This window comes from Lissotriton vulgaris, chromosome 3_1 (genome assembly GCF_964263255.1).
Source record: "Lissotriton vulgaris chromosome 3_1, aLisVul1.2, whole genome shotgun sequence".
Classification (NCBI taxonomy): domain Eukaryota; kingdom Metazoa; phylum Chordata; class Amphibia; order Caudata; family Salamandridae; genus Lissotriton; species Lissotriton vulgaris.
Window position 1 is genome coordinate 197,198,564 of NC_141689.1, and position 72,089 is coordinate 197,270,652.

The window sequence follows — 72,089 nt, forward strand, 5'->3', positions numbered from 1 at the left end:
TTGTTTGCTCTTGATACTTGCACAATTGTCACTATTGCCTCATGTAATGTAACGTTTGCTTTTGTAACATGCTCACTTGCAATTTTTGCTTCATGTATTGCTTCATGTATCACTATTGTTCCTATTGTGAAGCGCCCTGACACCTTCGGGTTAAGTTCGCGCTATATAAAAACGCCTCCCTCTCTCTTCTGCCGCCGCCATCGCCTTGGGCTCTCGCGCTTCTTTCTCCCTCTCTCACGCGCACTCGCCACCGCTCTGAGCCAACCAAAGAGCGGGTACAGCAGCTCGTGCACCAACTGAGAACAGCGCGCAAGCTCAAAAGCCAAACTGGATAACTACGCACGCACGTGAACTCCCAAACGCAACTCGTACCTGCCCATATGTCACTACCTTAATTTGTACGCACGCGCTTCCGCTGTCATCGGAGCAGCGCGTACAGTCTCACAATGAAGCTCGCGACTTTCTTTTCTCTAATTGCAGGCTCTTTGTGTGGTCTGCGCATGTATGCTGGTGAAATGTTTTCCCGTTTCTCATCCTACAAGCCCTTCCAGCACCTCTACTTCCCGAACTACGGACGCCAGATTTTTCGTCACAAGTAGAAGTGTTAAGGGGCCTCTAAACTTTAAAACTTTAATTTATTTAATATTTTGCACATGGTAGTGGCATTATGGAGTATATCAGCTACAGAAGTATAGCATTACATGCCAATCTACGTTGGTTTCATTGTTTTCAAAGGAAAATACCGATCTTTTAGTGAAGTCATGTTGACAAGATTTAGCTGTGTGCTAGGCTTTTGTGATAAAACCATCACAAAGCATACATGCATAGTTAAATGTACTTCCTTTATGGGCCTTGGGTGAACCTTCAAAAACCATAGGTCGAGTCCAGTATCATTAACATTTTCTTCCGCCCTCCGCTACATCCAACATGGAGCGCAAGGAAGCCCACTTAAGCCATGTGCTCGCTTGCTGAGTCAGTGATTTGCCTAAACATATGTAAACAACTGCAAGAAACGGTGTTCCCTTCACCACCAGTGCTGCTGGTCGAGTCCTTTTATTTTACATTTTCTTGCAGGTTTCCTTTAATTTGCTTATTTCTCCTTATAGTTATTTATTTTTGTCTCATTCGTCAGCATCTACTACTGGGTGCACATCCCCACCACCCCTTAAATGTATTTATTGACATTTGGGTGTAAACAACAATACTGCTGCATGCTGCAGACTACCACACAACTCACACTCCTGCATGCCACACACTCATGCACGCCACACACTCCTGCATGCCACACACTGCTTCACACCACACACTGCTGCACTCCACACACTGCTGCACGCCACACACTGCTGCACCCCACACACTGCTGCACGCCACACACTACTGCATGCCACACACTGCTGCACGCCGCACACTGCTGAACGCCACACAACACCACCACATCACTCGAGGACACCACCACATCACTCGAGAACACCACCACATCACTCGAGGACACCACCACATCACTCAGGGACACCACCACATCACTCAGGGACAACACCACATCACTCAGGGACGCCACCACATCACTCAGGGACACCCCACATCACTCAGGGGTATCACTCAGGGGGCACCACTACATCACTCAGGGTCACCACCACATCACTCAACTCCACCCTGCAACTCCACCCTCCAACTCCAACTCCACCCTCCAACCCAAACCCCAACCTCCAACTCCACCCTCCAACTCCACCCTCCAATTTGAACTCCACCCTCCAAATCCAACTCCACCCTCCAAATCCAACTCCACCCTCCAACACCAACTCCACCCTCCAACTCCACCCTCCAACTCCACCCTCCAACTCCACCCTCCAACTCCACCCTCCAATTTGAACCCAAACCCCAACCTCCAACTCCACCCTCCAACTCCACCCTCCAATTTGAACTCCACCCTCCAAATCCAACTCCACCCTCCAAATCCAACTCCACCCTCCAACACCAACTCCACCCTCCAACTCCACCCTCCAACTCCACCCTCCAAACCCAACTCCACCCTCCAACCCCAATTCCACCCTCCAACTCCACCCTCCAACTCCACCCTCCACCCTCCAACTCCACCCTCCAACTCAACCCTCCAACTCCAACTCCACTCTCCAACTCCACCCTCCAACTCCACCCTCCAACTCCACCCTCCAACTCCAACTCCACCCTCCACCTGCCAACTCCACCCTCCAACTCCACCCTCCAACCACAACTCCACCCTCCAACCCCACCCTCTCACTCCAACCACACCCTCCAACTCTACCCTCCAACTCCACCCTCCAACTCCGACCTCTAACTCCACCCTCCAACTCAACCCTCCAACTCCAACTCCACCCTCCAACTCCACCCTCAAACTCCACCCTCCAACTCCAACCCCACCCTCCAACTCCACCCTCCAACTCCACCCTCCAACTCCACCCTCAAACTCCACCCTCCAACTCCAACCCCACCCTCCAACTCCACCCTCCAACTCCACCCTCCAACTCCACCCTCCAATTCCAGCCTCCAACTCCACCCTCCAACTCCACCCTCCAACCCCAACTCCACCCTCCAACTCCAACTCCAACCTCCAACTCCGCCCTCACTCTATCTATTGCCCTCACTCTATCTATCTATCTATCTATCTATCTATCTATCTATCTATCTATCTATCTATCTATCTATCTATCTATCATCTATCTATCTATCTATCTATCTATCTATCTATCTATCTATCTATCTATCTATCTATCTGTCTGTCTGTCTGTCTGTCTGTCTATCTGTCTATCTATCTATCTATCTATCTATCTATCTATCTATCTATCTATCTATCTATCTATCTATCTATCTATCTATCTATCTATCTATCTATCTATCTATCTATCTATCTATCTATCTATCTGTCTGTCTGTCTGTCTGTCTGTCTATCTATCTATCTATCTATCTATCTATCTATCTATCTATCTATCTATCTATCTATCTATCTATCTATCTTTCTATCGCCCTCACTCTATCTATCGACCTCACTCTATCAATCGGCCTCACTCTATCTATCGGCCTGCCTCTATCTATCGGCCTCACTCTATCTATCTATCTATCTATCTATCTATCTATCTATCTATCTATCTATCTATCTATCTATCTATCTATCTATCTATCTATCTATCTATCTATCTATCTATCTATCTATCTATCTATCTATCTATCTATCTATCTATCTATCTATCTACCTATCTATCTATCTATCGGCCTCACTCTATCTATCTATCGGCCTCACTCTATCTATCTATCTATCTATCTATCTATCTATCTATCTATCTATCTATCTATCTATCTATCTATCTATCGGCCTCACTCTATCTATATATCGCCCTCACTCTATCTATCTATCGCCCTCACTCTATCTATCTATGTAACGCCCTCACTCTATCTATCTATCTATCTATATATCACCCTCACTCTATCTATCTATGTAACGCTCTCACTATATCTATCTCTCTCTCTATCTATCTATCTATCTATCTATCTATCTATCTATCTATCTATCTATCTATCTATCTATCTATCTATCTATCTATCTATCTATCTATCTATCTATCTATCTATCTATCTATCTATCTATCTATCTATCTATGTCTCACCCTCACTCTATCTATCTATGTATCGCCCTCACTCTATCTATTGCCCTCCCTCTATCTATCTATCGCACTCACTCTATCTATCTATCACATCACCACAGCATCACTCAGGGGCACCACAACATCACTCATGGGCACCACAACATAACTATGCGCTACCACAGCATCACTGAATACCACAGCATCACTCGTCGCCACCACAACATCACTCAGCGCTACCACAGCATCAATCTGTGCAATCATTCAACAACAACTGGTTCAAATATGTTCGCTCAATGTTTCAAGCTTTATTACAAATGTCACAAAAATATGTTAATATTTCACTTCTGTTCTTGGATTTTCTTCATAATAAAATACAATGAACATAATCTTCACAAAAGTTATTTACAAAAGTTTAAGCTATTGCCATTATAAATTACAATAACTTTTTTTAAGTATTAATTATTACAAAAATTACAAGCCATTGTTATTTGTAATATCAATACATCTAAATCATGTAAATACAACACATATTGTGTTACAAATGCTATAGGTGTCACATTTGTGGAAGTTAAAACTATTGCCATTGTAAATGACAAAGCTATTAATTTCGCTATTTTCAAAACCAACACATAAATAAAAAATTTGTCATTTACAATACCAATAGCTCAAACTTTCCTAATACGAGACCTTTTGCATTACAAATGCTTGTTCTTAATAAATTTGCTACGCCCTTTTTCTGAAGAAATCTGTCAGAAGAAAATTACAGAATGATGCACAACTCAGAGTTCGGAAACTTGAACAAACGTTCTTCTGTGCCTGGATCGGAATTTAAAACACATCTTTGAATCAGGGTCAAAGTAAAATATGTATGTTTAAAAAAAAGCAGGGATAAATTATATCAATAGTAATTTGCCTAGCTCCATTTTGCCATTATTACAGTAGTAGAAGGACAGCAGTGCCACTGTATGAGTATGTTATACTGTATTGCACTTTTATTTATACTGTACTTCATACTCCTAATGAGGCACCACTGTGCATCTGTGGATGAGTAGCACACTACTCTGTGGAGTGCCATAGATGGGACAGTGTGTGTTTGTCGTATGGCATGAATCAGAGCTTTTTTTATGGCATGCATCAGAACTAGAGTTTCCCTATTAATAATTTGTGTTGATATGCCTCTGCATGAATTTGAAGAGAATATGAGTGAGAGATAAGCTGCAGTGATTTTGTGGTTTTACAAGCTGGGTTTTTCGGCCAATAAATTTTGGATGGTTGTTCCCGCAGCCAGTAAATACCAAAGTATGTACACTGGATCTCTTATAATTGTGCAGTACGGAATTCAATCAATCAATCATGACATTTGTGAAGCGCACTACTCACCCGTGAGGGTCTCAAGGCACTGGAGGGTGGGGGGAGGGGGGGTTCTGCTACTGCTCAAAGAGCCAGGTCTTGAGTAGCCTCCTGAAGGTAGGTAGGTCTTAGGTCTGCCGTAGGAGGATGGGGAGGGTGTTCCAGGTCTTGACGGCGAGGTGGGAGAACGATCTGCCACAGGAGGTCATTCTCCGGATGCGGGGGACAGTGGTGAGGACGAGGTCGGCGGAGCAGAGCTGGTGGTTCGGGGTGTAGAAGGTGAGTCGTCCACAAAGGTATGCTGGTCCGGTGTCGTGGAGTGCCTTGTGTGCGTGAGTGAGGAGCTTGAAAGTGATCCTCTTGTTGACGGGGAGCCAGTGAAGGTCTCTCAGGTGGGGGGAGATGTGGCTGTGTTGGGGGATGTCGAGGATCAGGCAGTCAGAGGTGTTCTGTATGCATTGTCGTTGTTTCAGCAGTTTGACCGTGGCTCCCGCGTAGAGGGGGCATCCTTAGTCCAGCCTGCTGCTGACGAGGGCCTGGGTGACCGTTCTTCTTGTGTTGGTGGGGATCCACCTGTAGATCTTGCAGAGCATGCGAAGGGTGCTGAAGCAGGAAGAGGAGATGGTGTTGACTTGTTTGGTCATGGAGAGCGTTGAATCGAGGATGAACCACAGGTTGCGAGCATTGTCGATAGGTTGCGGTGCTGCTCCCAGGGCGGTCGGCCACCAGGAGTCGTCCCTGGCAGAGGGGGTGGAGCCGAGGATGAGGACCTCCATCTTGTCCGAGTTCAGCTTCCGACGGCTGTTCTTCATCAATTCGGCAACGGCTTTCATCCCTTCGTGGAGGTTGGTTTGGGCGGTTAGGGGGTCCTTGGTGAGGGAGACAATCAGCTGTGTGTTGTTGGCGTAGGAGATGATGTTGAGGTCGTGCAGTCTTGCGAAGTGGGCGAGCGGGGCCATGTAGATGTTGAACAATATCGGGCTAAGGGATGAACCTTGGGGTATGCCGCAGATGATCTTGGAGGCTTCGGAGCGGAAAGGGGGGGAGGATGCTCTGGGTTCTGCCGGAGAGGAAAGAGGTGGTCCATTTCAGAGCCTTGTCACAGAGCCCTGCGTTGTGGAGGTGTAGGGTACGGTGGCAGACAGTGTCGAAGGTGGCTGAGAGGTCCAGGAGGATGAGGGCTGCGGTTTCTCCGTTGTCCAGTAGGGCTCTGATGTCATCGGTGGCGGCGATGAGGGCAGTTTCGGACTGGGACCGGTCCAGGATGTTGTTCTCCTCGAGGTAGCGGGTCAGCTGTTTGTTGATGGTTTTCTCGATGACCTTCGCCGGGAACGGGAGCAGTGAGATGTGCCAGAAGTTCTTGAGGTCCCTTGGATCCGCCTTGAGTTTCTTGAGCAGGGCGTTGATCTTGGCATGCTTTCAGCTCTTCGGAAAGGTCGCGGTCTCCAAGGAGATGTTGATGGCATTTTGGAGATAGGGTGCGATCGTGGCGCTGGCTTTGTTGAAGATGTGGTGAGGGCACGGGTCTGACGGGGAGCCGGAATGGATGGTGTTCATGATTTTGATGGTGTCCTCGTCGTTGATATTGGTCCAGGCGTGCAGTGGGTTGCTGTGGGTGGTGCCCGTGGGGTCTGGGGTGTTGTTGGCTGTAGGGGTGGTAAGGTTGTCAAAGCTGTCGTGGATGTCTGCGATCTTACGATGGAAGAAGTTGGCGAGGGAGTCGCACAGGTCTAGCGATGGTGTGATGTCGTTGGTGTTGGAGCTGGGGTTGGAGAGTTCCTTCGCAATGCTGAAGAGCTCCTTACTGTTGTGTGCATTGTTGTCGAGGCGGTCCCTGTAGGAGGTCCTTTTGGCCGATCTGATGGGGTGGTGGTGTTGGCAAATGGCATTCCTGTGGGCTGAGTGGTTCTCTTGTGTTTGCTCGTGTTGCCATTTCTTCTCTAGTTTTTGGCAGGTTTGCTTGGAGGTCTGCGGTGAACCAGCTGGCATTCTTGTTGGTGCGTCTGTTGGAGGGTTTCTTGATCTGGGCGAGGGTGTTGGCGCAGTCGTCGATCCAGCATCTGAGGTTGCTGGTGGGGGTGTCGGGGTCGGCGGGTGGGCTTAGGGCAAGGGGGGCGTTTAGCTGGTCTTCGGTGATTTTGCTCCAGCTGCGGTGGGGGACCTGGTGGATGCAATGGTGCATGGTGGGTTTCCGGAAGGTGAAGTGGATGCAGCGATGCTCAGTCCAGTGGAGTTCGGTGGTGTGTCTGAAGGAAACGTGGGAGCTTGCAGAGAAGATGGGGTCGAGCGTGTGGCTGGCTGAGTGGGTGGGCTTTGTGACGAGCTGTCTGAGTCCGAAGTTGACGAGGTTGTCAATCAGGGTGGTGGAGTTTGTGTTGTTGTTGTTGTTGTTCTCCAAGGTAGAAGTTCAGGTCTCCGAGGAGGATGTAGTCCATGGAGGCGAGGGCGTGCGTGCTGACAAAGTCGGCAATGGAGTCCTTGAACTGAGGCCGGGGTCTGTAGATCAGAGTTCCTCTGAGGGTGGTGTTGGGGTCAGTGTGGATCTGGAAGTGCAGGTGTTCAGCTGTGCTGAGGGTGTCGTCAGAGTTGGTCGAGACCTTGAGGGTGTTCTTGTGGATGATGGCTATTCCACCACCTACTCCGTTGGTGCGGTCTCTGCGGGTGATATTGTAACCGTCCGGGATGGCTATGGCGATGTCGGGTGCCGAGGAGTCATTCATCCAGGTCTCTGTCAGGAAGGCGATGTCTGGGGAGGTTGAGTCAAGTAGGTCTCAGAGTTCAACAACGTGTTTGCATGTGGAGTGGGTGTTGAAAAGGATGCATCCGAGGTGGTTGCGTTCTTTCACAGTGGGTGGGTTGGCGGATCGGATGCTAGTGAAGCTGCAGTTCCAGCAACAGAAGGGTCCTTGAGTGCGCTTTGGGCGGCCAGGAAGCAGGTGTGTGATTGTCCGGTGTTGAGTGCATGGAGGGTGCTGGTGTCGTAGCAGAGACGGGCATCGTGGCGTCTGCGGGGGCCAGGGGTTCTGGCGCTGGGCACGGTCCAGGTGTGGACGGGCGCAGACGGGCTTGCCTTAGGCATGCCAGCGGCCGCCATAATAAGGGAGGTGGGAGGGAGGAGCAGCTGGGAGGCAGGAGCGGGCCGACGAATGGGACGAGCAGGGGGGGCGGGCCGCAGGGACGCAGCAGCAGGAATAGAAACAGGCGAGACCAGGGCACAGAGGCAGAGGAAACACAATGGAAAAATAAGGAGAGAAGAGCAACAAAGAACAAAAATTACGGTGACAATAACAATGGGGGCACAAAATAAGAAGAGAACAGCAACAAAACAAGAATTACGGCGACAATAACAATAGGGGGCAACAAAACAAGAATTACAGTGACAATAACAATAGGGGGCACAGAATAGACAGCAGTGACAATTTACCAGGAGAGACAGCAGCAATAACAAAATACCTGTGGTGGAGGCAGACAGCAGAGGGACACGGCACACTGGTAGTGCTGTGCGGCGTGGGGTAGCCACCTGCCTGGAATAAATTCTACATGGGAATTACGCTCTGCACAGTGCCCGATCAGAGACCACATCTTGCGAGTGGGCTGATTACCCATAGAAAGTTCCACACTGTGAGGCACGGGAATGCTGACCTTCAGGTGCCTCTGGCTGAAATTAAAGGGAGGTGTCCTCCTGTTTGTAAACCGATAAAGGTAGACAGCAAAAGAAGAAGCATTCTTGCCAGTGTGCCTGCTAACTGACATAAATGTAAACGCATGCAATTAGTGAATCGGCAAATCTAAAGGCTGCTTGGGAGACAGTCTATGTCTTTAATTGATGGAGACATTTGAGGCTTTATGGTGACAAAGGTTTATTCTTTATTAAAGATAATGTAAGGACATTATCAGCTGCTTTCTGGAGTTTGTCCATTTAATAGAAACTTATTAAAAAGGTCTGCAACACATTTAGTCTGATGGTGTGTTCCTAAAAATATATATTTTTATCACACTTATTCTATCTTAAACCCTAATGGTCTGTGAAGTACCGGGTTTGTATGGACCCAGCGGTGCCAGGGAGAACACCCAAAGACTTCGAGTTCTTCCTGTTTCAGACTACAGAAACACAGAGTCTTCTTGGTGAAGTCAAAGATCGAATTTATTGGCTGCAGCCAGTAACAGGTATCCTAGAAGTACAACAGCATGTATGTTCTCAGGAGACTGCTCAAAATTACAAAGCCAGACTTCTCCTTATATACAAAGTAATATGCTTCAGGCAAACATTCCTTATTTTACAGTAGACCATTCACATATTTCCGCTACAAAGGAAAAGCAGAGTCATGATGACAAGCCCACATTTCAGTTTGTCCAGTCCATAATCAATTACCCGGCAAGGCCCAGAACTTTCATCAGATATTGACGGACCCCTAATAAAAACGGGCACCTCCTCCTCGTAAAACAGGTCATAAAAAGAAACCGGGACAGGTGTGTGTAAGATTAGGCATGGTTTGTGTGCGATGATCGGTTTATGACATGTTGTGCCTTGATTCTGATCTCGCTCAGCCACTGGGAAAGAACCTGGCCGGACAGGTTTGGCTTCAGGCAGTGGAGTCAGCTTGCCCACGTCACAGCGAAGTCAGCAGAGGTGTACGTATCCTTCAGGTTGGTTTCAGCCTTTAGTCATTGCCTAATGTGAGGGCAATCACAAAATGGCTGCCGATCACAAAATGGAACCCGAGGGTTCCGGACGAGAAAGCCGATTTCAGGGTGATTTCCTCACTCGAACATGACGGAAATGCTTGTGCATAGTGTTCGAACCATTACCGGTCTGCTGATATCAAAATCGTCATGATACAACGATGTTTATGACACGGGTCCAGAATTTTCAGTACCACAGACCCTCCTTTTGCCCTTACATAGGCAATAACCTATACTCACGCTAATCTGAGTCCAGGTCCATATTCATAAAGTCATTGAGATGTTGCTGTAGCATCATCCTATTACTTAGCTCATTTCTTGATACAGATTTCCTTACACACGATGTAGCACAGAGGCCACATATTGCAGGAGCACATTGTATGCATAGACAGAACAGGAAAAGAATGGCTAAGATCATCCCAATGACTATCAGAATCTTCCATCCCCAGGCATATATCAGTTCCCAGAACCACCCCATCAAAGACCAGTCTCCTTTATCCACGTGAATGTATTCGGAGATTTTATGCAGTTTGGAAATGGCCTGGTATACTGTCGGAGCGTTGTCTGGGATGAAAATGCAGCAACTTCATTGGATCACTTTACATACCCCACCTCGGTCTGCAAGCATGACATCTAACGCGACCCTGTTCTGAAGAGTCATAAGGCGATCCGACTGGAGCTCAGCAGTCAAATTACTAAGGGCACCGGCAGTTTCAACTACAGTGGATTCAACCACCCTTGTCAATTGCCTTATGTTCCTGCTGTTCACCATAGGCCCCCAAAACGACAGGAAACCCTTCACGAAACCTCCGAATTCTTGTCCTGCAGTGTCTTCTTTACTGATGAGACCTCTAACTATCCTTGTTCTATGGTAATCCGCCTTGGCCGTGTAGGTGGGGGGCAACAGGAACGAGACAAAGCATGTGCCCGAGAAGTCAGGGGGCAACCATGTATAGGCTCTATCATGGCAGATGAAATAGGTACCCTTAGCTGCTAGGAACGAAGGGGAATTTTGAGATGCCAAAACAAATGTTTCAGTGCAGACGCTCTTCCCCAACTGAGCTCGTGGATTTTTGCCATTACCTTGCAGACATAGGTGACCCTGATGGGGTACAATCCAAATCGAGGAGGATCTCTTTGCTCGCTGGTTCTCACTCAAAGCAACTCCATATTTTGTTATGTTCCATCTAACGTAAGCTTGCAACTCATCCCTAGGAATCGTTCTGTACGAGTCAATTGTTCTGCTCATTTTTGCAATTCCTACTACCAGTGCTTTGTTGCTTGAGTTACTTTTTGTGGAACGTGGGGGGTATGGTTCGATGGCAAATATGAACATCGTCTGAAATGCCCACAAAGAACCATTGTAGCTAAATGGTAAGACCAAGTATGGGATACCCTTATCTGTCTTTTGCGGCATAAGACCACACACCCAGCAGTTAGTTGTGTTTACTACTAATTGGTGTTGGTGTAACAGTTGAACGAAAGAGTTATTTAAAAATTCTAATCTTCTAGAGGACTCATGTTCAGGCAGAGGGTGAAAAGAGTGCGAGGAAACAGTAGGAGGAGGCATGGGCTGTGTAGTGGGTGCAAATGTCACTTGAAAAGTGAATAGAGCATATCCTATTAAAAACATCATTACACCAAGCAACATGAAAGTACAAAATATCAAAGATCTCTTCTTCGTCATATATATACACATTTTGTCTTTAAAGTTCGTTTGTTTGGCAGGTCTCCCCATCTTGAAAAACTCCATCCTCTCTAATTTGCTGCCCGCGGTGGTAGGGTGTTCTATGCTAAAGAGTGCTTATGTCAGTCCAGGGCAACTCCCTTAGACCGACCAGAACTGTCGACCTAACGTCTTCAGAAAGACTTGGGCAACCGCGGCCCTAGCAGCAGAACCGGATGGCGGTTCGAAAAACAAAAATAAGCAAGTTTCTCAGACGAGAGAGCTGCACAATCAAAAAGTAAAAAGAAATATTTTATTTGTCCATAGTTATAGTTCTTGGCCTTAAATTGTAACGGTTTCTTCCAGGTGTTGTCTGGTCTTGGAATAAGAGTTCAGGCTCTGTGGTGTTCAATCGAATTGACGGAGGCACGGCCTCTTGCAAGATATCGTCGCTCTCCTTTTCAGAAATAGTTCCTTTTACACGTGCATCGCTAAAAGGTAGGAAACGCTGCACAGTCTCAGTTTCAGAGTCAGCGATCCCCTATTGGACCCTACGGTCGTACGGAAGAGGTAGTGGGACCCTCTTACAATGAATACCATGAATCCAGTGTTTCTTCCCTTCCACTCGGACAGCCGTTCTTGTTGAGAGAAGAACTAGATGAGGGCCGGTCCACCGGGGCTGGTCATTCTTTGTTCGCTGAAAATTTTTAATCAGCACCCAGGTTCCAGGATCGATCGGATGTCCTGGAGCTTCAGAGGCCTGAGGCAGAGTGTCGTGGACCTGTTGCTGTAAAACACGCAATTTAGCTGTCAATTCATACAAATAATCAAGCAGTACAGGGTGTTCTATCTCGCTGAATTTGGTGTGCCTTGGCACTCCCCATATGTTGGCCGGGCGGCCGAACACGATTTCATAAGGACTAAGTCCCATTCGCGAGTGAACTGTCATTCTCGTTGATAGGAGTGCCAAGGGTAGCGTGTCAGGCCACTTAAGACCGGTGCTCGCTTGAATCTTGGCCAGTTTCAGTTTTAGCGTGCCATTATAGCACTCTACTAGTCCAGCTGATTGGGGGTGATTTGCAGCGTGGAATTTTTGTTGAATGCCTAGCCCTTCACACACTTTCTTCCTCACTCGACCCACAAATTCACTCCCATTATCACTCCAGACCATTCTCGGCATTCCAAATCTGGGGAAGAATTCTTTGACAAAGGCTTTAGCTGTGGATAAGGCAGTATTATCCTTTAAGGGATATGCTTCTACCCATCTTGAAAAGGCACAAACAACAACGAGTACGTATTTCAAATTGTTGCACCTTTCCATGTGGATGAAATCTAGCTGCAAAACCTCGAACGGATACGTTGGAGGCGCAAAGTGACCAGCTGGAGTTGGGGTTCCCCTACCAGGATTGTATTTCAGACACACCATACAATTCTTGACCACATTCTCTGCACACTTGGGGATTCCAGCATTTTGCCATACGGGTGCTAACAACTTACAGATCCCTTTCACACTGATATGGGCCATTCCATGAGCCATTGTCACCACTGCAAGCACATACGCATCGGGTAGCAACCATCGCTGATGCTCTGACAATTCAACCCAACATCCATTTGCATCCAATTTACCCGTACTTTCTCTCCACACACTCAATTCTTTCTCTGTAGCTTCAGCTTGAATGGATTTCACACTCTCAATCGTATCTTCACACATACCAACGTCACCAACCCATCGTGCAGGGCCTGCAACATACATTCGACTCATTACATTCCTTGCCGTTTCTTTCGCGACTTCATCCGCAAACGCATTTCCGCGACCAGCATCATCAGTAACCTTTTTGTGAGCACTGCATTTCACAATCGCAACTTGTAACGGCAAGGTCAGTGACTCGAGAAGCTCATTGACCAATTACCCATGCTGGATCTTAGCACCATGCGAAGTCAGGAACCCACGTTCTTTCCACAATCGTCCAAAACTGTGAGCCACACCAAATGCATACTGGCTGTCCGTGTACACATTCACTCATTTTCCTTTCGCCAACACACACACTCTTGTAAGTGCAATCAATTCTGCTGCTTGTGCTGAATTGTGTGGGATGCGTGCAGCTTCAACAATCGTATGTAAAGTCGTCACAGCGTATGCTGCAGTCGTATCACCGTTCGGCAACTTGAAACACGAACCATCAACCCACAAAGTACCATCACATTCTGGAGGAGGAGTATCTTTAAGATCTATCCTCCCTTTTGTTTCTTCTTCTGTCCTGAGACAGCAATCATGCTTTTCAACCTCATCTGTCTCTACTGAAATCGGCAATAACGTGGCTGGGTTCAAGGTATTGCACCTCTTAATGTGCACATGACTCGCTAGTAGTGTCAGCTCATAACCTGACAATTGAGCACTAGTTAAGTGCTGTGTCTTTGTTCTGTTTAACAGAGTGTCCACTGCATGTGGGACCATCACAATTAACATGTTATTCATCACTAACCCAGCAGACTGTCGAATAGAAACAGCTGCTGCCGCAGTGGCTCTCAAGCAACTCGGCAACGCCTTAGCTACCAGATCTAAAGTCGATGAAAAATACGCGCATGGACGCTGTTTGTCCCCAAAAGACTGTGTCAACACTGACAATGCACAACCTTCCTTCTCATGGACATACAATGTAAAGGGCTTACTGTAGTCGGGGGTACCCAACACAGTAGCCGAACACAATGCATCACGCAATTCGGAAAAACTTTTCTGACACTCTTCAGACCACGGAATGGGATTCGGTGTATGTTTACAAGTTAATGCCACCAAAGGTTTGGCCAATGAGGAAAAATTTGGTATCCATTGTCTGCAATATGATGTAATGCCCAAGAAAGCACCCACTTCTGTCTGTGTCCTTGGCACGCCCAATTTTGCAATTGCCTGAATTCTTTCTGGGGTCAGTTTCCTTCCCTCCTTCGATAAGAGATGACCTAAGTAGGTCACTTCTTGTCGACAAAATTGTAATTTTGAAAGAGAGACTTTGTGATGAAGATCGCACAAATGATGCAACAACGACAATTTGGCTTCCTTACAAATCTCCTCAGTATCTGCAGCGATTAGCAAATCGTTGACGTACTAAATAAGAGTAGCGCCGTCAGGTAAAACAATTGTGTCAAGCTGTGTTTTCAATGCCTGACTGTATATCGATGGACTTTCACAGTAGCCTTGAGGAGCGCGTTTGAAGCGGAACGCTTCGGCCTCCTAGACTGAAGCCAAAAATATCTCTGCTCTCCTCGGCAATCGGGATGCTGAAGAAAGCATTCTTCAAGTCAATCACTGAGAACCAGGTCGCGGAAGCTGGAATCATAGTCAATAGGGCAGTGATATCAGGGACAACTGGAAATTGTGGCACAACTATTTTATTGACCTCCCTAAGATCAATCACAAACCTGTAAACAGGTGGCTGGGAAGGATCAGTACGCTTCAAAACAGGCAGAACAGGACTATTACAAACGTTGCCTCTTGTCTCTTCAATTACATCCTTTTCAATCAGATCGTAAATGATCGCTAACAACGCCTTTTCACCTTCGCTAGAGATCTTGTATTGGGGAATGCGCGGCATTCTAACATTGGCTTTCAATGTTACAACATATGGCGGTATTTCCAAAAGACCCACATCATTAGGACCAGTGGCCCAAATAATATCCGGAAGAGAAGACAATTCTGTCGGAAGTTTATCCTTCGACAAATACATCGGAGAAACCACTTTCTTACCCAGTGTAAGTTGTACTCCCGAAGGAGAACAGTACAAAGTTGCATATAATCTTTTCAACAGATCCAAACCCAACAAGTTTTCACCACAACCTGTTGTAAGAATAAGGGGTGCTTCTAATTTACAGGGCCCAACAGAAAGGGACATAGGACTAGAAATCGGGTTCCTAACCGGGGCGCCAGAAAAACCTACTGAAACGTTCATTTCGCCAGACAAAGGTGCGCCAGGGAGTTTTGAGTATATTATAGAACTCTTTGTAGCACCAGTATCCAACAGAAAAGGTTCTGACACACCTGATGTAATCACCTCAACATAAGGTCCACTCTGATCTACTGGAACTGAAACAACTCCCTCTCTTTGTCCAAGGCTGTCCTAGCAATCATTACCTCCCATATTCTCATCTTCTGCATAGTAGTCATCAGCATAGTACTGAGCCGTCCTACCAGACGCGTTATTCTGCTGGTCAAAATTTTTCATTGAATTCTGGGGCGGGAAGGAACAAGCATTCTGGGGGAAATTTCCAAGTCCCCTACCTTTAGGAGCTTGTTGAACACCTCGACCTCTTGCACCAGAAGCACCATTCGTACGCTGTAACAAAACCGGACAACTACTCTTGAAATGACCTTCTTCTTTACAATATGCACACTGATTGGGTCCATACGGTAAACGTTGTTGAGAAGACTCGTTTCTTTGCGAGTTCCTCGAATATTGCTGAGGCTTCTGGTAATCGTGTTGATTATTAGTACGTGGCAGATAAGCTTGCTGTAGAAGAACTTTCGTTTTTAATTCCTTAGTCTTTTTGTCCGCTTTCTCTAACTCATCTTTGCGCCTATTTTCATAGTACTGGGCCGTAGCTAAAATCTGTGCTGATGTGGAAACAGCACAAGCACTCTCTGAATCCTTCAACTTATTGCACAATTCGGGAAGCAAATTGTGTACAAATGTGTCAACGAACAATCTCTGGCCACCCTCAGTAGCCATATCCTGACCACTATGATCTACGAAAGTCTCTTCAAACCGCGTGAAAAAGTCAGACACAGTCTCGTCTTTCTTCTGCTTGCACGCAGACAACTTGTCCCAATTAACACGCAATTCGGGCATTAAAGTTTTCATGTAAGTAATAATTCTACCAGGGAGTTCAGCAATTAAATCATCAGGCTTAGCACCGCCTATTTGCCCGTTGTCGGTATCTATAAGATTAACCCATGTTTCACCCAATTCCTGCGCATGATCTGTGTGACGAATCTTACTCCAAATAGGTTGTGGAACAACATTTCCAAACAACATGTCGATGTCCGCCAAATTCATAATGCATGAACTCACAGTCTGAGTCAACTCTTTATAATACCCTGCCGGATTTTTGCGCGGGTCAGGCAAAGACTGCTTAATAGCTAAGACTTCAGCGCGCTTCCAGGGGACATGCACCCATACACGCTGGAAATGAGCCGGTACAGCTGGTGGATTATTACCTGCACCAGCGCCAACCGGTTCTTTCCACACCGGAGGGACCTCTCTTATTGGATATTGTCGTGCTTTTCTCCTAGCTGAAGCGTCAGGCTCAAACATAGGCTGAGAAGGAGTGACACTACGAAACGACAAAATAGTCGCAACTGCTCTCCCAACATCCTGAGGACCCACAACGGTCCCTTTCGCAAACTCAGAACGCACACGATACAACTCATCGGGAGCTTTACCTACTTCTGCATCCCGCTGTTCATGGAGAAATCCACACATCATCTCAAAAACGTACCGTTGCTTCGGTTCTTCCCATTGAAGGAAGACATCCATAACACCCTCCAGATCATACTGAGAAGCACACATAATCCAATTACGCGCCAAATGATCCAAAACTGCAGGTTCCTTTGTGTCAGGCAACTGACTACGTGACTGTCTATGCTCACTAACTGGAGACATACTCAAATGTCCCCATAAAGGAGAAAGAAAACCAGACAAGGCAGCGGTCATTTTCTGTCTTGTGGAAGGAGAAGATGAAAGAATAAGAGAAGACGGAACAATAGTAGTAGAATCCAAGGTCGAAACGGAAGGAGTAGTGTAAGTAGGCGTAGGAGTAGCAGACGAAGTAGGAGGCAAAGTTGGCGGCCCTTGAGAAGGCTGCGCCAAAGGAACAGTAGCCAACGGAAGAGGAGCTGGTTGTTGAGGAATCACAGGTGGCACAACAACTGGATGTTGAGCGGCCAAAGGTGGCGGTGGTGCCGTAGCACTCTGTGCATAAGGGGGTGGCGAACTCAATAGATGTGACATTAAAGGATCTTTCTCAAGATCTTTCCTCGTTTCCTGTTCTTTAGTTGGCAAAACTGGGTAGCACTTATCTATCGCTAATTTCCTAACCCTATGCATTTGTTCGCTCTCTTGCTCTTCCTCATTATCCCTAAACGCAACAGCAGCTTGTACCATTGACATACCTCGTTTATTTTTCTTCGCTAATTTTATTTCTTTCTGTTTGGTTTCTTTGCACCATATGCGAAAAGAGTCAAACATTGCCGGCCGGGCTTTCTTCTTAAAAAGTTTAACCTCAAGATTATCCAAAACTTCTGTGTCAAAACTACCATATTGGGGCCACTTTAAAACACCATCCTTTCTGGTGTATTGGATCCATACTTCATTATATGCAATGGGGCCTACGCCGTGTTTCACATATAGTTCATAAGTCGGAGTTCCAATCGGAGGAACCGGACACGAGTCCTCCAATCGGGAATCCCTATTACAACCAAGACAAAACAAATTCCCAAGTCTGCTAAGACCAGGCATCTTCGCTCTCTAGTCTAGCTTCAAACTTCAAAGGATTATCCAATACGATAGTCTCGTGAATACACGAGTCCTTTGGTTTTGGCACTTGCAAGTTCCAAACAAAGCGATCCTCAAAGGGATACCAAACAAAACTAAGGACTGGGAGACGCTCCACTTATACTTAACTGAGGTATCGATGACGTCACCAGAAGACTCGTCTAACGTTTCGCTGTACCAATCATCAAGGGTCCAAAACAGGGCGATAGTCAGGGCAGCAGTCCTTCGTAGCCGTCGGGACGCGGGGAACCTCGCAGCAAAGACTTTCGGACCACGTCGACATGCAGGGGTCGATGAAGTGGCGGCCTTCCTCCAGAATTTTCACACGAAGCTCCTCACGAACCTCTGGCTTGGACCGGTACCGCTGATACCGCCCCATGTTGGGCTCCAACTGAAGTACCGGGTTTTTATGGACCCAGCGGTGCCAGGGAGAACACCCAAAGACTTCGAGTTCTTCCTGTTTCAGACTACAGAAACACAGAGTCTTCTTGGTGAAGTCAAAGATCGTATTTATTGGCTGCAGCCAGTAACAGGTATCCTAGAAGTACAACAGCATGTATGTTCTCAGGAGACTGCTCAAAATTACAAAGCCAGACTTCTCCTTATATACAAAGTAATATGCTTCAGGCAAACATTCCTTATTTTACAGTAGACCATTCACATATTTCCGCTACAAAGGAAAAGCAGAGTCATGATGACAAGCCCACATTTCAGTTTGTCCAGTCCATAATCAATTACCCGGCAAGGCCCAGAACTTTCATCAGGTATTGACGGACCCCTAATAAAAACGGGCACCTCCTCCTCGTAAAACAGGTCATAAAAAGAAACAGGGACAGGTGTGTGAGATTAGGCATGGTTTGTGTGCGATGATCAGTTTATGACATGTTGTGCCTTGATTCTGATCTCGCTCGGCCACTGGGAAAGAACCTGGCCGGACAGGTTTGGCTTCAGGCAGTGGAGTCAGCTTGCCCAGGTCACAGCGAAGTCAGCAGAGGTCTACGTGTCCTTCAGGTTGGTTTCAGCCTTTAGTCATTGCCTTATGTGAGGGCAATCACAAAATGGCTGCCGATCACAAAATGGAACCCGAGGGTTCCAGGCGAGAAAGCCGATTTCAGGGTGATTTCGTCACTTGAACATGACGGAAATGCTTGTGCATAGTGTTCGAACCATTACCGGTCTGCTGATATCAAAATCGTCATGATACGACGATGTTTATGACACGGGTCCAGAATTTTCAGTACCACATCTGATGTACTAAGTATTCAACGGCAAAAAGTGGTTGCAAATTGTGCACCAACTTTTTGCAAAAGGAAAGAAATTAGAATACCGACCAATGTATCAATAGGTGTATTCACAAATTTGCAGAGCATTGTTAGTCACAATCTGACAAACTTCATCTATATTCATATGGTAGGGTGCAAATTGTAACTCACTATGATTGGATGCCCTCATAGTTATGGATGTACCATACTGGGGTCTGTGCATTGCCATGTCTTTACTTAAAAAAGAAAATCTTTTTTTAAGTATGTTTGAGTTGAGTTGTCACTTAGACCACTACCTACTCCCCAACAAACTTTGCTTCACATTTTCAAATGTGTTATCAGCCCAACTCAGGAATCTGTAACTTTGCAATGTTCTGTGACCGAATTTTGGTTACAAAACAGTAATACATAACAGATACATTTGATAACTAATCGCTATTCAGAAGGTACACCCTAAACAACACCCCTTCTGAGTAATGATTCATTATGCCTTTCTAAATCAATAAAGTGATTTGGTAACCTGTTACCAAATTACAAATTAGGTTTAGTACAGTAAAAAAAGCAATTTAGTGGTCACAAAAACTGATTTCGCAAATTGCAAGCTGTAAGACTGCAAAATGGCTTTGTATATCAAACTCCAAATTTAATTACACATTTTGCTGCAGCCTATCTTATGCCATGTGTAAATACAATTTTTAAATAATAACGTGCATATTTCAGGTACAGGCTGGGATCTCATAGCACTATAAATAAAGTTAATATATCCTGGTGCACCACCCAGGATTCAGCTGAGTGAATGTATGTTTACACATGCAGCAACTGCATGATCATGCTAACCTGGGATTTAAGCGGGTCAGATCCTGTCGATGCTGAGCACCAGCAGTTCTAAAAAGCAGGTGTCGAACCGGGTCTCTCTTGGGCTCACTGTTTTTGCCCTCACCCTCTGGGTGAAAAAAATAAATCTTAACTTTACAGCAGTACCACTCTTCATCTGCCTTTGAGGTAACTTCAAAGAGACTCCTAATAGTTCTTTTACAGTCTCATGATTTCAGAACTGAAGTATTGTCAATATTATATGCTACAAAGCCATAGTTGTTGCTTAGCTATCTTATGCAACTAACAACCATTGACAAATCCAATAGTCCAGGCTTTTTGTAGGTAATCTTACTTATTGTATTATACATATGGATTCAATCACAGAAGCAGTAAAATGCTGGTCGGGCGGCACACACTATGCTAAGAACAGATTTTTAGTTTACTCATTTTAATCAACGCCCTTAACTATATCAGTCAAGACCCCCTAGTTAGGTCTCGCCTGAGCCAGTATGCTTGCGCTGCCCTGCGAAGCTTATAGTAAGGACTTCCATCTCTCACATCTTTTCCTCATGTTGATTTTTTTTCCGGCCAGGCATTTGATTGGCCATTTGCGTTAGGCTTCCACAAGAGAAAGCACGCAAATTGCCAAAGGCTCAGGTATGTACCACTTTAGCTTTAAATGTTCCCTCCAAAAGCCTATGTGTCTCTGGAGCAAGCAGCGGGGCCATCTGTTTCCAATTATCGCGCCAATGCTTGTTTACATTTGCCTGTCTCGCGGTCGCGTTAATTGGAAACACATGGTGTTCACTTTTGCGGCCACGCATTTCTTTTTTAAAGCTGCTCCCTCCCCTCCCCACTTCATGGTTGGCCGCTTCACTCTATGCTTGGTAATACATTTAAATTTTCTGGTTTCTCTTTAACCCCTTGCATGCTCGTGAGTCGTGACGGCCCCCGGCCGTCACGCGTCATGGTTGGCGTGTGCGGAGGACGGCCCCGGACGTCGGAATCCCGCCCACTGATTAAAATGCCCGCACAGTGCGTAAATTCGTGCAGCATGCAAGGGCTTAAATAACCATGTGTCTTTCTATAGTTTTGCACAGCGTGGCACTCCTGCACACAGTATGTTGCATCTAGACCGGCTGCTGTGCTTCATACTTGCTTACATTAGTTGCTTTAAAGAATACCTCACCTTTGTTTTGCACAGCACAGCACTCATGCCCACGCTATGCTTTGGTGAACACAGTAAGCCGTGCTTTATCAGCAAAACATGGAAAAAGTTCGGTTTTCGTTTGTTTCATTTGCAACTACTACAAGCTCTACTCCTTACCAACCCGCCCTATTTTCCAGACTCAAGTGTGACGAACAATAATAGACGGATGCTTTCTCTTTTAACGATACTCCCTCCCTGCTTTTCGGCTGGCTGACGCACTTCAAGCTTGGTCAAACTTTCCAATTAGTTGCTTTAACTTTAATCAACTGCGCGCCTTAACTTTTATTCCTTGGCACAGTCTAAGTGCGGGACGCCGCTCTTTGGGGCACACCAGTAGGTGAGGGGGGGGAAGCACTGACACGGACAACCAAATTGTGTGAAAAAGGCCGCTTTTATTGGAATCAGGTGCACTTATAACATTTCCCACCTGGCCTGTGCTGAACAAAACTACTGCTCACTAAATAACAACTGCCTGACAACCCCGCACCCTCACCCCTAAAGTTTAACCCCAACATTGCACTGTAATACCACACGTTCGCTCAGCAACCTACCCCTCTACTGACTGCCACAGTGACCTCCATGACCTCACCCCGTCTACCTTACAGTACCAGGCCTCCCGCAAAACCACCCTATCCCCTTAGGAAAGCGCCCCCCGTAAACGCACCTGTTCCAGCGACAACACAACTTTAGACCCTAACCAGTGCACCCTCGACCAACAAAACTCCTCATGACCAGGACCAGACCCCCCACCACCCCGACACCAAAGGGGGACAGCAATTTAAAGGGAGGGAGGGCCACAAAAAACTGTTGCGACCCTGGCTGCTGTGTCACTGCACCACAAACAGTGTGCAGTGACACAAAATGGCCGGTTAAGTACCTGGCCAGCCCAAAAGCAGCCCAAATAACCCCAACCAGCCCAAAAACGCCAGCTACAGCAAGCCCCGGGTGACATGCTTCCTACCCCCCCCTCCCCTGGTGCCCCAAACTTCCTCGGGGGGGGCGAGCCTCCCGCTGGTCGGCCACCCCCCAAATCCCCATTGGGGCACACCAGTAGGTGAGGGGGGGGAAGCACTGACACGGACAACCAAATTGTGTGAAAAAGGCCGCTTTTATTGGAATCAGGTGCACTTATAACATTTCCCACCTGGCCTGTGCCAAACAAAACTACTGCTCACTAAATAACAACTGCCTGACAACCCCGCACCCCCACCCCTAAAGTTTAACCCCAAAATTGCACTGTAATACCACATGTCCGCTCAGCAACCTACCCCTCTACTGACTGCCACAGTGACCTCCATGACCTCACCCTGTCTACCATACAGTCCCAGGCCTCCTGCAAAACCACCCTATCTCCTTAGGAAAGCCCCACTCGAAAGTCGCTTACGAGTTTCGACCCCCCCCCCCTAGGACTCCTGCCTCCTGGGATACCTGAGCACCCCCAAAGCCCCATCCAACGCCTCCTTCAGCTGAATTATGTACAGCTCCATGCCATACCTGGACAGGTGAATCCCATCCTCCCGGAAAAAATAAATTGCGCCATAGCGCAACTCCGGGTGCTCCATTCTCCCCACCCCCTCCCTGGCACAGAATTCCCGCATCTCCCGATTGATCTTCCTCCGTGCCCTATCTATGGCTCCTGTGCGCTCCGCCCCCTTCCACACCCGCCTGGGAATAAACTCAGACCAGATAATATGGCAGCCCGCCCATTGCTTCTTAATTTCCCTCAGGTCCCTCTTCATCTGCTTGAGCAGCGCCAACCCCTTGCACTGCACCAAATCGTTCTCACCCAGATGAATCACCACCACATCCGGGCACACTCCCCCTCTCACCACCGTGTTCAACAAGGGCAATAACTCATGCCAACGCCTACCCCCTTTTCCCCTCCAATGACAACGGTACAACCCCGCATCCAATCCCAAATAGAGTGTCCGATGCCTGTCCCACTCCGCCTGTCCTGCCCTCTTGATGAATGAATATCCCACAATATATACATTCAGAACAGCCACTTTCGGCCCCGCCACAGCACCTGTAAAGACACACATATCAGAATCGGGCAACACAGTTATAACAACAACCCCTCAGCCTCCCTCAACCGCACATACGTCCGGTAACAATCCGACTTCCACCGCCCCAGCCTCTGTATCTCTTCCTTACCCCAACCCCTCCGTGCTGCCTCCGTCGCCGCCCCGATCCGAAAGGAATGCGTCCCGAAAGCCATAGGGTCCTCACCCATATACCGCAGGGCGTGCCGCAGAACCCACAAAGCCTGAGACGCCGTCACTCCGTCACCCCCACCCCGTCCAAAAACCTCCCCCTCCTTCTCGCCACAGCCTGTCATCAACCTCCTGCCCCATGCCGCCAGGCACACCCCCTCCCGTCCGCCCGGTCCCAGTACCACCCAGGTCCCGACCCCTCGCTGGTCCGTCTTCGAGCGTCGCAAACGTACTGCCAACTCCCGAGCTCGCACCTCCACGTCCCCCCACAACACCCCCTGACTCCCCTTTGCGCCCAGCAATTCCGACACTCGAAAAGCCCCAAAGAAAAGCCAGGACATCAAGGTAGAAAACAGTACCACCTCACCTTCCTCCCTGCACACCCTCGGAAGCGCGCCAATTAAGCCTTCCAGCAATTCCACTGTGATTGGACGGCGCAGCCGCACCTTCGCACCCTTTTCTCTCGCCCACCCTTCCAGCAGCCGGGTCCCCAGTTCACCCGCCGACGGGGGGTACCCCCACCACATCTTGCCCATGAACGCCACCGCCGACAACTTGCCCGCAATCGACACCCACGACAGACCTCTATCCATGAGCGCCAGCATGAACCTTATCACCTGATCCTCGCGCCGCCACCGGTCCCCTTGCCTCACCGCACCTGACTGCAGGAATTCCTCCCAAGCTAGCTTGTAAGCCTTCCACGTAGACACAGCTACCAACGCCTTCACCAACTGAAAGACCCGGCCTCGCCCACCGACCACAGGTCCTCCGGCACTGGCGTCCTGACTTCCTCCGCAGTCGTAGCTAGCCCATGGAACCTCTCCCACTGTGAAGGAGACAAAGCATCGGCAATGTCATTGTCCACACCCGGGACGTGGCGCGCCTGAAACAGTATGTCATTCTCCAAGCAGCGCAACACAAACACCCTCATCAATTTCAGCACCTGCGGGTCCCGGGCCGACTGCCTGTTCACCACCTGAATGACAGCCACGTTGTCCACTCGAAACAACACGCGCTTGTGCGCCAACGCCCCTGCCCACACCGTGACTGCCACCACCAACGGGAACAACTCCAAGAACGCAATGCTTCTCCCTCCCGCCTGCCAATGCTCCGGCCACTGCTCTGCACACCATTTTCCGTCCCAATACAGACCGAATCCGCCGCCGCCCGCCGCATCCGAGTACATGGTGACGTCCCACTCCCAGGCCTCCGCCGGCGCCATAGGTACACCATTGAACCGTTCCAGGAACGCCCGCCACATGCGCAGATCCTCCTTCATTCCAGCGGAAAGGCGCACATGGTGATGAGGCAAAGGCAATCCGGACAACGCCAAACCCAGCCGCTGGCAAAACGTTCGGCCCGCCCGCACCACGTGGCAGGCAGAATTTAAATGCCCTAACAACACCTGCACCTCCCGGACCGTCACTTTCCTCCTAGACAACACTCCATCCACCAAAACCAGCATTGCAGACCTCTTGTCTTCCGGTAGGCGTGCTTCCATGGCGACCGAGTCGAGCTCGATACCGAGAAAGGACAACACTGTACTGGGACCGCACGTCTTCTCTGGCACCAGGGTAACCCCAAATTCCCCCATCAACCCAGCCACACCATCCAGCTGCCGCTGACAGTCCTCCGCACCGGGCCGCCCCACCAGGAAAAAGTCATCCAGATAGTACGTCAGTGACTCCGAGCCTGTGCGCCTGGAAAAAACCCACTGTAGGAATGAGCTGAAACGCTCAAACAGCGCGCATGAAATGGAGCACCCCATCGGCAGCGCCTTATCCACAAAGATGAGACCTTGGAACTAGATCCCCAGCAACTGGTGATCCGCCGGGTGCACCGGAAGGAGTCAGAAAGCCGACTTGATATCACATTTTGCCATCAGTGCACCCCGACCCACCGCTGCGACGAGCCGCCGCGCCACATCCACCGACGAGTAGGTCACCGACGCCAAATCCGCCGCAATGTAGGCATTGACCGACTCCCCCTCCGGCCAAGACAAGTGCTGTATCAGTCGGAACTGCCCCTCCTCCTTCTTGGGCACCACCCCGATGGGGGAAATGATTAAGCCCAGCAACGGCGGCGCCGAGAAAGGGCCCGCCATCCTACCTTCTCTGACCTCTTTGAAAAGCTTCTCGCGCACAATGCCTTTGTGCGCGTTCACCGACTTCAGATTGTCCGCCCAGCGAGCAATCCGAGGGCCCTCGTACCCCAGCCTGAATCCCTCCCAGAAACCCTGACGCAACACTGCAGCATCCTCCGCCCGCGGATACGCCGCCAACCAGGGCTCCATCCGCGCGATCCTAACTGGCGTACGAGCCTTTTCCCAGGGCTCCGGCTCCCCCCCTCTGCCCCCTCCCCTTCCCCCGCCCAGTCCCCCTCTGGCCGGGGTCCCTCCCTGCACGGACTGCTGCCCCGGCAGGCCCCGGGGCCCCCAGCAACGCAGCACTGGATGCCTCAGTCCGCACGACGAGCACTCGTGCTGGAAACGGCATGCCGCCCTCCCGCAGGCTCCTCTATTGAAGTCCCAGCAGGCCCCGACTGCCGCCTGGCTACCAGAGTCTCCCTGTCCCACCCCCCCATGGGTGGGGCGGGCCGCACAGGGGGGCGACACCAGTGGCAAACCACTCGCCGTGTAAATGGTGCAGCCAAACTTGGCCCCCCCCATCGTTTGCTGGTACAGGTCTGAACCCAGCTCCCCCCATTGCGCTTCCGGGTCCGCCGCCATGCGCGCCCGGAATTCCTCGTCGTAGTGTGACCACGCGTACCCGCCGTAGGTCACCTGTGCCCTCCTTACCACATCCATGTATTTGAACAGCGCGACGCACCGGTCCGGGAACTTCTCGCAATACACGCTCGCATATATGAGGAAAGCCGCTGACCAGTTGTTTAGCGTCAAGGGAACCTTTTTTTTTTGGAAGACCTTTATTCCAAATATGCTCATATACACAGCAGTGCGCCTACAACCCTGTACAGGGCCGGCTGCTATCAAATCAACAGTTAGTAGCTGAAAGCATATATCAAAGGATATCAGGCAAGGACAGTCCAATAGTGCAGAGGGCGACAAGAGTCCACAGTTCAAGTCGAGGTCATCCTCCACAGTAGTACCTCGCTCATCACCTATAGGTCTTATTTTATAGTATTTATATGGAACAACAACAAACCCCACCCCCCCAGCCTAAACAATCCCGGTCCCAGGTCACAGTAAAAGTCCATAGAAGTAATGCTGAATGGTAAAACAGTGTGGAGGGCACGCAAGGTACCTCCAGCGTTCGTACGAGCCGTGCAACCCCAGATACGAAATCCAGCATGTGCCAGCAGTCGTTGTGTGAGAATAGTGAAAACTACGGACAGGACAGCCCCCCCCAGGGTCCATACATATCAGCGGAAATAGACATCCCATCAGCGATAATAGCACAGCACAACCATTCAGTCAGGCAAACCCTCAGGCACACCAACACCAGGCAGTCGATCCCCGCCCTCGTCATCAGAACTGTCGTCCTCTGCCAGGGAAAGTATATATGCAGTATACGGAGCCCAAATGTCTCGCGGACGTGACTTCTCCGGCAGAGTTTCAGCATAGCAAGTCAACTGATCCCTGCAGTAGGCCAGGTCCTTTAGCCACAGTTGAACATCAGGTGCTCACCTGCCACCCCACACTATAGCCCCCCTCCGTTTAGCAAGCTGTAATGCCAGGACAATCAATCTCCGCTCCTTATGTGGCACTCCAGAGGCGAGCCCCAGCAAGCACAGCCGTATATCCATCGCAACCTCCGTGGCCGTCATCTTTGTCAGCGCCTCAGTCACAGCCATCCAGAAGTCATACACCCGGGCACACCCCCACGCCAAATGCACGAAATCCGCATCATCCTCTCCACACCGGACACATTGCGCAGAATCTCCAAGTCCATATCTAACTAGCTGCGTAGGTGTGTAATACCACTGATGTATAAATTTAAAGTGGAGAAGGCGGAAATTGCCGTTAGCCACATAGCCCCCAGTCATGGAGCAGCATTCAGTCCATTCCTCATCCGTTAATGGCTCAGGCAGACACCTATCCCATCTGGCCCTAGCCAGAATAGCCCCCCCTTCGTCTTCTTGAGCAGCGCGGTATAGTCTGGAGAGCAATTTAACTCTGTCCGTCGCGGTGTAGATTAATTGCAAGGCCCCCAGTGCTAAGGGTTCCTCCGGATATGTAGGATATAAGGAGTGTATGGCCGCACGGAGTCTGACATAGATGAAGGTAGCCATGACCACATTCGTGGACTGCTCCGTCACAGTTTGCAACGAAAGGAACTTGGCCCCTGGGAAGAGATCTCCCATAGTGTGAAGACCAGCACCCTGAAGGACCTGCAGACCACCAATTTCACTCGACACTGATATGTCCGAATGATACAACAGCGGCATGCTCGGAGCATATAGCGGTAATCTGCCAGCTCTCCTACCAAGCTCCCGCCATGCATTCGCCGTGGAACGGACTGTATCCACCTCGCCCTTGTCAAACACCGAGTGAGTGTTACCCACCATAGCCCTCAACGGGTACGGCATGACAGCGCTGGCCTCAAGCGCCATGTGCGGGGTATACAGGGGCGCAGACACCCAATAGGCAGCAAAGTGCGCCTGTGCGCATAAGTAATATAGCTTCATATCCGGTACAGCGAAACCACCCAGTGCATATGGTTTAGTCAGCACATCCCACGTCACTCGTGGCTTTTTACCAGCCCAGGTTAGGGTGGTCAGCAAAGAGCGCAGCCGTGCAAAGAAGTGCGACGTCAGTTGAAGGGGTATGTTTACAAAAAGATACAAAAATTTCGGAAGTACAACCATTTTGATTAAAGACACACGATCAGCCAGGGTGAGAGGGAGCTTAATCCAACGAGCCACCTGATCCTCCAGTTTGGAGACAGCCACTCCATAATTGGCTCTAATAACCTCCTGACTATCCCGATGAATCTGGATCCCAAGATAGCGCACCGAGTCCACAGCCCATTCCAGTGGAAACTCCAGAGGGAAAGGAACGGTGACGTCAGTGAGAGGCAGCATAACAGATTTATCCCAGTTGATGGTCAATCCAGAATGCCGGCCAAACCGTATGAACTCCCGAAGGATAGGTTCAAGATGGCGTGCAGGCTCGCGCACATAAAGCACCATGTCATCGGCATACATGGACACAGCCAACGACCGAAGGGGAAATTTCAGAGCTGCGTCAGCATACCTTTGCCTCAAAACACAGGCCAGGGGCTCCATCACGATGGCAAATAGTAAAGGTGAGAGAGGGCAACCCTGCCGAGTGCCCCTCCGCACCGGGAACGAGTTCGAGACATGGCCGTTGACCCTCACACGTGCCACGGGGTTAGTATAAAGAAGAGTCAACAACGATGTAAAAAAGAAGGGCACCCCCATACGATGTAGAATAGCTATCATATACCGCCATGCAACTGAGTCGAACGCCTTCGCGGCGTCAAGCATGACAGCCACCGCAGCCAATTCCGGTTTGAGCAAATGCAATACTGCAAAAAGAGCCCTGAGATTGTGGGTGGTAGACCGGAGTGGTATAAATCCCGACTGATCAGGCAGTACCATTACCGGAAGTAGCAGCCGCAGCCGAGTAGCAAGCACCTTAGCTATAATCTTAACGTCAGTGTTCATTAGTGAAAGAGGACGATACGACTCACATTGGTTGGGAGGCTTCCGGGCTTTGGCAATGCAACCAGCAGTGCCTCTCTCATCGTGGTCGGGAATTGGCCCCGGTCCACAGACTCCTCCAGCACCATCGCCAAGTGCGGAAGTAAAAGATCAATATACTCCTTATAGAATTCGGACGGCAAGCCATCCGTACCAGCAGCTTTCCCATTAGGAAGAGCAGCGATCGCCTCCCGAAACTCCTCCTCGGTGATGTGGTGCATAAGGAATTCTTGTTGACCTCTCGAGAGCCAAACCAGAGCTATATCCTCAAAGTACTGAGCTATTTCTTCCTCCGTCGCCGTCTCCCGATACTCGTACATGCCCTCATAATATTTCGCAAAGCAACTCAGGATACCAGGCGTGTCAGTTACGACCTCCCCCCCATCCACGATTTCCTGCACCGCACAATGCTTGGCCCATGGTTCCCTTATGTGATCCGCCAGCCCTTTCCCCGGTCTGCCCCCCTCACCGTAATAGCGCGCCCTGGTGTGCTTGGAAAAGAACTTCACTTCCTGATCGGCTAATTCGTTGTACTCAGAAACCTTCGATCTAATGTCGGCTAGCAGAGCTTCTCCAGGACTGTCCTCCAACTGTCGCTCCAATACCAACAACTCCCTTTCCAACCTAGACATGGAGTCTCTTAGTGATGTCAGGACTCCGGATTGAAGGCCAATGCACGCCCCACGAATGGTCACTTTGAAGGCCTCCCACACTGTGCACATACTAACAACCGTGCCGACATTTTTTTTCAAAAAACTCCTCAATGATAGTTCTGAGCCGTTCGCGTAGCACCAGATCAGTCAAGGTTCCCGGAGATAGGCGCCAAGTGAACGGAGCAGGCGTACACGATGGTACCCGCAACAGCAAGCGAACCGGCGCATGGTCAGAGAGCGTGCGCGGCAAATGGTCAACTTACACCACCCATCCACTCACATCCCGGGTCACCAGCCAGTAATCCAGTCGCGACCAGGTGTCATGCGCTGAGGTATAGCAAGTACCCTCTCTCCTCCCCGGGTGCTTCAAACGCCATACATCAACCAAACCGAGTCCTTGCATACCCTCATGAACCTCAGCAGCCGCTTTCTTCCGTACCCAGGGCTTGTCCTGTTTCCTGTCCATTTCCCCATCCAAGATCACATTAAAATCCCCACCGCAAATCACAGCCGACTGTGGCAGCATGTATACCTTATTCCAAAGTGCAACATAGAAATCAGGGTCATCCACATTTGGTCCATACACATTCAGGAGCGTGACAGGGGTACCACATAGAGTACCATGCACAATAATATATTGCCCTTCCTTGTCAATGTCTTCATGTATTTTAACAAATGGCACAGATTTTTTAATCAGAATCATTACACCACGTGCATATGAGGAGTAGTTCGACGCCAGTCTAACTCCCGCCCATCTCCGACCCACAGTTTCTGCAGCTTTGCCTCATAGATGTGTCTCCTGCAGGAAAGCAATATGCATACCATGCCTATTGAGAAACGCCAACATTTGTCTAGTCTTTTGAGGGCGGTTCAATCCCCTCACATTCCAAGTAACACATGCAATTTTACCCCCCCGTCCATCCACCCAAAGTTGACATACATCCCAAAAGCTGCAGGACCGCCCCCCTGGCAAGAAGGAGCACAACGCACAGAGCCCCACAACCTCCGAGTTCCAGTAAGGAGAGTCACCCTCATCAGGGAACACAATGCCCAGTTGTTTCCCGGCCCAGACCCTGCACACCCCCCATCATACTCAAGGAAATACTGTGACCATACCCAGGAAGGAAAAAAGCCCCCCAACCTCCCACCACCCACTTCAGCATCCCCAACCTGCCAAAGCTGACCCCTTCCCCCCTCCCCCAACAACCCCAACTGCATTTTCACAAGTGTGTGGGGATCTCCCATGTGCGGGGACGCAGTGGCGCACAACTCCCGCCAGAAATCTGACGAGAGAGCGGACCGCGCAAGCGATGAAAACATCCCACCCCTTCCCCCAACCCTCAGAGCTTCAAGGATCCTTGCAAATCATGTTCGCCCAGCATGTTCAACAGAGTAATTGGCCCTCCCACCAGAACCTCATAAAAAAAAACAGTAAGCAAATATCAAAGGCCATACAAGTAACTACATACCAGTCATATAGCACCCTATGTACAGTTACAGTTGTCCATAATCCAAGAGTCAATTTAAGCATATTAGTTACATGCTAGTAGAGAGCCAGTCCACATCAGCCCCATAAATGAATCGCAATGCAATATAAGAAGGAGTACCAAAGAAAACCTTCGAAAGCAGAGGCCCACCAAGTAAAACAGGGTGAATAGCACAGCAAGCCAGAAAATTACACAGTACCAAGCTATAACGCATCCAGCAGGACCAGCTCCGCCAGCACAGAGGAGTCCGCAAGACGAAAAACGCCTACTCCACATCTTCCATGAGGTCCCCTTCCCCTTCCTGCTGCACATTAGAGTCCCTTTTACGTTTTTTCTGTTTTTTCGCGTAGTCCATGGCAGCCTTAGGGGTAGCAAAGATTTTGTTGTCCGACGGGGGCCCTATTCGAAGAAGCGCAGGGTACAACATGGCGTATGGAATGTTCTCGTCTCGAAGCAGTTGTTTCACCGGGGCGAGCTCTTTACACGCTGTTTGCACCGCCACAGTGAAGTCAGGGAAGAACTCCAGTTTATTCCCTTGGTATTCAATGGTGCCCTTCTCCCTGGCGAGCCGAAGTATAACATCACGATCCTTGTAGTTAAGTATACGAGCGATAATGGGGAGTGGATTGGCTCCAGGCACAGGCCGCTTTGCCAGGGTACGGTGTGCCCGTTCCACGATGAAGACCTTCGACAACTGATCCGAGCCAAAAATGTCCACTATCATTCTCTCCATAAAGTCCTCCATCCGACCCACATTGGTGGACTCCGGAAGGCCCGTGACGCGAATGTTGTTTCGTCTGGACCTTCCTTCCAATTCCTCGTTCTTCGCCTGGATCACCGCCAGCACCCTCTCCATGTTGAATACCTTAGTGGTCACCGTGGCTAGCCCATCCTCCGTAGCAGACACCCTCTGTTCCACCTCGCCCATCCGTTCGTTCTGCCGGTCGAACTGCGTCGCCATATGGTTGAGCCTGTGATTGACCGCCTCCATGGTGCATTCAATGGATTGCAGCGTTTTCTGCATCGCCACCAGCGTGGTCTCCAGGTTCGGGGCGCCGCCAACCGCCCCCGAGGTCTCAGCGTCCGGCGGCGATTGCGAGGAGGACATCGCCGTTTTTTTCGCCTCAAAGTTGAGCTTGGGTTGATTGCGCTCTGGCCTGCCCATGGCGCCTCCACGATATTCGACCCGGCCCAGAGGCAGCAACCCGCGTGGTCGTGTAGATTATTCCCAAGGCGATGTAGAAGGGCGAGCGCCAAAACCCAAAGGGCCTAGTCGGACTTCTCCCCAGCAGCCTCAGTTCAGGGATCAACAGGGCACCCAAAGCGGTAGGCCAAGAGCATCAGGTCTATCAGCAATCCGTCCAATCACACGGATCTGCAGCTCAAAGGGCCTCCCAATCACGCCGGGCAGTAGCACTCCCCCAACTCTCATCCGCTGTGTTTCAACGCTGTTGCGCACCCCAGCCAGTCGAAGCTCGCGCGGCGAGGCCTAGTGCGGCCCAGCGCCACCTCCGCAGCCCCGGTCTCACGTAGGCCCTCGCCCCACTCACCATCGCCAGCGGGACCGGATTCCAATCCGCTCGGGCTCCAGGCACTGGCTCGTCGTCCACCAAGCTCCGTCACCTCCCACAGCTCGGATCGCAGGGCACCAACCGGAGTAGCCGTGCAGAGGGAGCAGATCACAAGCTCCAAGCCGTTGGGCGGGCCACGCCACTGGATCGCGCGCCTCCGGTCGTCTGGCAGGCAGCTGACGGCAAGTCCGATAACACGGGCCAAACGACCCTCTCACCCAAGGGAGAGCACCACTCTCGAGTCCCAGGCACTTCAGGTGAGTTTTGCCATCGAGTCTGGGGGAAAAAGCAGCAGGATATTCAGGATTTTACAGCAAATTATGAACGGTCCCGGCAGAGCCTCACATACGTGCGGCCATCTTGCTCGGCGCCCTCTAGCGCCCCCCAGCGTCAAGGGAACCTTTGGGCGCCTAGCTAACTCTTGCTCCTCTTCCTTTGACCCTTCCTTGGACGTCAACTCCCGGTGCAGAAGCTTCAGGATGTCAACGTATTCCCCTTTCCAGACCTTTTCCTTCGTCGCCGCCGAAAGGTGGGCCCCCAGCGGCTTGGTCAGCCCCATGTACGGTAATTTCCGCACTGGAACTACACAAGTCTCCTTCCCCCCCCCGCCGTCTCCTTCTCACCCGCCGCCGTTGCCCCGACGCCCGCGCTCGACCCCTCCCCGCTCTGCTCCGCGCCATCCGTGCCAACGCCCGCGTCCTGCTCGTACCGACCCCGCACCAGCCGCCACCCATCCTCCCCTTCACCCCCGTCCCCACTGAAACCTTCACACAACACCGTTTGCCACTCCCGCGCCATCATCTGTCTTACCTGGCGTCAAGGTCGGCGTCCTTGCTGGATCCCGCCGCCTAACCAGTGGAGCTGAGGGGGCCGTCACCCTGGGCGCTTCTTGCCTTGCTGGCACCTTCAATACACTCTTAACAACATTACAAGCCCCCCCGTCCTCCCGAAGCTCTCCTTCCTCCTCCGACTCTCCAATAGCCGGCTCCACACCTCCCCGGCCCCCCACTTGGGGTTCCAGCCGGCTCAAACCCGCTCTTTCCCGACACACCCGCATCAAATCCATCAAGTCCACACTCGCCCTCCCATCCTCCGCACTCGCATTCAGATCAGAAATATTCACATCCATCCTCGCTCCCCTACCCCCGGCGGCCGTAAAGACCCTTTGGGGAGGGGCCGGCGGAGACGCATCCCGCCTCCATTCGCCGTGTTCATGATGTAGGTCCCTCGCTGGAGCTCGGCCGCCCGCACCAAACAGAGCCGGCCCATCCACTCGGTGGGTGGGAGCCGCATGCTGCTCCCCCGAGCACCTCGCAAACAGCTCCTGCCAAGGAAAAAAGGTGGAGTCCAGCATGCCAGGGTAAAACCCACTCCCTTCCCCCCCACGCGCTGCCCCCTCCCCCACTCCCCCACCCCATAGCCGCTCCCCTCCCCCAACCTGCCGAATGACCACCGCGCTGCGAAGGGATCCCTCCGCCCCCCAGGTCCCAAACCCCCTCCCCTTTCCAGCCCCCCGGGCCACCCCATCCCCCGTAACCCCAACTCGGCCCGCACCTCCCCCGCGTCCACAACCCCATGCCGCACCCCCGCACCCCCCTCACCGAAACCTACCCACTGCCCGCTACTTCCCCCACCCCTTCGCTGCCCCCGCCACGCCTCCACTACCCCCACCGACTCCCCCCTGAAACCCGACCCACCCCTCCCACCCGTCGCACCGCCACCTCCGCGCACCTCCCCCAACGCCTCAGTTCCGCCACGCCCCTCCGCCTGCCCCCTCCCTCCACCCCTCCCCCGCCGCCCCGGTGACTCCAAACCGCCCCGGCCCCCCACACCCCCCCTCCTCTGCTGAAGACGAACTCCAGTCCAGCTCCGTGTCCGCCCCCCTCCTCCCCCCCATCTCTTCCTCCACATCGGTCTCCTCGATCAGTAGAGGGGAAACCGCCCCCCCTTCCCTCCCTTCCGGCTGCCCCCCAAGCTCCACGCGCCTCGGTCCCCCTCCACACCCTTCACCGCCTCCCCCACCACCTCAGGCCCCTCTCCACCCTCTGCCCCCGCCCTCCCTCTCCACTGCCCCCACCCTCCCCCGGCAGCTCTGCATGGGCCCCTCCACCAACCCCCCTCCCCCTCCCCTGCCCCCCCTTGCTCCGACACTGCCTCGCGGGCCGCCCCCGTCCCTCCCTCCCTCCCCCCACCTCCTCCACAAATTCCAAGGCCTGTTTCCTCCCCTTCCGCCCTGCCCGCTTGGTGCCACTCTTCTTCTTGCCACGAGGCGCTGCCTCGGTGAGCCGTCCACCGCCCTTCGCGCCACCACCCACCCTCCCTCCCCGCGGAGCCGGCCGCAGCCGCGACCGCGGCGGATCACAGGCCGCCACAGCCACAGCGGCGCCGTCGGCAGCGCGCCGCTGTGGCCTTACCTTGAGGCCTGGCCGCAATATGTCCATGTGGCCCGCCTCACGCAACAGCCGCAGAGCCTCCGCCACGCGCGGATCATCGCCCTCCGCCATCACGCCGCAATATACCGCTGCAACAAAGCGCACGACACGCTCACCGCACTTCCCTCCGCACTGCAGCTGATGGAGCAAGGATTTGCACGTGAAGCGCCTTGCCCCGTGCAAGAACCTCGCAAAATGTATAACATTACTAAAATTCATTATTGTCGTTTATTACACGTTTTTCCAAACACGCGGGTGTCCCCGGATGCTTGCCTGTATGTCTTTTCCATATTAACGAAGCTTGCGCTAAGGAAAATGGCTGCTTCGCTGAAATTCCGTCTGCGCATGCGTCGGTCATACCCATGTGATGTGACGCACTCGCATTCTGGAGGGAGTTCTGTGCACATGCGCATTGTTGCTAATATGGCCGCTTGACTCTCACCACGCTCTCTTCTATTGCTGCTGCTTCAGCCTATCTATCTTTTCGCACTAAAACCTTAATGCTATAGTCATTATAAAGTAAGGGTGGGATAAGATTTTTCATGGTATACAGTGTGATCATTCTGGATGTGATATTAATTTGTTTTCGCTTATTTTTCATGTACCGCGTCTTTTGGGGCTGGGAGCTCTTAAGCTACGCCATTTTTGACTCTCTTCTGGGGTTTGCCATGTGACCTGGGAAAAACTCGACTGCGCAGAAGCTAAACCAAGCCAGCTGGCTCCTGAAGCAAAATGCGCCTGGGAATCCAGCACACAATATGGACAATCACCTTGAATTTAACAAACTTGTTGCAACTGTCTTATGCGCTCATACTTTCTGTTGTACTCTATGGATGGGAACGTGAACCCGGGGGGCGGGTATGAAAACCTGAATATTAATTCTGGGAAAGCTGAATTTAGGAGGTGGTAATGATCGCACCACCTCTCCTGACCAATCAAAATATGGGAAACTGTCACTTGCAACATTAGTGGGTGGTCTGAGGGTCCCCAGAACTGTATAATTACTCTAGTTTAGCTTATGGAAATTGTCCGACTTGTCCGAGTAGCAGACCTGTCACTGACCCTACGATCTCAATAGGTGTCCAATCTGAAAGTGCTGCGGAGCACTTTGTCCATATTTTCCACAAGCTCCAAAGGGGTGGAAATTCCTAAGTGCTGGCGAAGCACTTTGCTGGGAGAATCGAAAATCCAATCGGGGTTTCTGGCGGATTACTTGCAGAAAGGGGTAACGCAGGCGTTGCTGTCCGAAGCTGTGGGTGTTGGTCGTTCCCTGGGAGGCCCAGTCCCTTGACCCGAACCTGAGGGGTATCCTGTCCTGATCTGTCCGTGGGTTGTACCTGTTCGCATTTTGGTGTGCCTTTCTGAGGGTCCTTGTCCCCGTCTTCCCAAACTGACCCGTGGCCAGGGTTGGTCTCAAATCTGAACTAGGTAAATATTGTATGTGGGTTTGCGTATTCTTTGTATCTTGTTTTTTTCTCTCTCTCTCTCTTTTTCGTATAATCTATAAAAGCATTCAACCTGTGATATTGCTCTATTACCATTGAAACATCCAGTATATGCGATTGACTTAGTTGGGTCCCTTCTCTCCCCCCCTCCTTTAGGAGCTCATTGGTTTTGTCACAAATAATAGCGTGTTCCCATTTTTCCCTTTCCTTTAGTTGATTGCAGTGAACTTAGAAAGAATAGTTTAAGGATTAAGTACATATTTAGGTCCCAACCTTATACCTCGTGTCCTAGTATAACGTTGCAGTGATTAGTTCTGTTCCAAATCCTACCTCTAGTTTTTCCCATATATCTTAATGGTCGTAATTTTCTTTGTGCAAAGTTACCTTTTGATGTTGATATTAATGTTTGACATAGTGTTCTGCATATCGCTTATTGTCTTGGCAGCTTCTTTTTGAATTTTCATATAAAGTGTCAAAACTTCATCAGGTGTCTGTGGTCATTTTACAGAAAGTGGATAAAATATATGGACGTAAAGAAATGTTTTAAGGTCCTGTCTACTATTTTCCCTTTTAGCTCTAGGTCCATCGAAGATTTGTGCCTGTGGTAAGTCAGGTGCATGGTAAGCAGAGGTAATTCTGAACCATTGATTACTCATAGTAGCGTGCCAGGATTTCACCCGGTTCACGAGAATCACTGATTGAAACTAAATGCACGCCAGGGGCCCAGTGCGTGTAAGAAATTGATGACCCGGGTGAACTGCGCGCTCTATCAGTAATTTTCTGGCAGCCAGAGGATGGTTTGGACTAGTTAGATTAGGTAGACAGGGAACAAACCGTGAAAAATAATGTGCTGCTGACTTTTACTATATTGTTTGAAATTTTTTGAAATGTTTTAAAAATTTTATATAATAAATGTATATGATTTTTACATTGCTGCTATAAATGTTGAATTAACCCAGAATTGTTTGTGAATGTTCAGTGTAGTCCGAATCCCCGGGGAAGTATTTTAGCTAACGGTGAGCAGAATCCGGTTAGCTGTTGAAGTCACTAGGGTCTGAAACATTAGTGCAGGGTTAAATGAATAACTGGAAGCACTAATTAGGATCTTTGTTATATCTGAATAATTGATAGCTACGAGTCCGGTATAAAACTTTCATTGCGATATCACCTAGTAAGGGTCGCATACGGAAGGAGTAGTAGGGTCTCCGAGGCTTGTCTGGTAAGTAAAATAGTTCACTGGTGAAATCCCGGCTCAGTACATATCCCTGACGACAGTGGATGAGTCGGAAGAATAACGGGTTCTATATTACTCGAGTGTGAGGATAGGCAAAGAAGTCTACCCGGAGTGAATGAGAAGTAGACAGAAGTGGTTTACTTGCAGTGAGAGGAAGTCTTTCTATCTTTTTAGAACACTCAGACATAGTGGCAGACGTTGTGTGTTGGTAACTAAGTTTTTCAATCGCACTTTAGGAAAAGTTAAAAGTTTCCGTTACCTTGTAAAGGAGGGAGTCAGTCGGAGAGCTGCTCTGACGTCACTCCGTGCCGCGCTGGTATTGGTCAAGACAGCGGGCGTGTAGTGAAGCTGAATTTGTGAAGGAGGGGTGAGTGCCGCAGAGTGAGACTCTGTCTCGCGAAAAGGCCGCGCACCCATTGGCTAAGAGTTTTGTATTCTCTGACCTGATTGGGTAGTGAGAAATAGAAGTCGCGCTAGCATTGGAAGCACAAAGGTAAACAAAATTAATCAAGCCGAGTTCGAAGAGAGTCCCGAAGATTATATGTGGTATCCAGATTTTATACCGAATCCAAAGTACCTAGGATTTTATAAGGATCAGCTTATGCGAGGTAGACCACACATGATGTACGGAATAAAAAGGAAATTGTCTTTTTCCGACAAAATAAAGAATTTTTTCAAAACTGACAAGCCCATTAGAACGAGGGAAGGTGTGCTCATTCCCCCACCAAATACCCCTGCTTCTTTCATGATGTTTGATAAAGGGTATCACACTTGTGTTTGGTTGGAAAATTGGGCAAAGTATACTGCAGATGACGGAGTTCTAGCATTCCCTGTTGAAGGTACTTTTAATGGTCGGATCCTGTTTAACTTAAGGACCCGCATGAATGAATTGCACCCTAGACCTAGGTTGACCCAGTACGAAGCTCTGGAGGAATGGGAGATTGAGGCTGCAGAGCGAGATAAACCAAGGATGGATAAGGGAGTGAGTAAATGGTATCCTAAGCTTCCAACGCCAACTAAAGAGCAGAAAATGAAACAGTGGAGGCAGTCTATGATAACTGAAGGGCTGTTCCCGATGATGGGGGTGGTTGAGGAAAGGAAAGGAAAATGCAAAGAAAAGACCCATCACCTAGCTCCTATGGGGGACTTGGATGATGACCATTTAGAAGATTTGCTAATGAAAAATCCACCTCCCTATGATGCAGACTCAGAACCTGTGCCCTCTCGAAATCCCTTTGCAAAGTATCCCAGATGTAGGAGGGATAGTGATACAGATGGAACCGGGACAGACAGTAAAACCAGTGAAAGGGACGGGTTTTGCAGACCCAAACCCACAGTTCCGAATTATCAGCCGTTCGGAGAAGATCCTCCGCGACTGGTCACTCCGACCGCTCCGAATATTTATCCGTCCCTAGTACCCCAGGTATTGCATGACAAATCTACTGGAAAGGTATTGGGAGAAAAAGAGAGAGAGGTCCTGACTAAACAGCGAGATGAATTAATTCGAACCATTACCCAAATGCAGCCCCATCCTGATTCCTTGACTATTCCAGTAACCATTGGTCCAGCTATTCCTCTGTATAAAAATGACATGACCGGTCCCCAGCCTCCTGTTTTCCCCTCGATGCTGCCTACTTCTAGCATTTTGACTTCGAAAAAGGAGATATTCATAGATGAAGATCAAGAGAGTGAGTGTGAATCGGGGAGTTTGATGGATCTGCCCATAAGGGAATCAAGGGCCAGTGTAATAGGGACAAGAAGTCAGCCCAGACCAAAGGAGGTGGGAATTGAAAGTGCAACGGGAATTAGGAGTGCCACTTTAGTTTCCCCTGAAGAATTAGACAGATGGACAAAGGAGCTAGAGAAGGAGGCCACTCCCCAACCTAAAGCATTAGAAATATATAAATTGAGAATAGAAATAGAAGAAATGATGGCTGGAAACGTAGGAGTAGAGCGCCTAAGCTCGTATAACGAAGAAGAGTTGCTGTTTATCAGTAAATATCTGACCCGGAACGCTAGGTCGCTCCATGAAAAGATAATGGATACAGCAGAAGAAATGGGAATAGATGTTAGTCGCTCCAAAATCCTTCAGAAACCTTACAGAGTGGATTTTTCAGACAAAGATTTAGAAAGCCTGAATGTAATGGGAAAACAGATCCAAGTAAAAGAATTGTTGAAACTCCTGCAGAAGTGGGGCGAGGTGGGGAAGTGGAGAACCCGGTGGGCAAAGAAAAAGGAAAACAGCAGGGCTGGGTCAGTGACTTCGGAACTCTTATTAAAGGAAGTAACACCAGCCGAAAAATTGTGCCCCATGAGGGAGGTCCCGGGAGGAAAATATGTCCATGTCCCTTGGTCCCGACAGGATATTGTGTCATTTACAAATGACTTCCCGAAATTACGGGAGAAGCCTGTTGATTGGTACAGGCAGGTAGAGCGCTTCATAAAAGTTCAGAAATGTCTGCTGAAAGACTTGGATGGGTTTTTCGACATTGTGGTCCCTGTAGATCTATGGACCGACTGTAAAATTGAAATTGATTGGCCCAGTGAGGAATTTCCCAGAGATGAGAAAACAGGTGCGCCTGCACCTGAAGTAATGAGGAAGTATGATCAAGTCATACAATATCTCAAGAAAAAGGTTCCCGCAAAGGAAACAGACTGGACCCGAATAGATAGAACCACCCAAGAACGTGATGAAACTGTTCACTCCTACTATGAAAGGTTACTGCAAGTGTTTAAAACATACAGCGGTATCGACAATGTGGACCTGAAAGACATGACACATTTCAGTTACAGGTTTGTGCTAGGATTAAGGCCTGAAATTTCCCAATGGATTAGGGACAATAAAATCAGTTGGCAGGGAGAACCAATAGATGCTGTCCTGAAATATGCAAAATATTGTGAAGATGAAATCGAAAACAAAAGGAAGGCCCTCAAAGAGAAAGTTATGTGGGCACAGGTGAAATTAGCCGAACAGCAAGAAAAGCAGTTAAGTAGATTAACTTCTGATAATAATGCTCAGAATGCCACTGCTGGGGGAGGAGGGAAGCCCCGCACTAAAATGAGTAGAGAAGAAGCCATGAAGAAATTCCCGTGCCATGGGTGCGGCCAGATAGGGCATTGGAGAGACGAGTGTCCACACCTGCAGGCCGGTAATGCCCCTGTAAATGGTTTAAATCCACAGGTGCCGAAAGAGGGGACGAGAAAGAACCAGCAACAGGTAAAGCTACCCCCAGTGCCTCGCGCTCCTAGACAGAATTTTAAGAATCAGGGTCAGCAGAATGAAAGGGTGGAAGCATGGGAGGTTGAGAGTGAAAGAACCGCAGTCATTCCACAGTATTTGCTAAATGATACATTCCTTTGTGAGGATCAAGATTGACGGGGCCTGAGGGGGGAGGATGGGGAGTGCGTGCTTGGCGCCTCCTTACCGGTAGACCAGACTGGACCATACATTGAAGGAAAGGTTGAAGGAAAAGATGTCACCTTTCTGTTGGACACTGGTGCTACCAGATCTACTGTAAGAACAGTGGATGTTCCTAACCTACCCCTCTCGGGAGAAGCAATCCAAGTAGTGGGAGTCTCAAATCAAATAATAAGTACTCCAGTAACTGAACCCATGGAAATTTCTATAGGGAATTTCAAGGAAATGCACAGATTTGTGGTCTGTGATTCCAGTCCTGTAAACCTGCTAGGACGTGATTTGTTGTGCAAGATGCGTTGTACCATCTACTGCACACCAAATGGTGTCGAAATTCAGACCCCCGATGAAGATGGCCTATACAAACTGATGTTAGTTAGACAAGATGCTGATATAAAGACATTGACAATTGAAAATTTACCTGAGGAGCTCCAATTAAGAGTAGTACCAGAAGTGTGGGATTTCACAGGAAAAGATGTAGGCCTGATGGCAAATGTGGACCCAGTTAAAATAGCAATAAAAACGAATGCTATATACCCCAAAACCAGACAGTATAAGATGAGTGCAGAAGTAAAAGCAGGAGTGGCGACTGAAATTACCCGACTGCTCGAAGCCGAAATCATAGAAGAAGTGATGAGCAGCCCCTGTAACTCGCCTATCATTGGGATCAAAAAGCCTAGTGGGAAGTACAGGGTAGTGCAAGATCTGCGCAAGGTAAACCAAATTGTCGTACCTTGCTGTCCTATTGTACCCAACCCTGCAGTCATTCTCTACCAGATTCCCTGGAATGCAGAATGGTTCACTGTCATTGATCTGTGCCACGCATTCTTTTCCATCCCATTGCATCCAGAAAGCAAATTCCTTTTCAGTTTTGAATTCGACAGCCATATCTATGTCTGGAATCGTGTCCCTCAGGGGTACACCGAAAGTCCCTCGATTTTCAACCAGATACTGAAAAAGTGCCTTGAATCCCTAGTGCTACCAAGAGAGTCTGTTCTGGTGCAGTACATAGATGACCTGTTAGTGGCATCTAAAACCCAAACTGACTGTGTCACTGACACCATTGCCTTGCTGAATCACCTAGGAAAGGGAGGACATAAAGTGTCGCCTGACAAATTGCAGTTTTGTAAGAACTCAGTGAAATATCTGGGGCACCAGATAGAAAAAGGAATCAGGAAAGTAACTACTGAGAGAATCAAAATAATTAGAGCAATGGAACTGCCCAAAACTCAGAAAGAAGTGAGAATGTTTCTGGGAGTTGTGGGTTACTGTAGACAATGGATTGTAGGATTTGCTGCACTGGCCAGGCCCCTGATAAACATGACCAAGAAAGGAGTAGAAGACCCCGTCAGCTGGGACAGTGAAAGCATGAATGCGTGGGTAACATTGAGAAATTGCCTATGTACCGCTCCTGCATTAGGTATGCCGGACTACTCTAAATCTTTTGAACTGTTCTGTGACACCAGAGAAAATTGTGCTCTTTCAGTTCTGACTCAGGAGCACGGATTAGTTAGACGCCCAGTGGCCTATTTTTCGGCCACCCTAGATCCGGTGGCTGCTGGATTACCGGGGTGTCTGAAGGCAGTTGCTGCTACTTGTGTCAGCCTGGAACAGAGTGAGAACATTGTCATGGGACATCACGTCACTGTATATGTTCCTCATTCTGTTGTAATCCTGTTAACTAGAACCAAGACCCAGTACCTCACACCTAGTCGGCTGACTAAGTATGAAAGAATCCTGATTGGTGCTGAAAACGTCACCATTTCCCGGTGCAATGTTCTAAACCCAGCGACACTGTTACCTGTCCCCCTGAATGTAGAATCAGAAGAAGAAGGGGACCATAATTGCGTTGATCTGACTGAGTTCAGTACAAAGCCCCGTCCAGACATTCGTGAAATAGCATTGCTTGATGGGGATGAGACAATGTTCGTGGATGGCTCATGTTTAAGACATGAGAATGGGGGCCTGAGTGCTGCCTATGCTGTGGTTACATTGACAAAGACCATAGAGGCATCATACCTAAGCGAGGTGAAATCTGCACAAGTGGCAGAGCTTATCGCGCTATCCAGAGCCTGTAAGAGGGGTAAGAACAAAAGAATAACTGTGTACACCGACAGCCAGTATTGTTACGGGGTGGTTCATGACTTCGGCCAGTTGTGGTTGCAAAGAGAATTCATGACTTCCTCCGGCACCCCTATCAGAAATGGAAAAGTGGTGCATAACTTACTGGAAGCTATCCAATTGCCCAAAGAATTGGCTGTGGTCAAGTGTGCGGCTCACAGATCAGGAAATGATGACGTGACCGCCGGTAATAGATACGCTGACCAAATGGCACAGTTTTGTGCCCGACATCATATGTCTCTCCAAATTGCATTGTGGAGTGGAAACAGCTGCCAACTTATGTTGTTTGAGAATGTGTCAACGTGGGAAGAACTAAAGGAGTTGCAACAGGCAACAGACAGGCAAGAGAAAGGCAGGTGGGCAGCAAATGAATGCAAGTTGAGAGAGGATGGAGTGGTGGTAAATCCGGCCGGGGTGCCTGTACTGCCTGATAGCTTGGTAGACCCCATGGTCAGGATGATACATGAACCAACACATATGGGAAGAGACGCTATGTGTCGGGTGTTTGAACAGGTGTTCTGTAACTCAAGGTTCAGGAACCAGGCGGAAAGGTTTTGCCAGAGGTGCCTAGTGTGTCAGCAATTTAATGCAGGAAAGAAGACTGTAGTAAAACAGAGTACCATTGGGAAGGCAGTAGGTCCCTTTGTAAGAATGCAGGCAGACTTCGTAACCATGCCAAATTGCAAGGGATATAGATATATCCTAGTCATAGTTTGTCTGTTCTCCAGGTGGGTGGAAGCTTACCCAGCAAAGAAAATTGATGCCTTAACTACAGCTAAGCTATTGCTTAGGGAATTGATACCTAGGTATGGAATCCCAGAGACTATCGAAACGGACCAAGGTGGGCATTTTGCCAACGATGTGCTAGAAGAACTCTGTAAAGCATTCAAAATGAAGAAAAGAATACATTGTGCCTACCATCCAGAGGCTTCTGGAGTAGTGGAACAAATAAACGGCACCCTGAAGTCCAGGTTGGGAAAAATGTGTGATTCCACAAAAATGAACTGGATAGAGGCTTTACCCCTTGTGCTGATGAGTTTGAGAAGTATCCTGAACCGAAAGACTGGCCTGAGTCCCCACGAAGTGTTGATGGGGAGAGTGATGCGGCAGGCATGGGTACCCGGACACAAACTGCTAAGCATTTCTGATGATATGGTGCTAGAATACTGCAAGCAGCTGGGTGACCAAGTGCGTTCTCTCTCTCAGCAGATTGGAGAGACAGAAGACGAGTGGCCAAAGACTCCAGCACACAACTTGCGACCAGGAGATTGGGTGGCGTTAAAGAAACACACCCGGAGCAGTTGCCTGAAACCGAGGTGGGGAAAGCCACGACAAGTGATCCTCGTCACTACCACTGCTGTAAAGTGTGCTGGTGTACCGAAGTGGATCCACGCCAGCCACACGAAGCGGGTAGCTGGAGAAGACGCGACTGTAGCTGAAGGCAGCTCAGCTGAGGAGGCTTCCGAAGAGGAGAGTCCAGAACTAGCTGACATCGAACTGCCGAGCACCAGTCGAGACGTTGAATGGTATCCCGCCGACGACCCGGTTCATGATCCAATACGAACCAGGAAGTATTCCTACTTAGACAGTGAGTGGGATAGTCCAGGTGAGCTAGAAATAGATGAAGCAGATCAGGTCCACGAGAATCACATCACACCTGATCAGGAAGTAGGCCAAGTAGGGTCAGATCAAGGCATCGAGACTCCTCCTGGAACTCCGGAGTCTGGAAAGGGACAAATAGTAATTAGAGCTGACGTTCATGCAGAAGAAAACGAAGAGATCGAAGCGCATGAACAGGAACAGATAGAAATAGATCAATGTGCTCAGACATCTGAAATAAAACCAACTAAACAGAAAAAGAAAGTGCGGTTTGAATCTGAGCAGGGCCAGACTAGGGACCAGGCAGAAGAGACAGATGAAAGACCTGGAACTAGCCAGTCAGGTAGGGAAACAGAAGTGCCACAACAAAAAGTAAAAAGAGTGCACGAAGAAGGGCAAGTTTCCTCAACTACTGGGAGGAAAGGAGGCAGAAGTGCACCTCGATACGTAAAAAGACTGAGGCTCATACTAAAGACAGCCGCAGATAACGACAAAGACCGGAAAAGGGCTCAAAGTGAAAGAAGGACAGCCCAAGGAAAATCGCTGAGAAAGAGCGACAGAATAAAGAAACAGAGCAAACAGTATCGAAGCCCTGAGTGGACTTACTATGTGTTGGAAGAAATAGACGAACCACACCACAGTGGCAACAGTGAAGACGAGTCCATTGCTGATCGGAGCTCTGACGAAGACCCTCCTTGAAAAAGCCCAGAAGTGAACCTCTGGTACAAGGAAACGAAGAGGGGTAGCGAAAGCCACCTGTAAGCTAAAATGTCTGATCCGAGTGTCTCTGGGAGATCCAGATGTGGGTGTCTAAAAACTTGCTGTAAAGTATGCTTATGTAGCGTAGCTGTGCTAATAGTAATATGGATAGGACTAACAATCTTCTTACCGTTTATGATAAGTAAGAATCCTAACCTTTCCCCTACTGAACCTGAGGCAGTAGATGTAGGGGCTGACCCGACTGCAGAAACACCACGAAGCTTAGAAAGACGCGACAAACTAGTAGGCTTGACACACACACGACCTAAATTAGAAGCATCAGATGAGGATGGACTACATTTTCACAAAATGAGAAACAGGACACATCTAAATGTCTTTGCTAACTTGTTAGTGCATTACGTAGAAGCTATGGAAATAGAGGACTGCTATGTCTGCATGAAGCTACCTACCTCAGTGGCTGAAGGTGTGACATATCATCACCTACCGTTAACCTATGGAATTTCCTGTAGTATTTTAGCTAGCTTGTTCTATAGAAGCACCTTGCAATATTATTATTCAAATGATGACGTAGTTTTTTCTGAACTTCCTGTTAGAAAACACTTGAACCGTGTACATACTACAAGTGACGTGACCCGTTATATGGGAGAATATTTTCTGACTATAGGTAATATAGATTTAAATGAAGCAAGGGAATCTAATCTGACCTGTTCTCTGCAAGAACAGGAAAAGATGTTCATAAAGATGGCAGACAGAAGGAGAGAAAAGTTTCAAAAGAAAGCAAATGACGAGAAAGATAGAGTCCCTAGGTGGGCTGAACACATGGATAACACCTCGCAAGGCGAAGCTAATCCTGCCTTGTTGCTGGATTTTGAACGAAAAGGGAAACTTTGTATCCATAGGGAAAAGACAGAGTACTATAACAATGAATTCATCGGTTCCAGCGAGTGTGAACATAATTACAAGGTAATTGGAGGTTGGGGTTTCAAAAATGGGTCAGAACCTGTGTTTCCCGGAATATATTATATATGTGGGAACAAGGCGTATTTCAAATTGCCGGATCACTGGTATGGAAGCTGCTACTTTGGCATTGTTTTCCCGAAAATATACCATGTGAATAATGCAGCTGGAAGCGATGAAGAAACTAATGGCATAGTGCGCAGTAAGCGCGAAAGTGTAGGTGAAGTTATAGGTGATATTTTCAGTGCACTGATACCTGGAATGGGGGTAGTTCTGAACACCCATAGAATCTGCAAATTGTCTACAGTAGTGGACCGGTTATCCACGGACACTGCTGCTGGATTCCTGCTGGTCAATACTGAAATGGTTGCGATCAGATCAATGGTTTTACAAAACCGTCTTGCCCTTGACACCCTATTAGCAAAAGAGGGCGGGGTCTGTAGAATGTTGAAGGCGCAACATTGTTGCACTTACATTCCAGACAAAAGTATCGAATTAAAACAATATGTGAAGAACATAACCAATTTGGAAAAGGAACTCAAACCATTGGAGGTTGACAGTGCCTGGACTAGACTGACTGGAGGTCTCTCCTCTATAGGCAGTTGGTTTGCTAACTTAGGTAGAAACCTGTTGTGGAAAATACTGATGCCAATAGTTGTGATAGGTATAATTATATTGATTATTTTTATCTGCTGCAAATGTCAGAAATGTAAAAAGAAATACACAGTAAATCAGAGAGGGGTGAAAAGAAATATTGATGAACTGGAATTAGAAGAATTAAAGAATACTATCTACAAGAAGGCGAAAAATCACCACTCTCATAGAGAAGCTGAAAGAAAACTGAACAATAAATTCATTGAAATAGAAATGAGTGATGTGGATGAATGAGAAAAGTTGGCATCTGTTTCCATTATGTAGTGATGATAGTAAATATCATCAAAGAGGGGATTGATGGAGCAAGGATTTGCACGTGAAGCGCCTTGCCCCGTGCAAGAACCTCGCAAAATGTATAACATTACTAAAATTCATTATTGTCGTTTATTACACGTTTTTCCAAACACGCGGGTGTCCCCGGATGCTTGCCTGTATGTCTTTTCCATATTAACGAAGCTTGCGCTAAGGAAAATGGCTGCTTCGCTGAAATTCCGTCTGCGCATGCGTCGGTCATACCCATGTGATGTGACGCACTCGCATTCTGGAGGGAGTTCTGTGCACATGCGCATTGTTGCTAATATGGCCGCTTGACTCTCACCACGCTCTCTTCTATTGCTGCTGCTTCAGCCTATCTATCTTTTCGCACTAAAACCTTAATGCTATAGTCATTATAAAGTAAGGGTGGGATAAGATTTTTCATGGTATACAGTGTGATCATTCTGGATGTGATATTAATTTGTTTTCGCTTATTTTTCATGTACCGCGTCTTTTGGGGCTGGGAGCTCTTAAGCTACGCCATTTTTGACTCTCTTCTGGGGTTTGCCATGTGACCTGGGAAAAACTCGACTGCGCAGAAGCTAAACCAAGCCAGCTGGCTCCTGAAGCAAAATGCGCCTGGGAATCCAGCACACAATATGGACAATCACCTTGAATTTAACAAACTTGTTGCAACTGTCTTATGCGCTCATACTTTCTGTTGTACTCTATGGATGGGAACGTGAACCCGGGGGGCGGGTATGAAAACCTGAATATTAATTCTGGGAAAGCTGAATTTAGGAGGTGGTAATGATCGCACCACCTCTCCTGACCAATGAAAATATGGGAAACTGTCACTTGCAACATTAGTGGGTGGTCTGAGGGTCCCCAGAACTGTATAATTACTCTAGTTTAGCTTATGGAAATTGTCCGACTTGTCCGAGTAGCAGACCTGTCACTGACCCTACGATCTCAATAGGTGTCCAATCTGAAAGTGCTGCGGAGCACTTTGTCCATATTTTCCACAAGCTCCAAAGGGGTGGAAATTCCTAAGTGCTGGCGAAGCACTTTGCAGGGAGAATCGAAAATCCAATCGGGGTTTCTGGCGGATTACTTGCAGAAAGGGGTAACGCAGGCGTTGCTGTCCGAAGCTGTGGGTGTTGGTCGTTCCCTGGGAGGCCCAGTCCCTTGACCCGAACCTGAGGGGTATCCTGTCCTGATCTGTCCGTGGGTTGTACCTGTTCGCATTTTGGTGTGCCTTTCTGAGGGTCCTTGTCCCCGTCTTCCCAAACTGACCCGTGGCCAGGGTTGGTCTCAAATCTGAACTAGGTAAATATTGTATGTGGGTTTGCGTATTCTTTGTATCTTGTTTTTTTCTCTCTCTCTCTCTTTTTCGTATAATCTATAAAAGCATTCAACCTGTGATATTGCTCTATTACCATTGAAACATCCAGTATATGCGATTGACTTAGTTGGGTCCCTTCTCTCCCCCCCTCCTTTAGGAGCTCATTGGTTTTGTCACAAATAATAGCGTGTTCCCATTTTTCCCTTTCCTTTAGTTGATTGCAGTGAACTTAGAAAGAATAGTTTAAGGATTAAGTACATATTTAGGTCCCAACCTTATACCTCGTGTCCTAGTATAACGTTGCAGTGATTAGTTCTGTTCCAAATCCTACCTCTAGTTTTTCCCATATATCTTAATGGTCGTAATTTTCTTTGTGCAAAGTTACCTTTTGATGTTGATATTAATGTTTGACATAGTGTACTGCATATCGCTTATTGTCTTGGCAGCTTCTTTTTGAATTTTCATATAAAGTGTCAAAACTTCATCAGGTGTCTGTGGTCATTTTACAGAAAGTGGATAAAATATATGGACGTAAAGAAATGTTTTAAGGTCCTGTCTACTATTTTCCCTTTTAGCTCTAGGTCCATCGAAAATTTGTGCCTGTGGTAAGTCAGGTGCATGGTAAGCAGAGGTAATTCTGAACCATTGATTACTCATAGTAGCGTGCCAGGATTTCACCCGGTTCACGAGAATCACTGATTGAAACTAAATGCACGCCAGGGGCCCAGTGCGTGTAAGAAATTGATGACCCGGGTGAACTGCGCGCTCTATCACAGCAACCGCCTCTGCACTCGCCAGGGAATCACCGAAGGCCGCAAACCGCCTCGTAATCCCGCTACCACCGCCCAAACCACCACAAAAAACGGTCGCGACCCTGGCTGCTGTGTCACTGCACCACAAACAGTGTGCAGTGACACAAAATGGCCGGTTAAGTACCTGGCCAGCCCAAAAGCAGCCCAAATAACCCCAACCAGCCCAACCAGCCCAACCAGCCCAAAAACGCCAGCTACAGCGAGCCCCGGGTGACATGCTTCCTACCCCCCCCTCCCCTGGTGCCCCAAACTTCCCCGGGGGGGCGAGCCTCCCGCTGGTCGACCATCCCCCCAAATCCCCATTCTCTTTTAAAAAACTCTCCCTCCCTAGTTTACGGCCGGCCACTGCGCTACATACTTAGTGAGTGATTAAATTGATATGCACGACACTGATCAGTATTACCTGCAGAATTAGCAAAAACATGGGGAACAAGTTGCTGTAGCAACGTTCTCACACTCTGTTCCACATTTATTGTGCTGGCTCGCACCTTTGTTTTGAATGGCGTGGCACTCATGCACGCGCTATAGGGTACGGGCCTTAATCCTGTCCTGCCCCATCACTGCCTGTAGTTTAGCAACTACAACCACTGCAAAAAGGGAGATCAGTGCTTACACAGCCACACCTATATGCTCTATACACCAGGGTCTTCTTGTTACCTCCCTGTCCGTCTGTGGGTTAATGCATATATACATCACTGCTGCAGTTTCAGGAAGATGTAAGTCTTCTTCATGCTTCTTAAGTTAAAAACATTGACATTGCAGCACTAATAGCTTTAACTCTGAAGAAATGCGAGACCTATTGCATTGCAAATGCTTGTTTTTTCATCCCACTTAAAGCCCTGATGTTAACTACTGAGCTTTCATAGTCAAAAAAAAAATGCATTTTGCACTTGTTAATTTAACTTGCATTTATTTTTCATTTAAGTTGAGGTGTGTGCGTTATATTTATTTACATGAAGGCGAAAGTCCAAAGGAATAGTTCTATAACGTTTTGCTCTGTTTTATCCACTTTGCTGCGACTTCCCGGCGAAAGACTATAAACTCCTTTTAACAGTTTTCTATGCGTTTCCTCCCCCGGTAGGCTTTAATTAGTTAGCCGGAAAGTCGTGTACATCAGGAGTAATGTAAAAGACAGCAGCATGTAGCTGAGCCGAATAGGTAGCTAGCTTACCCTATAGGCGCCAGACCCAATTGCCACGCGACGACCCTATTTTTAGTCTCCTGCCAGCCACTACCGCCGCTAATCGCAGAGGAATTCTGCTCCGCTGTGGCCTCCCGAGGCGGAAAAAATTAGAACTCATCCGAGTGCCTCCAAAGCACTTATCCGTCATTTAAAGTTAAATGTGGTACCTCGCCGCCCGCCTTCAGCGAATCGCCGAAGTTCTGCATTAAGTGTTGCCACGGGGGGTGGGAGTGAACGTTGGGAGTGTTTTTTGCATGTGGAGATGTTATAGCTTGAGCCCGCTGTACATTTCCCGTCGAATACACCCGAGAGTTGTGCCATCATTATATACTCAGGGATGCAGCAAACACTCGATGACATCACAGGGTCGACTGCTTGTCAAACTGTTACCCCCATAAAAGTCTCTTCTTGTTTGCCAAAGGCTAGGGAAATGTACAAGCAACGGAAACTACAGACGGCAAACACAACTCCTAGGGTCATATTTATATATCCTCGTCGCCATAATGGTGGTAATCATAGTATAGCTTTAGAAGTAGTATAATTATTATAACGAAGTGACCCCAACCTGCAGGCGTGCCAGGCACAGCTAGCAACTGAACTGCTAAGTTCAAATCATAGAACCCGCAAGTGTCACTATGGAACGTGAACATGTAAAGAAAAAATGCCTAAGTACATTATAACAGTTTTAGTCCAGACAGAGTCACAAAAAGTGATCTGGGTCAAGCGAGTCCTGCATAACGTTTGAGAAAAAAGGCTCTTTTCTCCATAAAATTTTCTAACTTTGCATGTGTCCTGTTGTTTAAATAAAAAGTTTTAAACTACGTGTAAGAATACTATTTTATATACCTATATTTGACATGATTGACACACCCATTAACCCAGGCGCAAGGTTATTTGTGAGGAGCAAGGCAGCATAAAGTGCGCTAGTGCAGGGGATGAGATTAGCAAGGCCCTGCCATGCCATTTACAGACTTGGTACTGTCTTGCTTTTTCCCTTTCACCTATTGTCCCATTTATAAGTAAATCTGGTCAGTGCTTAATTTGTACGCAATTAAGTGCCAGGGCCATTCTCGGAAGGCCAGTGCAGCCTGCACCACTCAACACCCTGACAGTGCTACCAATGGCAGTACCAACATAACACCTAACCATCGCACTCCTTCAAGTGTGATGAGTCTGACTATTTCAGGCCACACAAAGCTTTATTAATGACATGATAGTCTAGTATTGCTTTCAATGTGTAGTGAATTAATAAGCACAGTTGTCGTGCTCATCTCCAAAATAAAAAGACAGCTCCACCATGTGATGTGGGCTGTCACTAGAGACGGTGCTGAAAATTAAGTGCTGGTGCTGAGCACCGGAAACCACCGGCACATATTAAGAACCGAATCTGGTACTTGAACCCCTGTTCACTTTCTGTTCCTGCTGCTTCCTTCAGAATCCCTGAGACTCACGGTAAGAAGGCAGTGCCCGGGTAGTAAAGGGCAAGCCAGAGTTTGCAGCCGCTACTATAGATAATGCCAGTGGAAAAGTCACAAACATCCTAAAGCCCCACATACAAGTCATATAGAAAATGAAGCGGCAAAGTCTGGTCACTTTATAAGGTTAACAAAATCCCCTTCCTTAATATATAGCAATTCTAGGGAGCCATGTTTATTGACATTTGTGCAGTTATACAGTTGTTTGTATTAACTACTTTACCCAGTTTCTGCTCGGTGTGAGATGTGATAGACCCTTAGAGTATAGTCACTAGATCACCTAACGCTAAATCCAGCTTTAGCATTCATTTCAAAGGAGCCTACTGTTAACTTTATCCATCAATTTCAGAAGTAACTGGTCCCATTTTGTTTCGCGAGAACGACCACCAACCTTGTTGGACATGGTATCATAGTCAATCACTCTGCTTCTGCCCACTTGTAGAGGTTGGTCTTCTGGTGATATGCCCGTGCACCATCACTCTTCCACCACATGGCTATTCACCGCTTACATATGATTGCATTAAGGCCTGCAAACCTGCAAACCATTGAATTGCACTTCTTACAAACATCCCCAGCAAACCCTCTAAGGAAAATCCAGCAACCACAGTGCTCAACACCCAGATCACAAAGGCGGGCATGTCAGTGCAGTGTGAGTTTAATGTGAGGCTTCTCCAAAACATACGAGTGAGATTGGCTTCCTCAGTCCTACACCTAGGGCATGCACCTGATACTGTGGAGATTACTTTGTGTAGGTGGAAAGAGATTTGGTATGTAGTATGCAATGTATTATATTGTATTTGTTTATTTTTAAAATGGCCCTTTTTGGAAGGTAAACCCCCAAACTTTTTGCCTTCCGCCTACCATTTTTGCTGAATTCTTTTTTGTTGGCTTTAGGATTCTGAGCACTTTACCACTGCTAACACGTGCTAAAGTGCATATGCTCTGTAGTCTAAACATGGTAACGTTGGATTATCCACAATTGGCATATTTAATTTACTTATAAGTCCATGGTAAAGTGCAGTATATGTGCCCAGAGCCTATAAATTCAATGCTGATAGTGGGCTTGTCATTAAAGATTAGTAGAGTAACCCAGTGTCTCACAGAACCTGGGGGACTAGAACAGTATGCACTAATGGTTGGTTCTGTCGAGCAAAGCAGAATTTCTTTTAAACTTTTTCTTTGTCCTGACCACTAGGAAAAATCAATCAATGATATATAGTTCACATTGTATACCATACAGACACAAAAACACACTGTGACTGGCGCCATAGATTAAAAAAATGAGTGATATATTATCAGCCATATATCGTGTAGCACACTACATTTACAAATATATAAAGGCACAAGACAATTCGACACCATATATCATTACATACATAGGAAAGTGGTTGCAACAAGGGGGTTACTGGACTGTTCCTAAACGTGACTGAGGGAAAGATTAGTTGGCGTGACCAAAGGTGTAAATGTGACACCCAAGGGCATCCATTTTGTTGGATGGATTGGCCTCACACACCCCGAAGGATGTCATGCTTCATCATCGGCGGTTGCTCCTCGTCGGGGAGGCGGTGCAATCCCCGACGGGCTCACCTCAAAGAGGGGCTCTTTGGCGGAGATCTTTTTCCAACTGCCTTATGGTGAGGTGCGGGTGTGTGGGCAGGGTGGTATGTGATAGTGATAAAGGGATATTAAAATGTAGCTAAGGGTACCGGAATGAACTTTATTCAGGGGGTCCCTCGCTGCAGTTAAAAACAGGGGGCTAGCTCACTAGGAGTCAACGAGTAAATTCAGGTGAACCTAGATGGGGCTAGTAGTGCAAAACGGTCGACATGTTTCTCGCAGTGGGCAGTAGTAACCCGCGATTCATCAGGACCTATAAAAGGTGATTAACCACATGCTAGTGTCATGTGTGGGTTTGTGTGTATATTACCTCTGTGAGAGTTGTCCTATGCCTAAGTATGGAAGGGAGATAAAACAACAATAGTTAAAACAATATGCAAAAATTGCAAAAATGGTCACGCCAAAAGGGAAGAATAGTGAAAAGCGTGGCATGCTGTAGGTGTACTTGTGGTCCAAATCACAATCAACACATGCCTGAGTGGTTAAGTATGCCACCTGTCTGTAGTATGGCTTACACAACAATCACAAAGTGGGTGAAGTGGGTGTTTCTGTGAAGTGTGAGGAGGGTTTTTTAAAAAATTTTTTTTTATATATATACAAAGCAATCACATGCAGTAGCTAAGCAAACTCTATAGTGCAGCTGGGTTCATACCCTGTGAAGGTAACAGTAAGTAGCAGGGGGGACACCCATTGAACCATGATGATTATAACATGAGCCAATTGCACACACCCTCCAACTTAAGGGATTCACATTTCTAACAAACATTCCCATTATCCACTCACCTATTTATCAAGAACTAACTGCCACATGAGGGGTCGGCGGGATGAGGCATCAGGGATGAGTCATATAGTCAAGACTGGGTTTGGGATTTAAAACAAAACAACACAGCCAGGCGAGCATTAATGAACTAGCAGTGTCTACCACTGCGAGTGGCCCCCAGCCTAGAGCCCTTTTGTCCCGCTGAAGCACTCACCTCTAGTCTCCTGCGCCCCGGCTGCTTGACCTACCCTTCTCCGCCGAGCTCGAGTAGATGTGAGAGCTCGGCGGGAAGGGTTATTTACATTACTTGCAGCAAATCGCCACGGAGCGAGCGTCCCCGCCCATTTGCGGGTCACGTGGTTACTGCCGTTCGTGGGGCGGCCATTTTAAGCTAGTCAGTCTATGGCTTTCGTAAGACTGAGTTATGTGCCCGCGCGCCTATTAGCTGTTTATAGTGTGCATCAGGAGCCCCTTGTTCCGGGTATTGGAGCGCGTGGGATTTGGATTGTAAGCAGGTTAAAACTTGCTAATTTGTCGGCAATGTGTAGAGGTGGCCTCGCGCTACTAGAGAGTGTTTCGGCGGCCATGATTAGATGGTGTCACAGCGCAAAAGCCCCTGGGTGAGTCACGTGATTATCGTCGTTTAGCGGGGCGGACATCTTAAACTGGTGGATCTAACACATTAGATGGGTTTAATGTGCAGGCATCATTAGTATAATGTATCAGCCAGATATCAAGCCCCTTTGGTGCTGTGGCATACGTTTTATTCGTGATGTGGACAATGTAGGGGTGGTGGGAGCCCTTATGAGAGTGCTGTTATTGCAGATATACTGTGCCAGATGTGCTCATAGGTCATTACAGATTATCGTCGTTTAGCGGGGCGGACATCTTAAACTGGTGGATCTAACCCATTAGATGGGTTTAATGTGCAGGCATCATTAGTATAATGTATCAGCCAGATATTAAGCCCCTATGGTGCTGTGGCATACGTTTTATTCGTGATGTGGACAATGTAGGGGGTGGTGGGAGCCCTTCTTAGAGTGCTGTTATTGCAGATATACTATGCCAGATGTGCCCATAGGTCATTACAGATAGCATCCCAAAGCTGGATGTTGGGCTGCCTGGAGTGGTTTGCAACGGTGTATAAAAATCGGGTTGCAATGGCTCATAGCGAATGCCAAGGAATATCTTCATTGAGTCCCAGTCTGTCAGAGGATAGACGGTGGACCCATCTCTGTTCCTTCCTAAAAAGGACATTCTTTGGGCAGTTGGGGCTAGACTCGATTATTACCCATTTGACAGAGTCCTCATCATGGCCTTGGTCTACATAATGTTTACACATCTTCGTGTGTGTCTTTTTGCAGCGGAAGTTACTCCGGTGTTCAATGATCCTAGTTTTAATAGGGCGGGTTGTCATTCCGACATATTGCAAACCGCAAGGACACGTGAGGAGGTAAACGCAGTGTGAGGTGTTGCAATTAGTATGGTGCCTCAGCTCCCATGTAAAGGTCTCAGAGAGCTGTATAGTTTTAGCTGTCTGAGTGTACCGGCAGACTCCACACATACCGCAGGGATAGTGGCCCGTAACTGGGGGAAGCTGCCACAGTGTCTGTTGGGTGTCTTTTATCGCCTTCTTAGGTCGGGTGCTGATGAGAGCACCCGACCCATAAGGCAGTTGGAAAAAGATCTCCGCCAAAGAGCCCCTCTTTGAGGTGAGCCCGTCGGGGATTGCACCGCCTCCCCGACGAGGAGCAACCGCCGATGATGAAGCATGACATCCTTCGGGGTGTGTGAGGCCAATCCATCCAACAAAATGGATGCCCTTGGGTGTCACATTTACACCTTTGGTCACGCCAACTAATCTTTCCCTCAGTCACGTTTAGGAACAGTCCAGTAACCCCCTTGTTGCAACCATTGCCACGGGCACACACTGTGACTGGACCTTCCACTCCCTCGAGTGGTAAATGGTGCCCATTGATCAAGTGATCTCCCTCCTCCCTTCCATTTTATAATACATAGGAAAGTGCCATGTAATCAACATAAACCAACATTTAACATTTACAATACACATTGAAAAAGAAATAATTTTTTTAGGCATCCGTAATAACAGCAAATAAATTATTATTAAACATTCCTGCTGAGCCTCAACTTCAGTAGTCTGCGATTCCTTGTGTAGAGCCCTAAGCTTTTTGATATTTACATGGCCCCTCACGCTAAAATAGCCAGATGTTTTGGATTTGAGATTATCCCATACACTTATGATATGGAGCTACTTTTCTCTTTTGGCTCTAACCTGTCCAAATCTAAAGCCCTTTTCTCCACTGGGTTGAAGGCCATAGCCACCTGGATGTTGGAAAACCGACTGCAACTCAATCCTACAAAAATAGAAATTATGCTTTTCGGACAAGCCCAATTTCTTTGGGCCCCAGAACGGAGGTCAGCGGGCCTTGGTCCCAGCCCTTCACCCAAATTGGAAGTAAAAATCTTGGTGTACGCTTCGATGAATCTCCTTCTATGAAAGAATACATAAATGCCACCACAGAGTCCTGCTTTCATATGCTATGCCTGTTGAGAAGAGTTTTCCATCTATTACCTATTTCCTCAAGGAAAACCTTGGTTCAAACCTCAGTCGGCTTGATTACGGCAACTCACTTTTGACACCCATCAATGAGAATCTACAGTCCAAACTTCAGGTGGTCCAAAATACTGCTGCAGGCCTTGTCTGCAACCTCCCTCTGCGCTCAACTTCAGCCCCTCTTCTGCAGTCCCAACATTGGCTTCCGGTGAAAAAAAGAATCATATTAAAATTATATCGCCTAACCCACCGCGCCTTTCACGGCCAAGGACCTTCTTCTCTAGCTGCTAAGATTCTGCCCTACACTCCAGTGAGGCTCCTCCGATCCAGTGACAAAGCTCTGCTTTAAGTCCCCAGGTTTAAGGCGGTCAGGGCTGGCCGCAGATCTTTCTCGTTCCTTGCCCCCATTTTTGGAATAATCTGCCAACGCAGCTTCGTCTCTGTGAAAACCATTTTCTTTTTAGGAAGGCACTTAAGACTCACCTATTCTAGCCAACTCTAGCCTGTCCTCTGCCCTTGTTTCACACTGAGATAGCCCTTCAGGGCTGATTTGAGTGAGTAATAAATTAAAATAACATAACTTAACTTGGAATGCTAGGAAATAAGCACCAAAAGTGTTTCACGCAACATCATATTTCTTTAAAAGACGGCGCATCTGCATAAGTCAACTCTTGTTATCTGAATCTGGTGTAATGGGAGGGGGCTGGTGGGCTTGCAGCACTGATTGTGCCACACAAATAGTAGCCCTATAAATATGGCTCAAATCTGCCCTTGCATATCCTGTGTGTGTAATTATACAACCATTTCGACCCGGCAAGTTAAACTACTTGCCAGGCCCAAACCTTCCTTTTAGTTACATGTAAGTCACTCCTAAGGTAGACCCTAGACAGCCCCTAGGTCAGGATGCAGTGTATTTAAAATGTAGGACATGTGCTGGTAGTGGAAAACTGCAAAATTAATTTTTCACTACTGCAAGGCCAGAAGGCCTATATCTCCCAAAGGGTAACATAGCGATTGCCTTAAGACATCTTTTAAGTACGATTTCCCTTTGGGAGCATAGAGAATATTGGAGTTTGGTGCCTCTGGTCTCACAATTTAAAAACCCATCTTTTAGTGAAGTTGGTTTTTATATTGCAGGCATGAAAATGCAACTTTTAGAAAGTTGGAATGTTCTTACTTTAACCATTCTGTGCCTCTGCCTTTCTCTTAATACACGTCTGGTTTGGGTGACAGCCGGGCTTTGTGCATTCCCTCTAGACAGTCACACAAAGGGAGCTGGGGTGTAGTGCTTCTGGAGCCTGGGAAGGAAAGGCAGGGACCTTGTGAAGCTCAAAGACCTCTTTGATGTCTCCCCCACTTCAAAGGTACACCTGAGGCACACCTGGGTATAAGTACTGAACCCCTGACCCCCCCAATTCATTTTACTTTAAGGTCCTGAAGAGACTCTGCTGAGAAAAGGAGCTGCACTGTCAGACAGGGCGGCCTCTTTGCTAACTGCTCTGCTGTTGGCCTGCTGCCTGCTGTTTGCTGTACTATCAGGAGGGATTGCCATTTTGCAACTTGCTCTGCTGTGCTGGCCTGCTGCCTCTTGCAGTGAGAAGGACAAAACCTACTCTACAACCTTTAAACCCCAAGTAACTCTAAGGGCTTGTTGGCTTGCCCCCTGTTCTCGAAGTCTCAGGGCCATCAAAGACTTCCCTTCCCTGCTTTTATTATTACTCTACTGCAAGAGCCGTTCTGTGAGGATCGGCACATCCCCAGCGCTACGGTCTGCATAAGACAGAACTTCACTTTAAAGATTGAGCCCTACATTCCACCAGTGTTCAGCACTCTCTTTTGACTTGCAGTTATGAAGACCAGCACCCTACACTGAGTGAAAGCACTGCCTTTGTGCCCGAGCCAAGGGAAGCCCTTCCACTGCGGCCCCCACGTTGCTGTAGCAACCAAGCTTCCCACATGAAATGGCACCAGTTGATGCCGCACTGCATGCCATAATCACAAGGGAGATCTGCGTGACTTCGCCAAGCCTGACGCGACAGGCCAGCATGGCTCAGAGCCGCACCTCCTTCCAAACAGAATGGCACCCAGTGATGGGAGGACTGCTCCTGCAACGATAGGTACTTTGCCCGGGATGGGGAACTGCAAGGCTCTCTGTTGTTGTCTGGCACCTGCTGCACAGAGGCTAACAACTATTTATATGTACCGGTCCAGAGGGACCTGTGACAATTGTTCTTTTGGGGTGCCTGCAAACCTGCACTATACGAAGCCCGTACCTGTTGATCTCCTGCCGGGATCTCTGGCAATCACCCTGGTCTAGCGAGACTGCAACAAGTGCATTAACCACAAGTGCTTTTTCCAGCACTCCCAGCTGAACACTGCCTTAATTAGTCTATGAGGAACAAGCGTATTTTTTAGTACTGTGATTTTCCCTGCATATTGAAAACGCTGTAACTACAAAAGTATACATGTGAATTATATTGTTTGGTCTTGTTTTAACCATATAAATATTCTTTATTTTTCTAAACGGGTGTGGATTCTTTTTGTGGTGTTTTAACTGTGCTACTGTAGTTGATGCGTTGCACAAATACTTTACTCATGTCCTCTTAAGTGACGCCTGACTGCTCTGTGTCAAGCTACCAGAGGGTGACCACAGGTACCTTTGGGGTTGTGTATCTGACTTACCCTGACTAGGATTGTGGTCCCTAGTTGAACAGGGTGCATACTACGACTAGAGACCTCATTTCTAACAGTTTAAGCCTGGCGTTCCTGGAGATTAGCTTTGAAGATTCCATTGCAGACTGCCATTTTTTTGTTGGCCAGGTTCCTGGTGCCGGGCATTCTAACACACTGAGGTTGATTTTGGATCTGCCCAGTAGTTCAGAATGCAGCAGGGTTATCGCTTGCCTGTCGTTTCCTGATACTGCCCAAGGCCTATAGCTGTAACACTGCTGTATTCCACATTATTGAGTTATTGTGTCGGTGGAATTCCCATGGCCTTAGCCCATGTCTTTTTAAATAGTAAGGTAAATTTGTTGTTAATTAATTAAAATCATACAACGTATTTCCAAAACAATAGCATTATAAAAACAATAAAATCAGTTATATCAATTGAAACATATGAATATCAACTTTCCAGTGCAGATGTAATTCAGACTACTCACCAACGCTAAAAGTCGTGTAGAAAGTTTACTAGATTTCCTTCTCTTCTGGAATAACGCAAAAGTCCATTCATACATTTAAGAAGGTTAGCTAGATATCATTTGGAGGTCACTCCCACTCACTGTGCATCTTAAAGCCTCTTTCGCTTGACGACACCTCTTTTTTTTATTGAATATTGACCTAGGACATCCTCGCCGTCCTGGTAACAGCTTTGGGCAGGCACATAAAATGTGAATTATTCGTTCATGTTTATAGCCGCATAGGCGACAGCAATTAGAACAATGTTTATATGCTGACCATGCATGCCATTAAAGGAATTCCATTAGAGGCATACATCAAAACTGAATACGAATAAAATGATGTCTTGTTACTTTAGACAAGGGTATAAAAGATAATTTGGAAGAATCTTTCAGGTGTGGCTCCCCGTGCAGGAGTCTGAATATTTCTTTGAGCCAATGCCTCAATGTCCAGTCTTACTTGTTTTTTGCTAGGAAAAAACAGGGGTTATACCCAAATTACCCTCCTATACATGAGCAAAATACATCAGGAGATGTGTATAAACAAGAAGAAGTACAGAGGGATCGATTCAATATTTATTTTCATACAGGGATAAACTAATAACCCTGATGTTTCAAAATGATTTTTAGAAAAAATTATATTCACAAATCACAATAACATATTTACCTATCAATAGACAAGGTGGGGCACAAAGGACATATCAACAAAAGACTATACAACAATGAAACACCCTAGTTTGCATTCATCTCTATATACAATACAATATACAAAATATATACATCACATATACAATATCTACAAAACATATACAGAACATATATACCCTAAACAAATATAAGACAATGGGCCAGATGTAGGTCGCCAATTACCGGTCGGTAACAGCCGATTTCGGCCGTTACCGACCGGTAATTGGTTTTTGAGATGTAGGGGCCATTATTTTACAGAATCGGTAAATTTACCGATTCTGTAAAATACCGAATCAGTAATTTTACCGATTCGGTAAAACCCAGATGTAGGTAGCACTGTTTACAGTGCTACAGGCCTTCAGAATTCGGTATTTTACCACCCAATCCAATTGGGTGGTAAAATACCGAATTCAGGTGTACATGCACATGTGTGCATGTACACCTGTGCCATGTGACACACAGACATGTCCTTAGGGCATGTATGTGTGCCACATGTCACACAAGCCTGTACTTGGGGTGCTAGAGGGTGTCAAAGTGACACCCCCTGCACCCGTGCAGGATTCGGTATTTACCGATTCGGTAAATACCGAATCTGTATTTCTCATTGATTCCTATGGGCTTCATGGCCCATAGGAATCAATGGGCAATACCGATTCGGTATCTACCAAATCGGTAAATACCAAATCATACAGATTCGGTAAATCTAAAATTAGAATTACCTACATCTGCCCCCTTCCTATTTACCGACTCTTAAGTACCGAATCGGTAAAATTCGGTATTTAAGAGTCGGTAAATAGGAATTACCTACATCTGGCCCAATATCACCATGTACACTCTTACATCAAAGTGATACACTTCTAGGAAGTCCTAAGCAGCTCCAGAGGTATATCACCCCTAACTGATTATTTGTAAAGGCGCTTATATTGGAGTGTAAAACAACTTAAACTTTAAGGCGGACTACTTCTTAGAGTGTCGACGCAGTCGCGATCGCGTTTCAGCCACTCGTTTCTATTGGCATTATCAGGACAAGGGCATGAATACACTAAATCAATGATAATGATATATATTTACAACACAACAATTAGATCCGCCAAAAACACACTATCCTGTGTGTTACGTGTTTTTTGGCCACCAAGTTAAATTCTCCAAATTTGTTGAGGAGTTCCAGAGTATTTGTTAGAATAAATTTCTCAGTGGGTTATTAAAATAATGCACCCAAGGGGCATATCTACAATGTCTTAGTGGAAAGACGTGCCAGGTGATGGCTTTTATAGAGTTTACCTAGGAATACCACATTAATGTAACAGCTGGCTAAAAATGTGCTCTAGTGATGGTTGCTGCTGGTTAAATTCTATTCTGATGTGTGATTGGCTAGTAGAATTAGATGAATGAAAAAATTGTTTGAATAGATTGCACTGTATTCTGGCGGACCAACAGCCCATCTTCCCAGGAATAGCAAGCAAACTGTAGTCAACAAACAGAAGTAGTTTTGCTTAGATGGCTAAGTACAAGCTTAATCAAAGGCTCTTCCATATTTTAAAGGTGATGGATGATGTTAGTCACAGAAGCAGATCTGGGGTCAGATGTACAACCATCAGGGTTTCCATCTTGCAAATTGTGATTTTTAGCGACCCACAAATTGCGAGTCGCAAAACCTGATGTACGACAGTGTCTGAGACACTGTTTGTGATTCCCAAATGGGTCGCCAGGGAGGCAGGTCGCAATTTGTGACCCATTGGGAATGGCCGGCACTCAAAGGGATGGAGGCCTGCTGGGGTCAGCAGACCACCATGTCGGTGACTGCTTTTTAAATAAAGCAGTTATTTTAATGAGTTCTGTTTTCCTTAAAGTAAAACGGGATGCTTTTCAAAAATGAAAAGAAAACATTTTGTTTTCAATTTTTCAGAGTGGGCAGTGGCCTCTTTTTGTGCCCCCATTCACAAAGGGGAAGGAGTCCCTTCCCTTGCAGACCCCTTTTTGTTTTCCAATGGCTTACAACCAATTTGAAATTGGTGGTAAATTGCGAATGTTTTGCAACCGCATTCACACTTGCAACACATTAATACATTCCAGTGTGAGACTCTATTAGGAAGGGATGCCCTTGGCACGCCCCTTCCTAATAGGAACTTGGAAACCTTATTTTGCAAAATAGGGTTGGTACATTCGAAAATGCATTTTACCATCCGTTTGCGAGCAGTAACATTTGTCGTAAATCTGGCTGTACATTTTTAATATGGCCAGTGTTCCATTGGTGGGCCTTGATCGTCAATTCATACTCCAAGACAGCAGAATGTCCTTTGTTTCTCTGCCAAGCTGTTCCCCACATGCCATCTTTTTATCCTATACTTTTCGTTGCTGAAGACCAGAAGTACAGATTTATTTTCATTGACTGGTAATCTGTTGATTGAATTAAATGTGCTCAGGGCTGACAGGGATTTTGCGGACTAGTTGCTGTGCGATAGTATTGTCTGCATATTGCAGGGATTGTAGGCAAAGTGTCCCTTATTAGTGGCACCTGGGAGATCTGCTATACATAAAATCAAAAGCAGTGGGGCCAAAACGCAGCCCTGATTTAGCCCTCTATTAGTCTTTATTCAACTTGAACTATGGCTATTGTGGGCTATTTTAGCCTGGACCCAAAATGTTCTAGTAGAGTGATTGAATGAAGGGGAGAGAGGAGAAATTCCCCATATAGCTAACTTTGACCGTAATATTGACCGGTCTAGTGCGTCAAAGGCCATCCGGTAATCAATGTAAGAAATAAAAGACAACTTTTCGGGACTTTCAGTGTCTCATGAATTAGCATCAATAAACCTAGTATATTGTCAGGTGTATTGCAGGTGCTTCGAAAACCTGTGTGACTCACTGGAATTAAGTTGTTTCATTTAGCCTAAAGTTCTATCTCTTTTCGCAAAATATTTGCATAGTACTTGGCTTCCACGTCAAGTAAGGCAATCCTTCTGTATTTTATTGGTATCGTGGGATTCCATTTTTTCTATGTAGGATGTAATATGGATCTTTGCCAGGAGGATGGTAAAATCTGGGTTTCAAAAACTTGACAATATAGAGTGATGCGGGGTGGAAACCAAAAAATCAGTTTTAGAGTTGGAGAGGATATGTTGGAAGACCATTATGGCTTGGCGCTCTGCCAGATTCTGAAGATTTAATAATGTTCTGAATCAAGCTAGACTTCCTGAAGATCCCACCTAGCTCATTTATTAGGACAATTGTGTTTCTATACTTATTAATACCAAAATATCGAAGAAATAAAAGTTTCCTCTAATATTGTTCAAAAACATACAAAAATATTGATTTGTTAATATAGACTTGAAAGTTGTAAATCTTAAATATTTTAGTAGTATACATGTAATATAATGCAAATTAAATACATTCCACTAATATTTAATACTATATACTTATATAAACACATTTATTTATTTGTGGTTGTATAATTCAATATTTATATAGTGTAACATATTTTATATTATTTTATATTATTATATTATATTTGTATTTTATCTATACTAATATAATAAAGAGAGAGCCCAAACCTTTGAGGCGGGTAATCTCAGGAACCACAGCACCAATCACAACACCCAATACAGCGTTGGAAAGGGCAGTTGCAGCAGAAGGACATGGGCTATGCAGACACCCACCATATACATTTAAAAGGCAAAAGAACCGTGCCAGCAAAGTAGTCCCTTGTGGGCGTGTCTGCATTGTGCTGTGGGCGTGTGCTGGGGGCGTGACAAAGGCTGGGGGCGTGTGGTACGTTCCGCCCTTCATGACATGTCTCATATTGTGTGCTAATCCCACCCTGCTCCCTTTAAATAACCCTGCACCCCATAATCATAACCCACCCTTACTCCTTAAAATACCCCAACACCCTTAAACACTAACCCATCTTAACCCTAATATACCCTGTACCCCAAAACCCAAACCTATCCCTAAACCCTAAACATAACCCTGTACCCCAAAACCCAAACTTAGCCCTGAACCCTATAAATACCCCTGTACCTCAAAACCCAAACCTACCCCTGAACCCTAAAAATACCTATGTACCCCAAAACCCAAACCTAGCCCTGAACCCTATAAATACCACTGTACCCCAAAACCCAAAACTACCCCTGAACCCTAAAATAACCCTGTACCCCAAAACCCAAACCTAGCCCTAAACCCTTAAAATGACCCTGTACCCCAAAACCCAAACCTACCACTGAACCCTAAAAATACCCCTCTACCCCAAAACCCAAACCTAGCCCTGAACTCTAAAATTAACCCTGTACCGCAAAACCCAAACCTACCCCTGAACCCTAAAATACCCCTGTACCCCAAAACCCAAACCTAGCCCTGAACCCAAAAAATACCCCTGTACCCCAAAACCCAAACCTATCCCTGAACCCTCAAAATACCCCTGTACCCCAAAACCCAAACCTACCCCATAACCCTAAAAATACCCCTATACCCCAAATCCCAAACCTAACCCTGAACCCTAAAAATACCCCTGTACCCCAAAACCCAAACCTAGCCTTGAACCCTTAAAATACCCCTGTACCCCAAAACCCAAACCTACCCCTGAACCCTAAAAATACCCCTATACCCCAAATCCCAAACCTACCCCTGAACCCTAAAAATAACCCTGTACCCCAAAACCCAAACCTACCCCATAACCCTAAAATACCCCTGTACCCCAAACACAAACCTAGCACTGAACCCTAAAAATACCACTGTACCCCAAAACCCAAACCTACCCCTGAACCCTAAAATACCCCTGTACCCCAAAACCAAAACCTAGCCCTGAACCCTAAAATAATCCTGTACCCCAAAACCCAAACCTAGCCCTGAACTCTTAAAATACCCCTGTACCCCAAAACCCAAACCTACCCCTGAACCCTAAAAATACCCCTATACCCCAAATCCCAAACCTAGCCCTGAACCCTAAAAATACCCCTGTACCCCAAAACCCATACCTATCCCTAAACCCTAAAATACCCCTGTACCCCATAACCCAAAACTATATCTGAACCCTTAAAATACCCAAACACCCCAAAACATGTACCCCAGTACCCCAAAACATATACCCCTATACCCATACTTACCTTATCCAAACATTTAAAAAAAACATGCTTTTACCATGCTTTTACCATTCATGCATTTACAACGAATTTCGTTGTAAATGTATGTGTGGTAAAAGCATATAAAACCTACCACAAATTAATGTGTTCTTCTATAATGTAAATTGTGCTCATGCCATGTTGTCGAGTTTGCGCTATATTATATTGCACGGAAAAATAAAGTAGGGAAACTCGAGTTCACACACTACTGAACGCGCACTCTTAAGTGCATCAGCAGTGCACTGTGAATTGGAGCATTTCACAGGCCTGTCACAGTTAAGAAATGCTATCAAAACGAAATCCTACAAAACAACATACTTCTGGCCGGCAGCAATTCATACCCGGACAACGTCGGGATGGGCTGCTAGTTTTCTAATGTTTTACATTTCTTACTAAATACATTCAAAATAGTTTTAAAATGATATAATATAAAATATTTTACAATATATGTTTTCGTTTTCATCAACTTTTATTCGATTATCAATTTGAATAATCATAAAAAGTACATACAAAAGATTATAAATGCATGAGTGAAAAATAAGTCGAGTTATAAAGAAATTTTAGTAAAAAAATAGGGTTTACAGTTTTGTATGGTTCTAATTTAACTTGGAACATTACGACGTATTGTTAAGACTGCTTTAAGAAAAGTCACTATGAGTTTAGCTTCATGTAGCATGTGCAAGGATTGCAAATAAAGAAATGCATTTCTAGCATTGTAGCATTGTCTGTAGCCACTGGATCGGAGGATTGGGATAATCCACGTTTTCCTTGGAAGTTTATAATATTTACAAAATAGGACAACATGGATCGTAGATTGTGGGGAGGTTCCGTCACAGGGACAGTTCATCAAGTTGCGGGACCAATTATGAGTTTCCGGAAATGAAACTAAACGGAAAAAGATGTTAAAGCGGAGTCTTGTAAGTAAAAACTTTTCGTGATTAGATAAAAAATACGTCAGATAGGCCTGTATGCCTCTTCCAGACTGTTGGGCACAGATTTTTTCATTTAATGGTTTTGAGATCTCTGCCTGGTTCCGTAGATCCCTCAAGTGTCCCATACACATTAATTTTTTTACTGTTTCCTGGAAATGTCTTCTACTGAAGCAGGTTCTTCAAAATAGGACTCGCGGTCCAGGTCTTTAAAGAAGTTACATATATAGGTTAGCCAAGGGATTTTTCGCCATTTTGTCAGGGCTAAACAGTCAGTAATGAGGGAGCGAGTTAGGTGACATTCGGGGTTGGACCACATTCGATGCCACAGTAGAATTGGCTGGCATCGGATGGTGTCAATGATATATTCCATGCTAAGCTCCCGGTGTGAAGCTAGTATCGGGGAACTTTGAGGGAGAGCTAAAATATATTTTATAAAAGCGTTTTCAGTTACCTGTAGCTGATCTATGCGTCCATGACCCCAGATTCCAGCTCCATAAGTGGCCACACTATGGCATTTTGCATAGTATATAGTCAGGAGTTCAGGTGGCGCTGGTTTCCCCAATTTCCTCAAAAAAGAGGTAAGTGCCGATGTTGCGCGACGAAAGTGGAGATTTCTGGCGTCAATTGCCTTTCCCCAATTCATTGTATCGTCCACTAGGATTCCCAGGTGTGGGTAGACTGGGGTTTTTTCCAGTTTGATGTTGTCAACCATTATTGTTTTGGGGTTCTTGATCCTGGGACCGATGTGCATTGTAAAAGTTTTCTTTATGTTTATTTTGAGACCGAGTGAGTCCATGAATGCTGCATATTTGTTGATTTGTATCTGAAGTTGGTTCAAGGTCCGTGCTAGAATGACTGAATCGTCAGCATACAACAGTGTGGGTATCGGACGGTGGTTTATCTGGGGTAAGTCCTGGCTCCCTTCCAGCATAGCCTGTTCAAGCCCGTTTGTATAAAGGTTGAACAGGAAGGGAGCCAGTACACATCCCTGTCTTACTCCCTTCGTTATTTGAAATGAACGGGACAGTTCACCACTGGTACCAAATCTTACTCGGCCTACGGTGTTAGAGTAGAGTTCTCGTAGGAAGGTTATTATCGGGGGATCCACACCAAGGTTGCTTAGTGTTTGCCACAGTTTCGCATGCTGGACGCAGTCAAATGCCGCACTTAAGTCGACATAGACGAGGAAGATGTTGCCTCCTTTAGCGTGAACGTATTTCCCAGCCAGGAGAACAAGATTGAGGGCCTGTTCCACGGTCCCAAGCCCCTTCTGGAATCCATATTGCAGGTCGGTTATGATGTTATTCTCCCGGGCCCAAGTTTGTAATCGGTCCAGGAGTACTCGACCTGCGATCTTACCCATAGAGTCCAGAAGGGAGATTGGTCTGTAGCAAGCGGGATCGTTGCGGTCGCCTTTTTTAAAGATGGGTAAGAGGATTGATGTTGACCATGACTGAAAAAGGCCGACCGAAGTTACTGCTGACATGACCCGGGTGATTATCTGCGACCAAAAGTTTACATCATGGAGGAACAAGTCCATTGGAACACCATCAGGGCCAGGGGCCTTGCCAGCTTTAGAAGCCCTGATTGCTTTTATGATTTCGCTGAGATGGAAGTATATCTTTATCGGGTAGGTGTTATTTCTCACTGGCTGGGCCTCATTTGTTACATTGTCTACTGCGAAGTCCGGAGGAGATCCAAAGATTTTTGCAAAGTGGGAAACCCAGTCTTCCTCGGTTATTGCCACATCAAGATGTTGGATTTCTGTGCTATTGGCCAAGGAAGGAGATCTTATGACTTGCCAGAATGAGGTGCTGTCTTTTCTTCGGGCACTGTCGTGTAATTGTAACCAAAGGTCTTGTTTGATTTGTTTTTTGCGGTCTTGCCTGGCAGAGTTATATATTTTTCTTAGGTTAGAGATTTCCTGGGGGTCTCTTGTGGGTTTATGCAAGGCTTCTTTAAGAGATGAAAGTGCCTTCCGACAGGCGGTGTCGAACCATCTCGTGGTGGGGGACTTATTCTTCTTTTTTAAGTTGACAAATAGCTCATCCCTTATTGTTTCCTGAATCTTTTGGAAGCTACTGATGATTATTTGGGGTGGTGTCTCCAGAGACATACATTTAGATAGCCAATGATCAGTTTTTTCAAGGACCCTCTGTGTCACCTCTTCTGGGTCGATCTTGGCCCATTTAACTGTATAACCATTCAGTTTGTTCATGGACAGTGTTTGCTGGTGGAGAGAGGTCGACTTTACAAGGTAAACTTTTGCCAGATTGATGATGATTTTTATACTAAGCTGGTAGTGGTCACTTGTTGGATTTGACCCAGTTTCAAAATTTCCTAGTTGCCCTTTGAGTGAGTGGGAGGCTATTATGTAGTCTATGGTTGTTAGGTAGCCTCGCCAATGGAAAGTTGGTGAGAAATCCTGCTGCGGGTCAACCAATTCATTCACGTAGTCCAGGTCTAAGGAAAATAAGATGTCATTGAGTTTGTTTCCACATATCGAGTGCACGAAGTGGGGTATGGGGTTACCAAGTTCGTTTTGCAGTCCACAGTTTCCGTTTTTGTGGTTTGGGCACAAAGGGAGGTTGAAATCGCCACCCCAGATTATATGAGTTGTAGTTGTATTGTTATCGCTTTGCATCGAAGATAGGAATGTAGCAATCTCTTCTAGATTTGACCAGCAGTCCGAGGTACCAGAATTGTTGTAGTAGTTTATGAAAACATAGTTATTGTCTTTGGGAAGTTGTTATCTGCATAATTTGGAATGTTGGAGACTCCTTTAATAATTTCACCCTGAAGGGGAGAGTATTAGCAACATAGGTCGTGAGCCCCCCTTTGGTCTGCCCATATTTCCCTGCACTGCTGGGGTGAAAAGAGTTTTATATCCCGCAAGGTGTAATGGGGTTGTGCACCATGTTTCTTCAAGGCACAGTATCTGATGTTCCCTGGCTGTGTCAAGCCATAACTCCAGTGTTATTTTTGAGGACAAGCCTGCAATATTCCAGTATGCAGTGGAGAAACTCAGGTTTATGGGGTCAGGGGAGGAGTGAAGGATTGATTTCTAACGGGGTATTCACGGTCTGGGTTTCTATTGGCTGGTTTATCTGGGCCTGTGAGAGGTTAGTGGAATCTTTAAGAATTTTGGTTTGCTGATGGTATGAGCCAAGGGTGGTTCCAACAGGGTACTGGGGGAGACAATTATAGTTCCCAGGATTGGTTTTTTTTGATTGCAGGGAATAGGCTCCGGAGGTACTCGCTGCTGGGTTGGATTTATTTGTTGGTATGTGCTATTGGGGTTTATACTCTTAGGTTCAACCCTGAATGGTCAATCGACCATCTCAAGGCAGTCGAAACGATTTTGTGTTGGGAGGCCCTGCCAGCCTTCGTAAGACTGGAAGGGTCTGTCTTGCCAGTATTGCCTTGGCCAATCTCTCGGGGCATTTCTGCTTCCATGGTCATAGGTATACTCCATCTGCTTCCATGGTTCGTTTTGGGGCTGGTGCCAGTTCCAGAAGGGGGTATTGTGATGTTGTCTCGTTGGAGGATAAAAGAAAGAGAGGTGCCGAGCATCAATTCCCCCTTTTTTCTCCAGCGAGGGCCAAGCGCAGATATAATCCACTGTGGAGGGGTCTCTGCATGTTACTATGATGCAGTCTCCGCGGGTCGTTTTTGTTGTTTTACCTACCCATACTACCCTGCGGACTGTAGAGATCCCTCCCGAATGATGGGATTCTAGTGGCCTGTTGATGCTTAGCCATTGCATGACCTTGTTTTTAAGTGACTATGCAGTTTCTGGTGTGTCGTCAGTTAGTTCTGGTACACCGGTAAGTACTATTGTATAATGGGTGGCTTCTGGGGGCAGGTGAGCTGGACGTCTGAGTCCTGGTGTTTTTTTGGGGATATTTTTAGGAGAGCGCTGGGGAACCGTTGATTTTGATGGAAGAGGTGTTGGCTTTTTTATGGGGTGAGGTTTGCTTGGATTATCTGTCGCGAGTCCTGCAGTAACTTGGGTTGCCGAGCCTGTGTTGGGTGTTTGTTGGTTCGGCACCGCAGTGGTTTTTCCCTGCTGTGATCGGGGCGTTATATTTTGTAAATTTTGGTTCGAAGTATTTTGTTTTTGGTTTTTTGGGGGTAGAGTGGTTGGGGTTGGTCGTTTTATTACTTTGGGTGGTTGTGCTTGAGGATAAGTTTTGGAAGACTGCGGGACATTTCGCTGCCCCTTTTTTTCTATGTGTGTATTGGTATCAAGAAGTGTTGCAGAAATAATGGCCAATTGGGCTTCCAAGCTTCTGATGCTTAGTTGGATAGGTTTCAGATACTGGAACAAGAGATCTTTTGTTGTAGTTAGAACTTGTGAGGTAACTTTACATGTTCTACAGAGGTTGTCAGTAGCCTCGTTGGGGATTGTAGAATGAGGGGGGTTAGTTTCTGGAGGGAATGGTGTATTTTGTTGCAGGGATTGTGTTGTAAGGTTTAGCTGCTCTATGGCATGACCTGAACAAAGAGCCATAACTGCTACATTTTCGGTGGGTTTTGTGCTGCCTATTTTTGGAATGGCTCCTTCCCTTTCTCCTCGAAGGTACATATCTATATTGGTCTGGGATCCTTCCTGAGTTTGACAGGCTGCCAGATCGGGGGTTGCCTCTAAGTTGTCTGAAGTTAATGATAGGTCGGACTCGAACTGCGTTACAGATAGATCTACTATAGATGGAACTGTATTAATGTCGGGAGCAGACACAGTCACAGGATGGGAGCAGTTTTGGGAGACAAGGTGAATGGGGGAAGTAGCGGTTGCTAAGGTGCCCAAGGACGATCGTTTTGCG

General features: G+C 47.3%; 1 protein-coding gene across 1 annotated transcript; it reads right to left on the minus strand.

Annotated features, from left to right (window-relative positions):
- Nucleotides 1-22,549: 22,549 nt before the first annotated feature.
- LOC147726213 (uncharacterized) lies at nt 22,550-34,109 on the minus strand. The gene is made up of 2 exons (XM_086962898.1): nt 33,566-34,109; nt 22,550-23,172 (listed from the first exon to the last, which is right to left on the minus strand). The coding sequence occupies exons 1-2, from the start codon at nt 34,107-34,109 to the stop codon at nt 22,550-22,552; spliced, it is 1,167 nt and encodes a 388-aa protein (XP_086819024.1).
- Nucleotides 34,110-72,089: the final 37,980 nt, after the last annotated feature.

Excerpts from the sequence above, each read along its gene's own strand:
- LOC147726213 (XM_086962898.1), bottom strand. The coding sequence starts at position 34,109 with ATGCTGGACTCCACCTTTTTTCCTTGGCAGGAGCTGTTTGCGAGGTGC. Across the intron at positions 23,173-33,565 it reads GACGCCGACCTTGACGCCAG|GTGCTGTGGCGGGGCCGAAA; the intron begins GTAAGACAGATG and ends GTGTCTTTACAG.